Source organism: Dipodomys merriami, unplaced genomic scaffold (genome assembly GCF_024711535.1).
Source record: "Dipodomys merriami isolate MVZ:Mamm:240054 unplaced genomic scaffold, mDipMer1.0.p SCAF_453, whole genome shotgun sequence".
NCBI classification, from domain to species: domain Eukaryota; kingdom Metazoa; phylum Chordata; class Mammalia; order Rodentia; family Heteromyidae; genus Dipodomys; species Dipodomys merriami.
The window spans coordinates 702,975-775,063 of record NW_027206017.1 but is presented as its reverse complement, the minus strand read 5'-3'; the positions used below and the strand labels follow the sequence as shown (position 1 = coordinate 775,063).

The 72,089-nt window shown below is 39.5% G+C and overlaps 1 pseudogene; it reads left to right on the top strand.

Moving 5' to 3' along the window:
- Positions 1-22,032: 22,032 nt before the first annotated feature.
- Positions 22,033-60,297, top strand: LOC138808545 (myelin protein zero-like protein 3 pseudogene; annotated as a pseudogene).
- Positions 60,298-72,089: the final 11,792 nt, after the last annotated feature.

Sequence of the window (72,089 nt, the reverse complement as noted above, 5' to 3'; positions counted from 1 at the left end):
CCATATGATTTTTTGGATTGCCTCTTCTATTTCCTTAAAGAATGAGGATGGAATATTGATAGGTATCCCATTGAATTTGTAGATAGCCTTGGAAAGTGTTGCCATTTTCACGATATTGATCTTTCCAATCCAGGATCATGGGAGTTTTTGCACTTTCTAAGTTCTGTTTTGATTTCCATCATCAAGTTTTTAAAGTTTTCATCATAGAGTTCCTTCACTTCTTTGGTTAAGTTAATTCCTAGGTATTTTATTTTTTATTTTATTTTTTATTTTATTTTATTTTTATGGGCTTATTTCCTAATCTCAGCCACACTTTTCTCATTGTTGGCATACAGAAAAGCGATTGATTTTTGAGGGTTAATTTTATACCTTGCTACTTTGCCAAAGTTTTGAATCAGCTTGAGTAATTTGGTAGTGGAGTCTGTGGGATTCCTTAAATACAAGATTATGTCAACTGCAAAGACGGAGAGTTTTATTTCTTCTTTCCCTATTTAGATCTCCTTTATGTTTGCATCTTGTCTTTTTGTTGTAGGTAGTTATTCTAATACTAGATTGAAGTGCAGTGGAGAGAGTGTACATCCTTGTCTCATTTCTGAGTTAAGAGGAAATGGCTTTAATTTTTCACCATTAAGTACAATGCTGGCTGTAGGTTTGTTATATAGAGCCTTTATTTTATCGAGGAATGTTCCATGGAGTCCTAAATTTTCCAGAACCTTCATCATAAAGGGGTGTTGGATCTTGTCAAATGCTTTTTCTGCATCTACTGAGATAATCATGTGGTTCTTACCCTTGCTCCTGTTGATGTGTATATTGAACCAGCTTTGTATCCCTGAAATGAATCCTGTTTGATCGTGGTGTAGGATTTTTTGGAGGAATTGTTGAAGTTGTTTGGTAAAAATTTTGTTGAGAAGATTTGCATTAATGTTCATCAAAGAAATGGGTCTATAGTTCTCTTTCTTTGATGAGTCCCTGCCTGGTTTTGGGATGAGTGTTGTGATGGCTTCACAGAATGAGTTCGGTTGTGAACTTTCTCTTTCAATTTCATTGAAGAGTTGACGGAGCATTGGTGTGAGCTCTGCTTTTAATGCCTTGTAGAATTCCGCTGTATATCCATCTGGTCTTGGGATTTCCTTAGATAGGAGGTGTCTAATTGCTGTTTCTATTTCAATACTTGATATGGGCCTGTTAAGATTGTTTAACTCATCGTGGTTTAGTTTTGGAATGTCGATATTTGCTAAGAAATGGTCCATTTCTGCCATGTTCTCAAACTTATTAGCATAAAGTTTTGAGAAATATTCCCTTATAATGTTCTGAATCTTGGTTGTTTCTGTGGTGATGTTTCCATTCTCATCTCTGAGTTTATTTACTTGGGAGTGTTCTCTTCTTTTTCTGATAAGATTTGTTAAGGTCTGTCAATTCTGTTGATGTTTTCGAAGAACTAACCCTTTGTTTTATTGATTATTTCTCGTTTTTTTTAAAATTCTAATTCATTTAATTCTGAATAAGTTTTAATTATGTCTTTCTGTCTACTTGATTGGGTTTTATTTTGCTGCTCTTTCTCAATGAGGCTCAGATGCCTGATTAAATTGTTGGTTTCCGATCTCTCCAATTTGTTGATGTAGGAACTTAGATATATAATCTTCCTCCTGAGTGCTGCCTTTGCTGTGTCCCAGAGGAGCTGGTAGTTTGTATGTTCTTTTTTGTTGACTATAATAAAGATTTGAATTTCCTTTCTAATCTCTTCCATGACCCACTCGTGATTCAACTTTGTGTTGTTCATCCTCCATGTGTTACAGGACTTTGGTGGCTTTTGGTGTTGAGTTCTATTTTTATTCCCTTGCGGTCTGAGAGTGTATAAGGGAAAAGTTCAATGATTTTGAATTTGGGGAAGTTTCCTTTTTGGTCTAAAATGTGGTCTATTTTTAAAAATGTTCAATGTGCTGCTGTGAAAAACGTGTATTCTGATAATGTTGTGTGAAATCATCGGTAGATGTCTGTTAAATCTTGTTGATCTATGCAGTTGTTTAGATCTGTGGTTTCTCTGTTGAGGTTTTGCCGAGTTGAACTATCTAGTGGGGAAAGTGGTGTGTTAACATCCCCAAAAATTAATGTCTTTGGATCTGTGTGGGATTTGAGGGAAAGTAGTGTATCTTGGATTAATTTAGGTGCTCCGTTGTTTGGCGAATAGATATTTAGAATTGTAATATCCTCCTGAAGAAGAGATCCCTTATTTAGTATATAGCGACCTTCTTTATCTCTTCTTACTAATTTTAATTTGAAGTGTATTTTACCTGACATTAGGACTGCAACATCCGCCTGTTTATGGGGGCCATTTGCTTGGTAGATTTTGTTCCAGCCTTTCACATTGAAAATGTGTGTGTTTTTATGAGCAAGTTGTGACTCCTGAAAGCAGCAGATAGAAGGATGTTGCTTTTTAAACCAAGTACACAGTTTATGTCCCGTAATTGCATAGGTAAGGCCGTTAATGGTAAGAGATAGGACTGAGAGGTATTTGGGAGTTCCAGCCATTTTATTCACCTTCTTGGGGGCTGCGGTAACTAGGTTCTGGGTGCATTTGCTTGGCCTTAATTGTGGTCTTGTTGGTTTTCTATGTGTAGGACATCTTTAAGAATCTTTGGAGAATTGGTTTGGTGGAAATACATTGTTTCAATTTTTCTTTGCTATGTAAGGTTTTTATTTGAGCTTCGGTTATGAAGGAGAGTTTAGCTGTGTACAGTATTCTTGGTTGATAAATGTTTGTCTTTAGGGCATGGCATACATCATTCCAGGTTCTTCTGGCATTAATTGTCTCGGCTGAGAAATCTGAGGAGATTCTAATTGGTTTCCTTTTATAAGTGATTGATCTTTTCTCCTTGACAGCTTTAAGGATCTTTTCCTTGGTCTGAATTCATCCTGTACGGATTATAATGTGATGGAGGGATGTCCTGTTCCGGTCTGGATTATTTGGAGTTCTAAAAGCTTCTTGTATCTGAATAGGCCTATATTTTCATGTTTGGGAATTTCTTTGCTAGGATCCTCTTAAACAATTTCCTAGACCATTAACTTCTGTTTCTAGGTGCTCCTCTCCACGCATTATCCTCAGATTAGGCCTTCTGATGGTGTCTTCCAAGTGTTGAATATGTCTATCATATTTCTTGGATTTGTCTTGGATGGTTGTATGTTTTTTTCTCTATAATATGTAGGCTGTCTTCAATTCCTGAGATTTGATCTTCTGCATGGTGTAACCTACTATCAAGACTTCCTACTTTTTTTTTATTCGTTTTTCTTCTAATTGGTTGTCTTTGATGACTTCAGATTCTTTGTTGGAGCTTTGTTTTAGATCTCATATGAGCTTCTTTACTTCCTTAATTTGGAGTTCAGTCTTTATTCTCAAATCACTTAATTAATGGTTATGGTTTCCTTGGACTCCCAGTCCTACTTTTGGGTTCCATTCAGCATTCCCATTCTGATCTCCCTGATTACTTTCAGCTCTCTGTTTATGGATTCCATGAATGTCTTTAGTTATTTTTCTGTATTCTCATCCCACTCTGTCAATTCCTGTATTACTCTTTGTTTAGCTTCCTCACGTTCACCTGATTCCTGTAGCTCTATTTGAGTGTCCTCAACATGCTCACGCAATTCCTTTTTTTCTCTTTGAGTATTCTCGAGCTGCTCACACAATTCTTGTATCAATCTTCGAATAGTTTCCTCACACTCATGATATTCCTCTATTGACCTATGGTGTGCCTCCTCTCTCTCCCTATAAAGTTCATAGAGAGACTTTTGCAGGTTTTCATACTTTTCATTTACCCTGTTTACCAGTAGTGTTTGTAGAGCTTTTGGGTCTTCTCCCATGGGTTATTCATTAACTGTTCTATCCCCTAATTATCATGAGTGGGAGTTGAGATACCTGGACTTGCCATTTTTCTTGTGTTTTTCTGGCTTGCTCTGCCCATTTGGGATGAAAGTAACACCAGTTATGTGCTAGAACACAATCTTTTTTTTTTTTTTTTGTCGGTCTTGGGGCTTGAACTCTGGGCCTGGGCGCTGTCCTTCAGCTCTTCAGCTCAAGGCAAGCGCTCTACCACTTGAGCTACAGCGCCACTTCCGGTTTTCTGGTGGTTTATTGGAGATAGGAGTCTCACAGTCTCTCCTGCCCGGGCTGGCTTTGAACCGCGAATCTCAGATCTCAGCCTCCTGAGTAGCTAGGATTACAGGCGTGAGCCACCGGCGCCCGGCTTAGAACACAATCTTAAGGTAAGCATCAACCAAAGTCTGGAGTTGTACAGTCAAAAGTCTGCTGATAAACTCTAGTTGAACAGATATATTTATTCAGCATCAAATAACTATATGTTAATGGGATACTAACTGCAAAGGAGAACTTAGCAAACCAGAAATTATTAGGTTTAGGGAGAGATGTGTATAAAAATAGGAATAGAGGGATGTAGAAAGGCAGAGGGTGAGTTAACTTAACTAAGTCATAATCTTAAAGCGGGAAAAAGGTTCGATAGAATGATAGCAGAGGGAGAGAAAAAAAGAGAAAGAGAAAAAAAGAGACGAAAAAATAGAAAAACAAATATTAAAAATTAAAAAGTTAAACATTTAAAAATTATGCAAAATTAACAATGTAATATTCATAGAAGAATGTGGATAGGGTAAGATAAGGGTAGGAATAGAAAGGAGACATGAAACACTTAAAAAGAAAAATGCTTAAAATATATAGATATAAAGAAGTAGTACTGCTATTAAAGCATTTAAGTCTAAAAGGTTTTGAATTGAGTAATAAATTCTGGATAATAAATTCTGATAATAAATTCTGTACAAAATGGGGGACAAGCTGTAATAATTGAATACGGGTATATCTGAAGATTAGCAGAATAGCAATTAAGTTATGCAAAGAAGAACAAACGAGAAGAAAAGGTGAAAAGAATGAGAAGGAGAGAAAAAAGTGGATCAAAAGCTAACTAGAGCTAAACAAAAAAGTTTTAAAAAAAGCAAAAGAACAAAAATGGAAAAAAAGAAAAAAGAGCACACACTTATACCCCTAAAATAAAAATTATAATAGGAAGAAAAAAATTAATAGAAAACAATTTTTTAAAGTTAAAAATTAAAAATTAAAGAAAAGTTTTAGAAAAAACATTTTTATAAAAGGTTCAAAAAATTCTTTGATTTTTTTTGGTGGGGGGAGATCCTGTATATGCCTTGTGTCCTTAACCAGTCTCTAGTAGGAGTATCTGGTATGCTTGTGGTGTTTGATTTTCCTGTGGCTTAATTGGTTTCTTAAGTCAGTTAGTTTGAGCAGGCAGAAAAATACTCTGCTTTACCCAGGATTTTGTGATCCTCCTCCCACGCTACTTCAATGGGAAGAAGATCTGTTTTGAGTTTCACAAAAGAGGGAGGTGGCTGTTTCCTCTAGTTTGGAGATGCTGTGATGAGGCTAGGTTCTGGGTAGAGTTGAGATCTTTCAGCAAAAAGTAGCTTTTCTCTGAGGGGCTAGCTTCTGACACACTCACAGAGACCCGCCTGGAGCCATTCTCAGGGTTTATGGTTTCTGAATTTCAATTCATTGTCAAGGCTGCTGTAGGCGGGGGGGAAGTCTCTGGCTCTGTTTACCCAGTGAAGAAACCCACTCCTGGGGCTGTCGGCCTGAGCTGGGTGACTTTTCCCTGGGTTGAGCTGAGCCTGGCAGGTCAGGTTAGGGCTCTGTGTCCTGCTAAATGACTCTTGTTTTCTTCCAAGGCCTGAGTTGGAGCTAGCTGCTCAGCCAGGCCTTTGTCAGTCTCAAAGATGGAGATCTCTGGTAGTGTGTGCTCCCTGAGAAGGATTGAGGATGTCAGGCTTCTACTCACGCTGAGTCTTGGCTCCTGGGTCCTCTCTGGTCTGCGAACTGCAAGATGAAGGTTTCTGCTCCTTGTCAGTCCTTGCTTGTGTTGAATAGAATCTGCTCACCAGCCAAGTCTGGGGCCTAAGTCCCGGACTCTCTGTGTTGCAGGTATAGTAGCTATGGCAGCTGCAGCAGCCGATGCCACTGCCACCATAGTGGTGGCAGCTAGCAAGTGCTCAGATCTGTCTCCTTGCCTGGATTTTCCCTCTCTGGCCTAACTCTCTGTCCTGTGATGGCACACTTGGTGTGATTCTCTGGCCTAGGATTGTTCACTGGAACGCTAAAATTGCTTTCTATGCGAAAGCTTGTTTAGCCTACAACTTCTCCTCTGCCACCTTCCCAGAACTCTCCAACTACGATATTCTTTAAAAAATAGCGGAGGTATTTCTGATGCAATCAAGAGAGAAGTTTGTTATCAATGATGGAATTTGACAAAACAGTTGATATTTTTAACTGAAAAGAAAGAAGAAGAAGAAGAAGAAGAAGAAGAAGAAGAAGAAGAAGAAGAAGAAGAAGAAGAAGAAGAAGAAGAAGAAGAAGAAGAAGAAGAAGAAGAAGAAGAAGGAGGAGGAGGAGGAGGAGGAGGAGGAGGAGGAGGAGGAGGAGGAGGAGGAGGAGGAGGAGGAGGAGGAGGAGGAGGAGGAGGAGGAGGAGGAGGAGGAGGAGGAGATTGCAATGAAAGGCAAACACTGTAGTTTGTGAGGAAGGTGCATGGTAGTCTACATAAATATACAAACATGTTTACAGGTTTACATATTTACATGTTTTCAGTATGTTAGTTTAACATGAAGTCAACCAATAAAGAAATAAAAAATCTTGTACATCTCAAACAAGTTTTATCATTTAGGTGGTGGGGGGAGTGTAGTTGTGGAGATGTAAGGGAAGGGATGGTAGGGAAAAAACAGGAGGAGGCAACAATGCTTGATAAGAAATGTATTCATTACCTTGCTCATGACACTGTAACCCCTCTGTACAGTATTTTCTCAATAGAAAAAACATTTAAAACTAAAAAAAAATCTATGCAGGGAATTTGTAACTAAGTGGTAGAGTATTTGCCTATTATATGTGAAGGATCCTTGTTAAGGCAGGTGGAAAATGCATAACAGACCAAAAATTTAAAAAAAAAAATTATACACGAAGAACAATAAAGCGTATGGTTTGGGCCAAATAAGTGGTTTACTCCCAAAAGAGAAGTAAGAACATATGATTTTGGTGGTATATACTTGGAATACAAACATTCAGTCTTTGGGGGTTCAAGTGTTCAAGGCCAGTCCTCTAAAAAACAAGAGGAGGAGGGACATGACAGAAGAAATAATAGAGATCTGAAACAAATTAAACTTCATCTGGATGGTGGGAAGAAGTCTGTCAGCTGTATTTTTTTTCTTTTAAATAAGTTTTTTGCCTGTCCACCATGTGAGTATGCAACAACAAGGGAGCACATTAAAGCCTTGGTGAAGTTGAACTCTCAGTAAATTGAATTTTCTGGGTTCTAGATCTGGTCCTTCAGAATTTCCGTTGAGTACAAATAACTTGCTCTAAGCTATTGGGAGCTGGTCTAAAGGAATTTTGTTATAGAATCACAATGGAATTGAAATGCACAGCTATACCTCTTTCTCTAAAGGAAGACTCATGGTTTTGGCAGTAGGAGAGTTCAAGCTGAGGACTTCCAATTTTCTGAGCAGGGATTCTACCACAAATTCCCTACTGCATTCCTTGTTCTTCATTTTGAACATATCAACACACAATCTTATGGATTTCAAGGATTCTGATGTCAACTCTTTGATAAGAAACTAACATGAAAAATGATGATGCTCTCTTTTTTCTCACTCCTGTAGATGTTAATAACCTGCTTCATGGAGGTGTATGGAATAGGGCATTTTGCTACAGTATCAGATGATTCTGAAGTGATACCACTATTCTTTTGACATCAGTCATCCTAGATTCAAAGAAAAGGACATTGAATATCTTGAGTAAATTGATGAGGTCTTTAAGAGCCAAAAGTTAGAGCAGCTTTTTCGATTATGGATGCCATGAAGTATCCTACTGGATTTAAATTCCAAGTGAGAAAACAGCCACTTCCATGACCCACCTAAGTATAAAACTTTCTTGGTCTTAGATTCTTCGCATTTTAATGGAAATGAGAAAAGTGCAACCTATTGACTTTATAAGTGGACTGCATTACATAATTAAATAGTTGTCAAAATTCACTGAGTTGAATAGAGAACATGCATAATTTGTATTAAAGTAGTAATGCATTGCCATTAATACACGGGTGTGTTTTATCAGTAAATTTTGAAAAGAAAAAAGAGTTTCTACAGAGGATTAATCCTGGCAATAGTCACTTTACAGTAGGCTGATACTACCTGCCTTCTTGCAACCACATGCTATTGTTGAATGTGATATTGTTTTACTTCTACTCTAAAGCTATGGGACTCGTCTTGGATTCCATTTAGAAGACACCAAAGTGCATACGGATAATACAACCTGTTAAAGACCAGAAATGATTTATTTTATGGTGCCAACAATAAATAAACTCCATAACAAATAAAGATTTTAAGCTTATTTTAAGCAGTTGTGCAAAGAGGGTTATAATTCAACAAATAGGGACACCTGCTGTGCCTTAACTAGTTTGAATTTTCCCTTTATTGTCAAAGTAAAAAAAAAATCTGTATCCACTTTAGTGCAAGTTTCCAATTGGATACTTTGTCATATGCCCCATGACCTAGAAATACATGGGAATCAATTTTGTTTTTAGATTGTTGGAGCAAGTTCCAAGACCTGCACAAATAGTGAATGTAAGCCACTGATTGGTGTATGTTTGACTCCTGCACATGGCCAGAGTTCTAGCAGGAGCAGACATGAGGACATGGATACTACTCAAGGACAAAATCTTTGGGAGCAAACACTAGGACCTGGAAGCCACCAAGAAAAGAATACACTTTCTGATGCACTTGAAATTCCTGCAACACTGTCATGGCAGCAGCAGTGGCATCACTCACGTCCCTGTGGGAATCTTGGCAACAGTCCTCCAGGCTCAAGACCAAAAGATCCAGTGGGTTCATGCCAAGCTGTGATTGGTCCATTGCAGCCATTGTGAGTAGTCTCTGCATTCCATGACAGTGCTGGGAGTTCCTGGTGACCTACTAGATTCAGTGCTACATTGACGATTTTGAGTGTTTTTTTTTTTTTGGAGGGGGGCTATGTTTTCTTTGAGTTTGGGTATTTTCTTTTGTTTATTGCTCTGGGTTTTTTATTTTCTTAGCTAAGTTTAGGTAGATTTACTCCTTGCCATCTTAGCAGAAAGATGGAAGAACAGAGTGAATTATCCTCAAGCTCCTCAGAGAAGGAGATTTTCACTGAACAAGACAGTATGGAGAAGATAATTGGCTATGGCAGGAGAAGATTTTCCCTGAACAATACAGTGTGAAGGAGGAGATCACTGACTATGGTAGCTATGGATATGTAAAGTTGCCCTAGCACCACCTCATAGACACTGGGGTGATAGTAAAAGTAATCCTGAAGGGAGAGTTCAACAATTTTCAGTTTAAAAATGAGATGGAGAGGCTGGGAAGGTGGCTCAGTGTTAGATGTTTGCCTTACATGCATGAGGCCTGAGTTCATTTCCTCAGCACCACATAAACAGAAAAAGCCAGAAGTGATGCTGTAGCTCAAGTGGTAGAGTGCCAGCCTTAAGCTGAAGAGCTCAGCGACAGTGCCCAGGCCCAGATTTCAAGCCCCAGGACCCACAAAAACTTTTTAAATGAGATGGACATTATTAAGATTTTCTATCACCCACACATGATCAGGTCATACCAGGTGAGGGAGAAGGATGAGCACCTAAACCTTGCAGTGGAACTGGAAATCCAGAGACCTTCTAAGATAAATGTGAAAATCTTACCACTTATTCAAGAATGAAGTCAGATGATTGTTCAGACAGATTTTGAGGACTGTGCATTACTTTAACGAATATAGAAATGAACACTGAGACATTAAACCCAACAACATCGTGTTGGATGACAAAGGCAATGTGAAGGTCAATGACTTTGGTATGAGCATAAGGATGTCCCCAGAATAGTTGCTGAAGGACATATTCCATACATTAATTTTTCCCTATAAAAAATTTCTGCATGAAAATTACAGTGGCTACAAAGTAGACATCTGGTGCTTGAGAGTCTCATTTGTATTCTATGAGGATGGCAAATTTTCCATTTGAATATATGAATTTTAGCCAGATACAGGTAATTGTCTTGGAGGTCACATACATTTCTCCATTCACCTGTACCCAAAAAAACATCATCTTGAAACTGTAAACTTCAGACCCAAAGCAGAGGCACAGTATAGAAAAAAAAATGGAGATAGGCTCAACCAAGTTGAGGAATGTTTCATATGTCCTGATGAGTCAATATGTAATGCACTAATCCCTATTATTTTTGCACTCATGTGTGATATAAGGTACAGCCTGCCTGGTATAAACAAAATGATATTGGACAGGACATTAAATGAAATCATGGTCATCTATTTTTTATTTTAAAAAAATGCCAAAGCAGAATGACAGCACTGAAATTAAATCATAGCCTTCTATTTTTATAGTGTGCCCATCTCCTGCAGATATATAGTATGTATTTATGTATATATCTCACAAATATATTACATATTAAATATATTACATGTAATTATATGTGAATAAATATATATAATTTTGGAGATGCAGTTTCATGGAATTCTCTGCTTTTGCTTCAAGCCAACTTTCTCCTCATCTGAGCCTCCTTAGGAGCTGGGATTATAGACCAGAACCAGGTAAAATATTTCCTAATAAATGCAGCAGAGAGCCTGTCTTTAACTTCCAAGAAATACTAGAAACTTGAAGACAATAGAATGATGAATGTAACAAAAATCAATTAACAGTGTAAAATTTCCAAAATTTATTTTATACAATAATTAGGGGACACTGTTATTTGATTTTTCCTTGAAAAAAGATTAATAAAAAATTAAAGACAAATATAGATATCAGTTGGAAGCGTGAAAGTAAGTGGAAGGCCCATAAGTTCAAGTCCTAATACTAACCCATAACCATACACTAAATTAATTTTTGTAAGTCTTTTATTGTAAAAATACTCTATAGAGGGGTTACAGTTAAATGAGCAAGGTAACGAGTACATTTCCTAACAAGCATTATTGCCTCCTCCTTTGTTTTTCTCCACGATCCCTTCCCTCCCACCTCCACAACTACTCCACCTACCTCTGAAGTTGAAAAGTTCGTTTTTAACGTACTGTCTTGTACATCGCATTTTTACAATGGGTCAACCTGTATATCTATTTGAGCATATTCTGTTTTCCTTTAACCTCCCAAATTAGAGAAGTGTATATACAAGATGCAAGGCACCAGAATCAAATACAGTGAATACAGGGGTTTTACTGTGGGGGGAGGAACGTACAACACAACCAAAAATCACATGGTACCTTATAAATACATTAGAAACAATAGCAAGAAAGGAAAAACCACTTGTGTCCCTATCCTGGGGTTCATTTCACTTAACTTCATCGTATCTGATCACATGTACATAGATTTGGAACATTTCTGCTTGTCCTAGTCATATACTAGTTATTGTAAATAAGATAAACCATGGGACCTGTTTCTTTGGGCATGCCTTACTTGACTTAACATACTTTTTTCCAAGTTTTTCCATTTCCTAACAAATTGGAAGATATCATTCTTTCTGATGAAGACATAGAATTCATATACGTATATATATGTATGTATATATATATATATATATCATATTTTCTTGATCCATTCATCTACTGAGGGGCATCTGGATTGGTTCCATATCTTAGCTATGTTAAATTATGCTGCAATAAACATACTTGTGCTGGTAACTTTAGTATGACCTTGTTTGTGATCATTTGTGTAAATGCCCGAAAGTGGGATTGCTGGATCATAGGGGAACTCTATGTGGAGACTTTTGAGGAACCTCCATACTGCTTTCAAATGTGGCTGAACAAGTTTTACACTCCCACCAACAATGCAGTAGGGTTTCCTTTCGGCCATATCCCCTCCAGCATCTGTTGTTATACCCATTCTAACAGGTGTAAGTTTGAATCTCAATGTTGTTTTGATTTGCATTTCTTTTAGGGCTGGAGAAGTTGAACATTCCTTCATGTGTCTATTGGCCATTGTTATTTCCTCTTCAGAGAAGTTTCACTTCAAGTCTTTAGCCCACTTATTTTTATCAGGTAGTTGTGTCTTTGATGATTTGTTGTTGGGGAATTTCATTTTTTGAGTTCCAAGCATATTTTAGATATGAAACCCATGTCTATTGTATGGCTAGTGAAGACCTTCTCCTAATCCATAGGATTTCTATTGATTTTGCTAGCTATGTCTTATGCCATGCAGAAGCTCTGAACTTTCATGCAATCCCATTTGTTCAACTGTTCTTTGAAGTTGTGTTTCTGGGTCTCTATTAAGAACATTTCGGCCTGTGCCAAGGAGACCTAGGGTTTCTCTTATTTCTTCCAGTAATGTTTTCAAGGTATCCGCTTTGACTCTGAGGTTGACAATTAATTTTTTAGGCCAGTGCTTATTTTCTTTTCCATCTTTTGTGTTCATAGGACTGTGTGTATTTTGTGTAAACAGGCTGCTCTACAAAGTATCATTCCAGGTCATATAGTAGTTATTAAATGGCTCTATGTAAGTATTTTGTAATGACATAGAGCTTTCTAATGACTTACTTACATAAATCTATTAATGTTAATTATCATGAAAAATGTGAAACCTCTATTCTTTTGCCCATCTCCATCCTTGTTATCTGTGTTGTGTAGCAGTTTATATCACAGTCAGCATAACTGAAGCTGGCGCATCGAACAGACATGTACTTGTTGGATCCTGGCTGTGAGATGGCCCCAAACACAGCAAATATCAGCATCAATGAGACCGAAGTAATTGTCCCAGGTGCCTAGTTGTATGAATGTCCTCAGCTTCCAATGGTCTCACTTGCTTCTGTCAGAAGCGTGGTGATGGTCTGTCACCATCAAAATTCACACTGAAGCTTAACTTCTCAATGTAGCAATATAAGGAGGTGGAACTTTTAAGAGAAGTTTCAGTCATAAATGGATTAATGTGATCTCATCAATTTTCAAGGGACTAACAGTGTCACTGTTAAGTTTTTGAAATCAACCTATGCCCCTTACTCCCTGTCATTCTAGCACATGTCATGATGCGGAGAAGCTCTGTGATATGATGCACCTAGGGGAACTTGTCCCATGTGCTACCATGTGATTTAGACTTTCCAGCCACTGCTATTGTGATTGAAATAGACCTTTTATTCCTTATGAAATATACAGCTTCAAGGATTTTGTTAAATGACCAAATGAACTTAGATGCTATTCTTTCTATGTTTTCATGGAACTGAGGATTAAACTGAGGGCCTTACACTTACTAGGCAGATATGGTACCAGTTGAGCCTGCATGCTCCCAACCCTTTTTATTTTTTAGTTTGCTTTTTATATAGGGTCTTGTGCTAACTTCAATCAAGCCACCCTCAGTACCCAATCTTCCTATACCTCTACATCCCAATATCTGGATTTACAGGCCTGTGACACCACAGTTTGCCCCTTAGAATATGCTATTCTTTTGGGGAAAGAGAAACAGACCCCTGAGATGCTTATGTGGTTTTGTGTATGTGCTTGTGTGTGTGTGTGTGTGTGTGTGTGTGTGTGTGTGTGTGTGTGTATTCATGGGAACTGTTCTTGGTGATTTACTTATTACTGAGGGTGAGTATTCCTAAAGAATCTGTATTCTTAATTCCTTTCACAGAAAAAGAAATGCTTCTCTTCGTGCAAATGGTTCTCAACTGTATTCTTAGCTCTTCAGAATGCTGAGATTTGGGGATAACATTGTTAAGCCAGGTGAGCCAGGAAAAGTCCATGACACTCTTTTCTCCAATTAATCACCAAAAAAAGTCAAAAATGGATCTGTGGCTTAAGTAATATAGTAGTATTCTTGAGAGAAAATATAGGAATAGCAACTAGAGCCTCATTAAGGCTCAGGACCAGTACCCGTACAAAATCTTAGCTAGCACTCGTGCTATTACAACGAGCTCTTGTGCAGTTACAAGTCACCATTATATCTAATGGATAATCTCTACAGGACAGTTGCAGTAAAAAATATCTTGTATTTCTTCATAAGATATGTTCTTTCTGGACCAGTTTTATGCCCCATTTCTCTTTCTGGAATGATGTCTTCATTTTGAAATAGAGGAAAAATTCAGCGTGGAATTTGCTTCCGGATCCCTCCCAAATGCATTATTAACATGTTTTTTTTAATTTTTTGGCAATCTTGGGGAATGAACTCAGGTCCTGGGCACTGTCACTGAGCTGCTTCTTTGCACAAGGCTAGCACCCTACGCACAGTGCCACTTCTGGCTTTTTCTGTTTATGTGGTACTGATTAATTGAACCCAGGGCTTCATTCATGCTAAGCAAGCACTCTAACACTAAACCACATTCACAGCCATATGTTCTGTCTAAAATATGTCTAACGTGTTTACCTCTGTCCCATCTCTGAACCCACTGCCACTGCTCTTCAATATATCCTGTTTAACTCCTATTTTTCATTCCCTATAACTGCCAAATTATTTTCCACTCGACGTAAGGAACTATCTTAAATTTCACACTTCATTGGCTAAAGTCAATCAATAACTTAACATTACCAGTATCTGAAATTGAGGACAGAATAATAAAAACCCTTTTCCACATTTTTTTCGGCAGTGGGCTTGAACTCTGGACCTTGGGCACTGTATTTCAGCTCTGCAGCTCAAGGCGAGTCCTCTAACACTTGAGCCCCACAGTGCTACTTCCAGTTTTCTGAGTTTATTGGATAGAATAGTCTCTTGGCCTTTCCTGCCCTGGATGGCTTTCAACCGACAGCCTCAGATCTCATACTCCACATAGCCCCAGTGCCCAGCTAATAAATAGCTTTTCATATGTATCAGGTGATACACAACAACTCAGACCCTTGGGAAGTCTTGTATCTTCCAGTCTGGCCAGGATCTCACCCCACAATATGCTCTGGTAGAAAACAAAATTAAGGACATTCTACAAATGTAATTGGGTCCCACAAGAGTTGGGTATAAGTTATTTCCAAGGAGTGAGTGCAAATTAAGGCCTTTCTAGAAGTCAATGACGCCAACAGAATGAATCAAGCAGTAAGGAGAATATGTTTGTCAAGAAAGTATGGGGGTGTCTAGGAGCTGACAACAGTGAGTGTATGATAGGTGACCAGAAAGCAGAAACCACAGTCTCACAACCACAGGACCTACATCCAACCAGGCATCCCTTAAGCTTGTAAGAGATCCCCAAATTCTACGAGACTCTAGCCTGGTGGCCCTCTGCTATAGACAAACAACACCCAAACTACCAGCCCAAACTTCTAACCTACAATATTTGGTATTCAATGGATGAACAAATAAATTTGTGGTAATTTGCCACATAACATGAATAAATAAATGCATCTCTCAGAATGCTGTTGCCTCACACCTGTAATCCCAGCTACATAGTTGACTGACATCTGAGGATCCAGATTTAAAGGGATATCAAGCAGCAACATCTGTGATATTCATATTGCCAATAACTAACAAAAACCTGGAAATGGTGGTATGGCTTAAGTAGTAAGGCAGCAACCTTAAGGGAAAAGATAAGTAAAAGCAGAAGACCCTAAGTTGAAACTCCAATACCAGCACACACACACACACACACACACACACACACACACACACACACACACACACACACACACACACACAACACACACACACACACACAACCACAAAAAAGAATAGGAAAATGAAAACATTTGTTGAAGACCACTTGGTATTTTCTCTTCTCTGTGTAAAGCTCCAACATCTCTCAAAGTTTTTCCTTGTGCTTGAAGTAATTTATTAAAATTCTATAACACCACCATAAAAATATCTAACTACACAACTACACAAATATGTTGGCCACACACTTTTCTATATATCATATTGTAATTGTTACTGCAAACAAAGTAACTTTCCTACTAATTTAGTCTAATTACAGAAATTGGATTTGTATCTTAGTTTAAATTAAACTTCTTAACTAATCAAAGGGAAAACTTATGCTATATCGTCAGCTACATTCCTTTCTGTCACTTTTCCTACAAATGAAATTAGTTGATTACAGCATTTAAAATTCCTATATTCCAAATCAATACGAGACTGATTAAAACTAAAAAATTTAAAGTGTTTTCAATTCCTGTCTCATTTGGACAAAGTACTTAAAGATATCTTTGGACTTCCATAGAGATATCATATCCAAAAGAACTATAAATTCTGACCTACGTCTATAAACATCCCATGGAAATTTCTAGAACATTCCATTTTTCTTAGAACAATTCAGGCTACCAACAAACTCACTAAAGGTGAGAAGAGAAGAATCAAGTTTGCAATGACATTTTACAAAAGCCTTATTCACATGTGGATACATACATAAAGCTGTGAAATGTTCAGGTATACCTGGAAAGAAAAGGAACTCACCCTTCAAAGAGAGCAAAACCCTTGGCAGGAACTACACATAATGGCACTTTAGCTCTTTGCTCAAGCCTGGTGCTCTACCACTTGAGCCATACTCCACTTTTGGCTTTTTAGTCATGAATTGAGGACAAAGGCATCATGATCTTTCCTGACCAGGCTGGCTTTGAACCTTGATCCACAGATCTCAGTCTCCTGAGTAGCCATCATTACAGGAATGAGCCATCAATGCTGGCATTAGTGACAGGCCAACACAATGATTTCAAGCCCCAATACCAGTACAAAAACCAAAATCACAATCAAACTTAATAACCAATAAATATACTAATAGCCTATTAAACCAATATAATTAAATGTGGAGGAATGTGAAAGACATCAGAAAATTATTATCATTATTAGATTCTCTGATTTTTTAAAAATTAAAATTACTTTCCTAAAATGTAAAATAACTACAGAAGACCCCTGGTACCAAGGTGTATTTTCAAATGAGATAGCTGTTTAGGACAAACTGAAAATGCTGAAGAAAACAAAGAATTTTAGAATTCAAAGATTACTACACAGAAAATATACCTGAGAATCTGTGCTTTGAAACTGTTTCAAGTAGCTACAATAATTACACAAAAAACGACTGTTCTTATCATTAATACTCCACAAAAACAGGTCTACTTTATTCCCTTTATATAAGAATGCTCTGAAAAATTTTTCACTTTTCAAAAATGACACTAAAAAGACTCTGTCTTTCAACAACCCCAAATTTTTTATCTTAGCATTTATAATAAATATATCAAGTATCTTCTTTGGATTTGTAATATCATAACAACTTTTAAATTGTTCTTTTATCTTTGATGCTGAGGAGGGGTGTATTTTCACAAAAGAGGACAAGGAAACACTCAGTAGATCACTTGATTTAAATGTAAGTGGATTACTTTGGAGGCTGAGATATGAAAATCATGGTTGAAAACCAGCACAGGCAGGAAAAAAGAGACTCTTATCTCCATCTGAAAAACAAAAAGCTGGAAGATGTGGCTCAAGTGGGAGGGCGCTAACCTTGAGCAAGCAAAATCAAAAGGGTGGTTGGGATAGAGGACAGCACCCAGGGCCAAACTTCAAACTCAAACATCATCACACATATACACAAATAAATCTGACAACAATTCAGATTAATATCATCTGAACTGCCTAATGGGAAAAGTGCATGAGAATTTAAATATATATTTATTTTTTTTCTAAATATATTTATTTTTAAGAAATACATTTTTGCAAAAAATACATTAGCATTTTCAATTATGGTTAAAACTTTTACATGATTGCCAAGCGTCTGTGGCTCACACTTGTAATCCAAGCTACTCATGAGGCTGAGATATGAGATTGTGGTACAAAGACAGCCCATGCTGAAAAGTCCGTCAGACTCTTATCACCTGAAAGTTGGAAGTGGAGCTGTCGCTCAAGTGAGCACCAGTCTTGGGCTGAATCACTGAGGGACAGTGCCTAGGCCCAAATTTCAATCCTCATGACCAAAATTAAATTTTTTACATGGTCAAAACACAAGAAAAATTCTGGGAATATATTGGCTGGCATACTTCATTCTGCCTTAAGCAAAGGAACTTCGTGTTTGGATTTGGAAACACTATTATAAGATCATTTTTGCCATAGCATCATTTTGGTTCAAGTTAAAGTGTTTGGCCTACAAAAGGAGGCTTGTGGTCAAGATATGAAAATTTATCTTAAATCATCAATGCAACTGAATTGATCTCTTTTGTGGTGAAGTTCCTCACGTCACTCAATGTTAAGATGTCTAGGATGACACATACATTAACTCACAACCTTTCAACAAATCTAAACAGTCAGACTGAGCATGGTGGATATTGTTAGTATGGAATGTAGCATGCAAGATAGAAAAGGAGGAACCTGAGGGGAGCTTCAGACCACAGTAAACTCACTTAAGATGAACTTATGTTCCTGATGAGTAGATGTTGAAGGCATCATCACTAAGTTTCCAAGGATATGTTGTATCCCTCAACAGCTATATAGTGAGGAAAAGCCTGTCATAATAAGTTTCTAACAATATTTCTGTTTCTATATCAGTTTCTACCAACATTTCTGTTTCTAGACTATGATTGTGTCTAACTAGATTACTCAAAACCTAAAAATTTGAAACATTCCAATACAGTGGAATATACCATTTTCTTTCCATCTTACACTCAGATGTAAGGAGAATTTTAAAAAGATGTTCTGGTGCTGGTTTATAGTTCATTGAGAGTTCTTGACTAGCTAATGAAATGTCCTGGGTTCAATCCTCATAAATACAAAAGAAGATACAAAATCAGGAGGCCAAGTCCAGAAAGTGGAAAGTAATTCAACTAAATCTCCTGAAACACAGACAACTCTCCTGGGATGTGTTAGGAAAAGAAGAAGAAGAAAGGCCTCCCCTGGCACCTGCCATAGCTAACAAGTGTGTTATATCTGGACCAATCAAACCTCAGGCAATCAAAACTGAAGAACCCAAACCATAAAGACTGTGATTGACTACAGTGTATTGAGAGATGAGGGAGGGAAAATGGGGAGAAAGAAGGCTGGTAATGACATCTGACCATGGTACCCGCACCTGGGCTGACAGTGACCAGGAAGATGGAGGTCTAGGAGGTGAAGAATAATAGACCCTTGGGCAGTGAATTTTTGTATGCCCTAGAAGCTGTGTTCAAGCCCCAGTTGTGGAACAACATAGAGGTAAAGAAAAGGAAGAGAAAAAAACAGAAAGGAAAAGGAAAAAAAAAGAAAAGGACTTATCACTTGAATACATTTTATACATTAACTATGTCTCATGGGTATAGGTAATATTAATCTGTTACCCCAGATATGTGCTATTCTATGAATTGGTCTTTACTACAAACCTTTTCCCAGGATGCCAGAGAGTTTTGTCCTGCCAGGTGAATAGTTAGATGGAGTTTCATTCCTTTAGTCTATATTTTGGGGCATGGGGACTCTAGTAGGCTGGGCTTACCTCCGACAGATCACAGATGAGCACAGGCACACAGCACATGGAGAGAACTCTACTGGACAGCACTGTTTCTGTTAAGTGGACCCAACCCCTTTTCTTCCTCCCCTACTAACACCTCCACTCTGATACGTACCTTGCCCATTACCTCCCCATGTTTTCCCAGCCTTCCACCCTGCTATGTGCTCTACCCCCCATTTTGGATCAATCCCCTTCTTGATGTCAGACACCCCTCAGTGCTCCATTAATTCTCCTGACCCACCCATCTCACAGCCCTCACTGCCTGGCCCTCCACTTCCGTGTGAACACAGGCATGGGAAAGGGGATGTGCCTATGTCCAGCACTTACTACATAATGCCAGGTGCCAGAATGTTCCAAACATGAGCTATGGCTGCCACAGAGAAGGAAAGCCCAGGTCAGACTCTGATCCTCCTCCATGCCTGGGTAAGCCTGGACAGCCCCAGGGCTCTCTGGTTTACCTGAGTTCACTGGTGGTTGTGGGGCTGGAGATGCAGACCTCACAGCCATCTCCTCAACCAGTTCTGTGCCTTCCTGAGGGATATTTGCCTTCACTGTGTGGACCTCCATCTTCCTATTCAGTGTGGGCCTAGCTGTGGGCACCATCCCATGATGACCCTGATTTGAGGTGAGAGAGCTCCCCTCCCTAAACCCCTCTCTATTGCATTTTCTTCTCTGCTCCTCTATGGGAGCCTCCCATCTCAGACCAGTTTCAACTGAAGTGGCCCATCCCTTCTTCCTGGGCCCCAATATCCCCTGCCAGAATCCCACTTCGACCACCACTCAGCACACCCACCCCTGTCCCCTCAACACATGGGCCACCCCTGCCCAGTTCTCTGGCCCTCCAGTGCCCCAAAAACCTTAGTTGGGTTAAGGGTGTTGGGACCCATCTGCCAAAGGCAACCCTACAAGACCCAGTTTCAAGGTAAAGGGGCACAACTCCCTCTAATCTTCTCCTCTCCACCACTGATGGTGTGAACCTCACCCTCAACCCGCCCCCACTCTTCTCAGTGTAGGAAGATTTGTGGGTGAGGGAATGAAACTCCTCCATAGAAGGAAGATAGGGACTTAGAAGTCACCCCCCATCCCCTCTTGGTCATGCCCTCAGTATTCACCTGTTGTTATGAAGGAACTTCTTGAGGCATTGGAGCTGAGAAAGATGTTGCCTCTCCTAACTGGTGCTGCATCTGTTGCAGAGACATGGTCCCCCCAGTGCCTCTTAGGCATCACCAGCCAGCAAACCTCCACTTTCAAGGACACTGTGCAGTTAACTGCTGGAGCCATCACCAAAGACCAAGATTCAATGTAGTGTCCCCCTCCTCTCGCCCCCTTACATTGCCCTCTTCTCCATTCTCTCCTCTGCCCCCCAGCAGGAGCCATCCCTAGGACAGGGCTCTTAAGTGTTAAGTGAGCTGAATCTCTCTTCTTCTCCCCTTTTTATTGCTAGGTTCTCCACTGGGGTCCCCTTCCTCATTATCCCCCTGCCCATCAGCAACCCTACACTGTCCTTCACCTTCCCAAAACCAATTGTTTCCCCTGTCCACCCCAAATCATGCTTCCTCACCCAAGTGCCTGCCTTACCCTTTGCTTTCCCCACTCCATCCCCCATCCCTTACATCCCCTGCCACCCATTCCCACCATTCCGCATCCCAACCCTTCCTGTGTGAAAGGATGTGTGTGGCATGCACGTAAGTAGACGATGCAATTGGACTGAACCATGGCAACACAGTCGTTGGAGAAGGAAAGCAGGGAATCAGAGTCTTCCCTGTCCACCATTACACCTTTGACCTTGTAGCACATTTGGTTGCTCAGTTCCCATACATCTGCTGGTACTGGAGCTAATGTTGGTTCGTCTTTATCCTGACCATGTGGGACCTCTACTTTCCTGGTCAGTTTTGGGGCCATGGGCAGGAGCCATACCTGAACAGTCCTGAATCAATGAAAGTGGGGCCTAACTCCTCCCAGCTGGTACCCCTCTCCCTGCCCACCCTTATCCCCACTCACCTCTTGACCCTAGTGCCCCACCCCCCCTCCCTGTCCACCTCCTGGCTCAGCCCCTCTGTGGGAAAATATGTTCAGGTGAAGGAACATGCATGTGTTCACATACAACACACAGAAGTGGTGCCAGACTGGTCTGAATCCAGTTGTGGTGGCCGCAGAGAAGGAAGGCCCTGGCTCAGAGTTTTCTCAGCATCCCTTCCCAGCTATGACTTGTAGAGTTTCGGGTTCCTTGTTTTCCCCATGTCCACTGGCATTTATGGGGTTGGAGGTGCAGCCCTTGCCTCCCTCTCTCAACTGGTGTTATGCTTGGCACAGCCACTAGGGGAGCCTGAGGGATCTTCAGCTTCACCATATGACCTTCCTGCTCAATGTGGGCCCAGCTGTGGGAGCTATCTTCAGAGGACCACATAAGGTACATGAGCCCCTCTCCTTCATTCCTTGTTTTGTAATTTCTCCCCTGACCCCTGTGGGAGAAATTTCAGAACAGCCCCAGCCCTGTTTTGAGAAAATTTGGTTCCACCCCCTCTTCTGAGGCTTCTATAACATCTGTTCCACCTCCTCTCTTGGCTGTGGCCTGTTTTCCTGGGGATTATGGGACAAGAGCTGGGGATGCTGCCACAATCAACAACCCACTATAGCTTCAACTGCAACAAGGAGGTTCTGCATATGGACCTCTTCATCCTCACCTGGTACGCTTCCATCTTTCTGGTCTGTTTCTTTCCAAGTGATGGTGCCATCCCACATGCCCTGGTTTCGAGGTAAGTGGACCACATCACCCCTACTTAGAAACTGATCTTGGGAGAAGGGTTGTGCCCTTGTGTATACATTCATAGGAACACACAGACATGATGCCAGATTGAACTGGAGATGCTCAACAGGACCAAGAGAAGGGAGGCCAGATCTTGTAGTTTCTCCCCTCCCCAACTTGCTTTCTCCACCATGGTCTGTGTATCCCAAGGTTATAGTACTGGAACTGTGGATGCTACTGTCCTCCTCAACCAACACTCCTTCTGTCCCTGTCTGACATAAGTGGGTGCCCTTCCACTCTACAATTGAGGGAACAAATTGCTGGTAATGGATTTTGTGCATTAATGCATGTGTTTACTGGAATGTATGCAGGTTGTGCCAAAGTCGCGAGGCAGGTGCTACATTAGACCTAGGAGAAGTAAGGCCAGGTCTTGCAGACTGCCCTGAGGTGGAGCCCAGTTAACTGTTCTTCACTTTGTGGACTGCATCTTGCTGGTTCCTCCCAGTAGTCCCAGTTACTCTCATCCCAGATACACCAATTTTGTGGCCCTTCTTCCTCGTTTCTGGGAAATAATCCCCGGGTGGGGTTTTTTGTGTATGTGATTGTAACTGTGCATACCAAAGCTTGAGGTACACACATTTGCCTCTTCCTATTAAATTGTGGTTTCAAGGGAAGGAAGGCCATACGCAGAGTATTTCAGGCTTCGTTTCCAGGCTATAGACTGCATTGCCCTGGGTTATGTGCTTAGAGCCTGCAAAGATTCTGTCTGTCCTTCCAAACCAGTGATCCACCTGCTACAGAACATGATGAACTCTTTTTCTTTACTTTTTTTTAATACTGTAGAGATTGTTTACAATTACATGAGAAAGTGTTTACAATTACATGAGGGCACATCCCTTCCAGCATCTGTTATTAGAGTTATTTTTTATATTAATAAGTTTTTTATATTATGAAAAAACCATACAGAAGAGTAACAATGACATTAACAAGGTAATGAGTACATTTCTTATCAAGAAAGAAATGTACATGAGTACATTTCTCATCAAGCATTGTTGCCTCCTCCTTTGTTTTTCCACTACCATCCCTTCCCTCCCATTTCCACAACTATACATCCCTAACCCCTGCCTAAATTGTAAAGTTTATTTTTTAACAGTGTTTTGTACATCTCATTATTACAATGGGTCAAGTTGTATCCCTTTTTAAACATTTTGATTTTTTCCCTTCCCCTCCCCAAATTATACCAACATCGAATACAGTGAAATGGGATAGACCGTGGGGGAGGAACATACAAAGCAACAAAAAAAAATCACATGGTACCTTATAGGTACGATAGAAAAAATAACATTAAGGGCAAAAAAAAAATCTGTCCCAATCTTGGGGTGCATTTCACTTACTTTCATCTTATCAGATCATAAGAACATAGCTTCTGACATTTTCTACTTGTCCTAGACATATACTAATTATTGTAAATAAGGGAAACCATGGGAACTATGTTTCTGTGGGCCTCGCTTACTTCACTTAACATAATTTTTTTCCAAATCTTGCCCTTTCCTAACAAATTGGGCTATGTCATTCTTCCTGATGGAGGCATACAATTCCATTGTATGTATATACCACATTTTCATGATCCATTCTTCTACTGAGGAGCACCTGGGCTGCTTCTATATCTTGCGTATGTTAAAAATGGTGTGATAAATATCGTTGTGCTGGTAACCTTAGTATGGCTTTGTATGTTATTGTTTGGGTAAATGCCCAAAAGTGGGATTGCTGGGTTATAGGGGAGCTCTATGTGGAGTCTTTTGAGAAGCCTCTATGTTACTTTCCAAAGTGGTTGAACAAGATTACACTCCCACCAAAAATGCAGTAGGGCTCCCTTCTGGGCACATCCCCTGCAGCATATGCTGTTTGAGTTCTTTTTTGTATTAATAAGTTTTTTATATTGTGAAAATACCGTACAGAGTGGTAACAATGACAAGAGCAAGGTAATGAGTACATTTCATATCAAGCATTGTTGCCTCCTCCTTTGTTTCCCCTCACTATCCCTTTCCTCCATCTCCCTCCCTGGCCCCCCAAAGTTGTAAAGTTCGTTTTTCAACATAACATCTTGTACATCTCATTGTTGCAATGGACCCACCTGTATCCCTATTTAAACAATTTTTTTACCCTTCCCCTCCACAAATTATACCAACATCAACTACAGGGAAAACATGGGTTATACCATGGGGGAGGGAAATACAAAGCAAAAAAGAAATCATCTTTTAAATATGTTAGAAATAATAAAAAAAAACATTTGAGTCCTTATCTTGGGACTCATTTAGACTAACTTCAACTTGTCAGACTGCTTCTGCTTGTCTCAGACATATTCTACTTATTGTAAGTAAGGGAATCCTTGAGACCTATGTTTCTTTGGGCCTGGCTTACTTCACTTAACATAATTTTTTCCAAGTCTTTCCATTTCCTAAAAAATGAGGCAGTATTTTTCTTAATAGGAGAACTGTCTTCAACAACCTTTCCCCCTTCGACCCCAATTTGATTCCAGTTCAGCTGCATTAAAATCTTGAATTCAGAGCAAATCTGGGAAACCCTGGTCACCATGCGGCTCAGCAGGACCACACATTTAGGGCAGTAGGTGAAGTCAGCTACTGTGTGGGAAGCAGGGCTTTTTGGTTTAGTGGATGGTCGCACATCCACTCTCACATAGAACTTGGCGGAGGACAAAGCACTTCCATACTTGCTCAGTCGGGTCCATCCACCCTTTTGTTTGGGGGGGGGGTCCGGTCATGGGGCCTGAACTCTGGGCCTGGGCATTGTCCCTCAGTTCTTCAGCTCAAGACTAGCACTCTACCACTTGAGCCACAGTGCCACTTCCGGTTTTTTCTTTTTGCTTATGTGGTGCTGAGGAATCGAACCCAGGGCCTCATGCATGCAAGGCAAGCGCTCTACCACTAAGTCACCTCTACCACTGAGGCACCTTCCCAGCCTCAAAATACTGATGAAATTGATTTTTTTTTCAGTCATGGGGCCTGAACTCTGGGCCTGGGCACTGTCCCTGAGCTCTTCAGCTCAAGGCTAGCACTCTACCACTTGAGCCACAGCACTACTCTACTCCAGTACCCTTGGTTTCTGATTTTTTTCTTCAGTATTGAGTATGGATTCAAATGAAGAATTCAGATGACACCTGACTGCAAAAATGTTTATAAACAAATAAGCCTAGTCTTCTTACATTTTGGCATAAAGCTGTGAACTTCATAACTTTGTAAAACAAGGTATAGAGCAAATACAGAGGAGAATAAAGTATATTTACTAAAAAAAATGGGGCAATTGTTGGTGGGAGTTTAAACTTATTCAATCAGTTTGGAAAATAGTATGGAAGTTCCTCAAAAAACTGCACCTAGAGCTCCCTGGCGACCCAGCAATCCTACTTTTGGGCATTTACCTGAATGATCACAAATAAGACCATACTAAAGCTACCAGCACAAGTATGTTTATTGCAACATTATTTACCATAGCTAAGATATGCAACCAACCCAGATGCCCCTCTGTAGATGAATGGATCAAGAAAATGTGGTATATATAAACAATGCAATTCTATGCCTCCGTCAGAGTTCTTCATTATAGCCATTCAAACTGGGGTGAGGTGGAATCTCAATGTTGTTTTCATTTCTTTTATGTCTAGAAAGGTTGAGTATTTCTTCATGTTTCTTTTGGCCATTGTTACTTCCTCTTTAGACAAGTTTCTCTATAAGGCTTTAGCCCACTTATTTATTGGGCAGTTGTTTCTTTGACTATTTTTTGTGGCACAATTTAATTTTTTGAGCTCCAAGTATATTTTAGATATGAGACCCTTCTCGGTTTTATGGCTAGTGAAGATCTCCCAATACGTGGGCTTCCTATTGATCTTGTTAGCTATGTGCTTTGCCATTTAGAGTCTCTACAGCTGCATGCAATCCCATTTGTGCGACCTTTATTTGATTTGTTGTGTTTCAGGGTCTCTTTAAGAAAATTTTGACCTGTGTCAAGAAGAACTAGGGTTTCTCCTATTCCCTACTTTAATGTTTTTAGTTTGTCTGCTCGGACTCCGAGGCCTTTGATTCATTTGGAGGTGATTCTGTTGCAGGGTGATATATCCAGATATAGCTTTAGTTTTCTACAGGTGATTAACCAATTTTGCCATTTAGTGAAGATGCAGTCTTTCTTCCATTCTATTTTTTTATCTCCCTTCTCGAAGATTAGGTGGCTATAGATCTGTGTGTTCATTTCTGAGGTTTAATTCTATTCCATTGATCCACGTAAGTGGTTCTTCTTCCTTCCTGACCTGTAGAAACCCAATTTTAGTGCAGGAGTTGTGAGGTGTGTCTTCGATCTTAATAGAACTTGGCTTTTTATCTCTTGCTGTCACTTACTGAATAATGGATATTAAGTTGTAATATACACAAATTTGTTGTTATTTTCCTATTTCTATTTCCTTTGGGAAATAATTTTCCATTCTTAAAACACTCACTTGTTATTCGTTAAAATTCCATGAGTTGTTTTCTACCTTTGCGTCCCTATTTGTTTTAGGAATTGTTTGCAAAGGATTTAAGTAATGGTGTACTTTGTATTTATTCATATAGATAGCTAGCTATCCTAGTGGCTGTTTATTGCATAATCTAGTATCTGATCTCAAGTTCCCAGGTAGGTTTGGTTCTTTTTTCTCTACTATTAACTTACTGTGTTTCTTCAGCTTTAATATCAGACTGTTTTGATTACTGTGTTTCAGTGTGACAAATTTTCATTTCAGGTGTGATGTGTCCACCCTTGTTCTTCCTCATTCTTTGGGTCTTTGATCTTTCAGAATCCCTCCCTTCCTCTATTGTTGGAGACCAAACCCAGGTCTTCTGCGTGGATGGCAAGTGCTCTAGCACTGAGCTACACTCCCACCCAGCTCTTAAGTATTTGAAGCAACAGTCACTGGGTCTAGGTGAGGGTTTTTAAAGTTTCCCTCCAGAACTAGGTTCTCTTTACTTAAGGTCCTTGACTTTGGTCACGGAATAAGAATTTCCAGAGAAGTCATCATGGCAAGAAAAGTTGGCATAGCTTTATTGAGTAAGCAAGCAAACAAACAGCAACAGACAGATAGAAGTACACTCAGTATGTGGGTGCTGTCACAGAGAGAAGCATAGAGCTGCTTGACATCAGGGGAGTTTCTCTAATAAAGCAAAGTCTGTCATAAAGTCATGCAGGTAATTGTTTATTTTGTCTTTTTCACTCTTGGTGTTAAACCTTTTGAATTCTTGATTATTTATTTGGTGACTCACTCTTTAGTATATTTCTTCCAGGAGAAAATACATTTTGCCATACAACTGCTGTTTATCCTTAAAATGAGGAATGCAGCCTGTTGTTTCTCAGGGTGTATTTAGAAGCAAAGAAGATGTGCTTGCATGTCTCTAAATGTCTTGTTTCTTTTTGAGTTCCTGTCTGCCATTCCTCAAGGCTTATTTTTCCTAATTGATGGTGCCTCCAATCTATACAAATTGCTGTGTAGACTTATCAAAGTATTGGATTCAATGTCTAGATTGTTTTGATGGAAATTAATACCTACTTGATGCTGTGTATTGCTGCTAACAATTGAGCCATGGTTCTCCTTTTAGCTCTACTCAATTATATTTCTAAGTTTTAATTTTCTTTACAATGTAAGCTGTATTTTTTGTTACATAGTTCTTAGTGTGCTTTTCTTGGGTTGTTTTGGTATGAACAACACTGGGGATTGAACTCATATCTCTATATGGGAAGAAAGCACTCTACCACCTAAGTCACAATCAGCTATGGCAGATTTTTTGTTTGTTTTTCTTGGTCAGGAGGCTTGAACTCTGGGCCTGGGTGCTATCCCTCAACTCTTCATGTCAAGGCTAGTGCTCTACCACTTTAGCTACTGTGCCACTACTGTTTTCTGCATGGTTGCTTGGAGATAAGACTCTCATGGGCTTTTCCTTCCCAGTCTGGAGTTGAACTGAAATCCTCAGATCTCAGCCTCCTGAGTAGCTAGGATTACATGTATGAGCCACTGCCACCCGGCTGTGGTAGTATTTTTTTTAACAATTGAAATTATTTATTTTTTTCCTAATTTAAATTAATATTTTGAGCCATCTTCCCAGCATTTTTTACCTCTTTTTTCATCCCATGGAATTGTGTATAGGACCTTTATATGTATGTATGTATGTTCATGCTTCTGTGTACATATGTGCCAACACTGAGGCTTGAATTTCTGTAACTTTTTCCAAGCAGGGTGGACACTACACCACTGAAGAAATGAGCCATATCTTCAGGGTTTTTTTTGCTGCTTAATTGATGGTAAGCATCACTATTTTGCTATTTTCAAGGATTAGGTTTTGGAGGGCAGTTCAAAGCCAAACTGTGCAGTCTCCTTACCTCTTCCCTCTAATAAACTACTCAGGAAAAGCTGCAAGTGTCACTGTGGCTCTAGGGGTAGAGCACTAGCCTTAATGAAAAGCAACTGATGTACAGTGCCTAGGCCTGAATTTAAACCCTGGGGCCAACGGGTTAAAAAAATAACAAACTCTGAATTGTCTGACCAGTCAAGCTTTAAACCATGATCCTATCTATCTTAGGTCTGAAATAGCTGGGATTACAGGTTTGAGCCTTTAGTAATAGTAATAGTTTTCTATTATTATTATTGACAGATTCTTTAAAAAACACATAATATGACTAACAGTGGCTCGTGTTTATAATCCTTGATATTTTGGAGGGTGAGACAAAAGAACCTCAGTTTGATGTTGGGCCCAATGACAGAATGTCTGAGTCTTATTTCCAACTAACAACCAAAAGTTTGGATGTAGAACTGTGGCCCAAGTTTTAAAGTCATAGCCTTGATCAGAAAAAGCTTACAGACAGTGCTCACACAATGAGTGCAAGTCCCAGGATCAGCACAAAAAATTAAAGTAAATAGAGCAAAAAATAATGCCAGGTATCACTATGGATAGTTTCCTACTTTTCCTAATAGCCACCACAAAGAAAAATAGACAAACCAACAAATTGTGTATCCACAGGCCGATGAAACTTTGGCTGATATATCTGCACTAATTATATTTTTAAAAAGTCTTATACTCTTTCATTTAGAAAGTTAGCCTAAAAATAATGACTGTTGAAGAGAAATTGTATGTGATGACTACTTCAATACATTTTTTAGTTTTATTAAAAGGAGATGTCACCTATTTATCAACTTTTAAATATATATATATATATATATATATATATATATAGCATTATTAAATAAATTTCAACTAAATATTAACTTCACTGTCCTCTAAATTGAAGTGGTGACCTATATTTTATACCAGAGTGAGTTATTTAAACATTAGGGAGATAATTGAGGCAATGAAAAGGGAAGCAGGAATAAATGTTCCTTTCAGAGCAACTTGGTTTGAGGCTGACCACCAAGGTAGGTCTTTAAGAGGCCAGGGTTGTTTCTCATTCCTAAGGTGCCTTTCCTTGACTGGTCCTCCTCCCCTTGAATCTAAACAAAGGAATTGCTTATATGTGTGAGAACAGCAGCAGCTTGACTTAAGGTTTCCTTTAAATCATCTTTCTTATGTTTAAATGCAGGAACTAGAGAAGTCACTGGCTGCCTGAACTCTAACTTTGAAAGAAATTCCAAGTATGAAGTCCAATCTGAGCCGCCACATTGTGGAGAAGGACATGGTGGTGGCAAAGAACAGATAGAACTCTTGCACAGAACATGCACATTCGTCCTCCTGTGTGTAAGTCAGTAAGTCTGCCGATAGGAAACTGCAATGTCCAACATTTCAATGTTAGAAAGAAGCTTTAATTTTGTTACAGTTCCTTTTCAGTGGGATCCCTGCTTCTCCACTGTTCCTTTAGATTCTGTAATTTTAGAAGGCAGCAGCATGCTTAACAGAAACAACCCTTCCTTCCACAGCACTGGATGCTGCAAGTCTGTACACATTTATGGAAAGTTTTGAAAATATCAGGGAGGAGAACCATAAGAGGGATGACATTATAATGGGGTTCAGCTATTATTGCTTAGATGGTGACAAGTGTTGTCTGTATGTTGACAAGCCTCTGGCCTTGCTTGAGCAACACTTCATCTGAGCGTAACAGCAGGGGTCATACTGGGCTCCTCTACATACACATATAATCAATTTCTTTTTAGAAATGGTGGGTTTTGTAATCTATTAGAAGCTATCAGATTAACTGCTTGAACTCAAGAGTGTAGAGGTACTTAGCTGTTCACTGCTACTCAGGATAGTCCAGGTTAGAATGTCCCACAAGATCTTAGTTTTAGCAGCTTTCAACCGTGATGCAGTATCAGGTGATGAAATCAGACAGGAGTTCGGTCTATTTCTTCCACAGTGGAGGTGGTCAGGGTAACTATGTAGATTTTCTCCAGGTGACTGTCAGGCTGTAGCAGCAGCAGTGGCTCCAAAGGACTGTCACACTCGTGTTGGGTTGCAAATTCCTACACAGACTGGTTAAGGATACATTATATAGGCTTGGCAGGCTGTGGCCCCGTTGGTTTTTAATACTGTTTAGACAATAGCCTAGAATAATTTACCAAAGTGACAAACGTTTTACTAATCAGATATTTTGGTAAACAGACACAGAAGACTTAGATGTAATCATCTCTGACAGATGCAGTCTCCACCTTTGCACACCTGTTAACACTATTCTTTATACCTTTTTCTAAAAAGTAATAATAATTATTATTTTATATATTTTGCCTCATTTTTCCAAAATGGACTCTGGACTCTTGTTCTTAAAAGGGGGTTTATGGGCGAAGGTCCATCTTCTGTAAGTTCTTCAAGCTGACATGAGGGGCGTTGATCCTACCTTGCCAGGAACTTATAAGCTTAGCTTATTTTACAAAGAGGCTACTAGGGTAAGATTTCATTAAGAACAATATTTTAACTTTTGACAACTCTACAGACCATTTCTCCAGCTACAGTAGTGTAGCTTGTTTAGCACTCTGGTTTGCAAAAGCATCTTTCTGGATGACTTACGAATGTGATCTCTCATGACCTTACAATGCCTAAGTTATCTGTGCAGGCCTTTAGAAAGATGTCAATAGAAACACACTCAGTTTTATAATCCCCCCATTTTTTTGGGACAGATGAATTTCATGAGGCTGGTGTCAGCTCAGTTAATGCCAATTAGGGCTTTTAGCACATACAGGACTTGGGAATTAAACTATCCCTCACAATTTATAACTTTAGCTCTTTACTACTATCACAGAGGATTGGCAAGTTAATGTCCCTTACAAGGTAGTTAGTCATGGACATTAGGAATGCTTACAAACTATCTTCTCATAACCTCCTGGCTCTGACCAATTTGTGAAGGGCCATGCACAAATGACTCTAGGATATGACATTATTTCTGCCACCCAAGCAGTGGATTACTGCCTCTGGATGCCCTTCCATTGATTTTGTCCCAGGAGTGTCTTCTCCACACTGAGATAAATCCCACATTGGCATTTCCCTTAGCTGGTTGCTGGACTTGAACTTGGGTCCTGATTGCTGTCCTTCAGCTCTCCAGCTCAAGGCTAGCAGTCTGCCACTTTGAGTCCCAAAGCCACTCTGCTTGCAATTTCAGCACTCTGATGGCTGATTAGAGGTGACAGTCTCGCAGGGATTTTTTTTTGCCTGGGATGGCTTTGAACCTGTGTGCAGATCAATGAATCATATATATATATATATATATATATATATATATATATAAAATTGTGAAAATACCGTACAGATCAGTTACAATTACACGAGCAAGAAAATGAGTACATTTCTTATCAAGCATTGTTTCCCCTTCCCATCTCCTCTCCATCCCCCCCACCCCCCACACCAAAGTAGTAAAGTTCATTTGTCGACATAACGATTTGTACATCTCATTGTTGCAATGGGTCCACCTGTATCCCTATTTAAACTAAAAGACCACTTTACTCCAATTAAAAGCAACATGGTTTTCAACATAGAAGAACTTTTAAGCATGCTCTTACCTGGAACTTATTAAGAGCCAGAGTTACAACTGACAAACTTGTAAAATCCTCTGTGCTTTTCTCTGGGCTTGCTGGAAACTGTTAAAAAAACAAACAAACATAAGAGCAAACTGGAATAGCAAAATTATTTTGGTAATCCTAATTTTTCCTTTGTGCACTTTGGGGCAAATGTTCAGAACGATTTTACTTTTAAACTTTATATCCAAAAATCAATTCCTACTTTTTTAAGCCTCTTCTCAATCCCTTTTAATACTTTATACTTTAGTTTTCATTTGCATTTCACAAAGATCCCTTGAAATCTTGAGGCCAAGTGTCATTCATTGTCTCTTGGCTGCTTGATTTAAAACAGATATACAATAAAACTTTTAAACCCCAATGATAAATTTTCCCTAATGCAAGAATTACAATCACCATCACTGTACCAAGAAGCTAGACTTAACACCTTTATGACTTGTAAAAACATATCCTAATTGTAGAAGATTATTGAAAGCAATTCACATTATACAAATAAAATTTTAATCCTCTTTATAACACCTCTTTAATTTAATTTTAACACATCCAAGGAGCAGTTTTAGGAATACTAATCAGATCATCACAACACTAATTTTTACCATCATGTTTCCAGTGTCTAGCTACAGGAAAAGGGATAGAACAAAGATGGGCCACTTGGCTCCTCCTATGGAATGGGTACACACCCAATCTGAATCTTTAGGGTTAGATGAACTGTTTGCGCCAGCTTGCCCTCTTTCACCATGCGTGGACTCCTCCCAGGGCCCATCTCACCATTTGTGGACTCCCCCCCAAACCTGTCCCACCATGTATGACCAGCTGAACTGCATTTCTGCCTCACCCCTAAAGATAGGTCTTTTGTTGGCTTCTAAGTTTTTCCCCTTTCTTTTCTCTTGGTTCTTGAATGAAATACACAGTTTTAAACAGACAGTACAGGTAACATCTTTGACAGTGTTAAACTAACTTTATATTTGTATTTCCAATATTTATCCCCAAATTTTAACCAAGGGAACTAAATCTCAACCAGCCAATACATTTTTGTTTAAGCAGATAACTTGATTACAGTGTAAACAGCTTTGTGCATTTTAAAATATTAGATTTCAAAATACCAGATTTTTAATTTTCAAGTTAAATAATCCTTAAAAAACATTTTATGCTTTTTTTTAAAGATTATTCAAAATATTTGGTAATATCCAAACCTCAGAACCTTTTGAATTTTAAACTTAAACGTAACCAATTGTTATGATATGCTGACAATTCTTATCTTGAACATGTTCACACACATAAAAAACACTCTCACACTGATCTTAAAGTGCGCAAAAATTAACATCATGTACGTACAATTTCTAAAATCTTCAGATAACAAAAATTTAAGACAAGATTTTCCTTTTTTTTAACACCTTTGTTGAGCTTCATTTTCCCAGGGCTTGAATGTTTCCTAAGGCATTTCACCAAATAATCTTTTGAATACCTTTAGTTGGAGGAAGGCTGGGAGGGGGGGTCACCTGAAACTAAACAGGACCAGCTGAATGTCTCTCAACCAGGCTCACAGCAGTTTACACCCTCCCCTCAGTCAACCTCCATAGGGAGAAAATTCAGTCTGAGGCTTGAAGGAGACCAAGCTAGTCCATCAAACTTCCATGCCTCACAGAGGGGGATAAAGCAGGTCTGATTAAGCCTAGCTGGAGGCTGGAACTTTTATTCTCCCAGAGATGTTCAAATAAATAACAAAAACACAAACACAAAAACTAAGAATCCTCATTTAAAACTAGAACCAATTTTAAAACAGGACAAGAGAAGAACCAAAGTCTGAGTTGGGGACTAATTGGCCCCATCTCATCCTTACCAGAACTCTGTGCTGCTCCCACTTAGGAAGCTGAATCCAGAGTCTGTTGAGTGAGCCTGCAACTCGCACCCAGAACTTCCCTACCTCAGAAAACATAGAACAGAAAACACACCAAAGTAAACAAGACAGATAAGTGGCCACAAAGACAAAATCAGATCTCAGTGAATGCGGCAATATCTCACCACCATTCACTCACCAAGGGACTCGAACCCCATTTGCTCACCTCCGGAGGATTTTTCTTTTAGATTCCTGCAAACATTGACCCAGGGGCCTTCTAAGACAGAGGAGAATTCCCTGTCATCTTGGGTCAAGAGAAAGAAGTCCCCTCAGACTGGCAGGTTGTCCCCATGCTCATACCCTCAGCCGAGGCCTGAGGCTGAGATCTAACTGGGGCCACTTGCAGGTGGTCAGAGTCAGTTTCATAATTGACAAAGAAGCAAGTTACAAAAGTAGAACTAGCAGGGATTTTTGTTTGTTTGTTTGTTTTTTGAAATATTTAAAATGAAGTAGGACAAGGTCTAGGGATGTCCCAGGAGTGGAATTACTTTGTCCCATATTTTTCCCATAAAGTAAATCCAATTAAAACATGGCAAGCAAAAGCAAAAGCACAATGAGACACAGACAGAAACGATTATACACAGAATGAGGAGGGATCCCAAAACCAAAAGTTACTTTTTCTCTCAACCTATTTTCTCCACAAGCAAGCCCCCATCCAATTAGGACTGCTAAGACTGGTGGAATTGAGGGGTCCAGGAGTCCCTGGACCTCCTTGGCTGGAGGGGACTCTCTTGCTTTCAGACTCATTCAACTTTTGACCTCATTCTGGCGACTTCGTTATCTAGGTCAACTGCGCTTACGTTGAGGATTTTCTCAGAGCTTCTCTCCAACAGCTGAGTGCCCACACACTGTCTTCCATGCCTGGGACTTCCATCCCCCTCAGTTTGGAGCAGCTAAGAACTCTATCCTGGATGATCCCCCATTAAATGTAGTAGGAAGACCCCTACTCAGGCAGGCAAACCCACCTAGTCATCCACAGTGACAGAGCCCACCACAACAAACTTGTTAACAAAGATGCAACTCTATTGAGGAAGTTCCTACTGTGACCAGTAAGAGCCACAGCACAGGATCGGGAGCTGATACTGGGACCCCTAGTGACCCCATTCTTTGGTTTTTAAAGGCAAAAACCTATGAGGTTAAGCCTGGTCACCCTCAGTTGACCATTGGGATCATAACACAAACAAAGGATTGTACAGTCATACCAGACCACACACAGGTGGCCAATAGGCAGAGTTTAACGTAAGCATGTGCAAAAGGCAGGGTTTATGGTAAGCAAGTGATGTCACCAGTTGGAGCCAGATTACAACCTGTTTTATGGGTTAGTCTTTAACTGGTCAAGGGTGGGTTAGTTTGTTAAGGGGAGGGGGACCAGATGGATTTTCTACATTCCAGGAAGTAGGCCAACCAAGTCTAAAATCCCTAAAACAAAGGCCTAGATCAAAATGAAATCATACCAGCTTCGGCCTCATCTCAGGGTCCACTTCAATTACTATTTTTATAAATGGGGTTTTTAAACAATCCTATTTAAAGGAAATCCACACATTGGGCTGGGAAGGTGGCTCAGTGGTAGAGCACATGCCTTGCATGCATGAGGCCCTGGGTTTGATCCTCAGCACTACATAAGCAGAAAAAAAAAGCTGGAAGTGGTGCTGTGGCTCAAGTGGTAGAGTGCTAGCCTTGAGCTGAAGAGCTGAGGGACAGCGCCCAGGCCCAGAGTTCAGGCCCCACGACTGGACCCCTCCAAAAAAATAAAGCCACTTGTTGACATTCACTGTAAGTGAGTTCATGACAGACAAGGCTAGGCATTATGATACACAGCAAGGACCGCACTGCAGGATATAAAGTGCTCAGGATAGTACCATTCAATTGAGAAGTAGTAGACAAGCTCTGGCACTCCCGTTGCACTGCTAGCAATGGGAAGGCTTAAACCTCTTCCTCCACCAAGTCTTCTTCAAATTCCCCTTCTTCACCAGTAGTGGAATCTTGTCACTGCTGGTACTCAGACACTAGGTCATTTATATTTCTCTCATCCTCAGTGAACTCCATCTCATCCAGGACTCTTCTGAGCAAACACTGATATTCTTTTAGATACAATTTGGTGAAATAAAGGGAATAATTTCAATGTTTCTGGGACCCTAAAAATCACACAGGTTGTAAAGTAAGTAAAGACAATGTGGAGGAAGATACATTTTAACCCAACTAAGTACTTCTAGAAATGAAAAACAAACCCTGCCTCAATACTGGAATTGTAGTTACTTTCACAGGAGGGACAGGATCACAATGACGTCAGAGGGAAGCTAAGCTGCAAGCACTTGTCTGAACCTTGCTCACACGTTGCTGTGTTTTCATTTCTGGTGTCCTGAAGTGGTTCCCTGTTATTGCCAGGCCTTTGAAATGATCAGAAGCCCTGAAACCTTGCTGGAGGTTATCTCTGCTGGCTGTTCTTTCCCTTCAGAGGCTGCTCTGTCATGGAGGGCTTGCAGAGTGGCACTGATCTGAGTTGTTTGAGTGGCCAGGTGCATGACTCCCATGGACTGGAATAGGTGGGTTATGTGTGGATGATATCTAGATGGATAAATGCTCTGTCTAGCAAAGGGAACTGGGGTACCTTGATGTTAGGACCCATGGACCATTATGACATGCCAAATATGAAGTTGTATGCCCTAAAGCTCTGGGCAGAGGCTAAGGTTCCAGGCTCTAGGTCCACCATGATGTCCCTAGGAACTTATTTGTTGCCTGTGGGAACAAGAGTTGACTTATACCTATATTTGACAAGGAACTTAGGGGAAGAGCTTATGATTCTAAGTGGCTCTCAGCATTTATTACAGAAATTACAGCATTTGGGACATGGAAAAACAAAAGAAATCTTGAGCATGAATCAACATGCAAAAGGTTTCAGCAACTTTAACATTTGTAGTTGTCTATTTCCATGAATATTCATTCCTTTGTTTGGGCATGGTGGCCAAATTCTCAGCTACTCAGGAGGCAAAGATGAGCATAAGGGTTTGAGCCTTCCAGGGCAAAAGAAATATGAGAACCACTTTTTTTTGGTTGGTCATTTGGCTGAACTCTGGGCCTGGGCATTGTCCCTTAGCTCTTCAGCTCAAAACTAGCACTCTATCGCTTGAGCCACAGCCCCACTTACAGGTTTTTTTCAGTGATTTATTGGAGATAAGAGTCTCAGGGACTTTCCTGTCCAGGCTGGCTTTGAACCCTGATCCTCAGTTCTCAGCCTCCTGAGTAGCTAGCATTACAGGCATGAGTCACCAGCGCCTATAAGCAAGAAACTTTTGTGGTTTTTTTGTTGTTGTTGTTAATTTTATTTTATTGTAAATGTGCTGCATTTAGGAGTTACAGTTACATGAGTAAGGAAATTACATTTCTTCTCAAAAATTGTTACCCCTCCCTTTGTTGTTATCCCACTATCCTTTCCCTTCCCCAATTAGCTTTCTCAAGAAAATGAGACAGGTGCCAGGCAACAGTGTCTCATGACTGTAATCCTAGCTACTCTGGAGGCTGAGATCAGAGGATCGCTGTTCTAAGCCAGCCCGGGCAGAAAAAACCATGAGACTCTTATCTCCAATAAACTAACAGAAAACCAGAAATGGCACTGTGGCTCAAGTGGTAGAGCTGCTTGCCTTGAGCTGAAGAGTTGAGGGACAATGCCTAGGCCCAGAGTTCAAGCCCCATGTCCGACAAAAATAAAAGAGCCAAGTGTGGCTATTCAGCAAGTAGATATAGGGGGAATTCAAGTATAAGTCTTTCCTGGGGAAAAATATACACAATATATATTTTTTGTCTTATAATGTTACAATAATGGTTATCAAATAGCACATATCCCTGTATTCAAATACTCAGAAGAAACTTGGGCAATTACTTGCAATTAGCCATTTAACCTGAGTTGGCCAAAGAGACATCAGTTAAAATGATAAAATACCAGTTTGAAAATGCCCCCTTTTCTAAACATTCACATAAAGAAAACTGGCCATCTTGCTGGATATACAGGATCTAATAAAGACACAATCTAAAATATTGTTCATAGGAGTGACACAATCCCACACAACCATTTTCAACCAAGGAACTAGAAGATTGAATCTTAGACGTTACTTAAACAATATTTACACAAAATATCAAGGTGAGAACATCCCAAAATGTAGATCCACAAATCAAATAAATTAAATAGCTTTATCCTTTTGTTTGAACTTGTTTATTGGTTTATTACACACGAAAGCCAAGTTTCCATGATTCTGTTTTTATACCCTAATGTAGAATGGAAACTCTTAATATAAAATTAAATGAACTTTACATTGACTGTTACAAAAATTCAAAATCTAATCTGTAGACTTCGGTTAGGCTGTCTGTATTAGGAAAGGCAATATTAATCATTTAAAACAATGTTTACACATTAGTTTTTCTACATCAGAAGAATGCTTTCTTACTTTAAAACCTTAAAAAAAATTATTGTTGGCTAAGTATTCATAGTCAAAATGCTCAAGACCAGAAGTGTTATAGATTTCAGGGTGAGACAATTAGTTTATACTTTGTAATTTGGACTATTCTCATGCATATTAGTGACTGAACATCCCTCTTTAAAATTTTAAAATTGGGGGTGGGAAGGTGGCTGAGTGTGGCTGGTGGCCTTGCATGCATGAGGCCTTGCGTTCGATTCCTCACCACCACATAAGCAAAAAGTAAAAAGCCACAAGTGGTGCTGTGGTCCAAGTGGTAAAGCAATAGCCTTGAGCTGGAGAGCTCAGGGACAGCATCCAGGCCCAGAGTTCAGGCCCCACATCCGGACCCCCCAAAAATTTTAAATTTTGAATTAAAATATTTTTTTAGGAATGCAATCTGTGTTTTAAAGAGGGCAATGTAACTGGACTCTGGTTGCTGAAGCATGTAATTCTAGCTACTCAAAGGTCTGAGAATTTAGGATCACAAATTGAAGTCAGCTGGGGCAGGAAAGTCTGGGAGACTCTCATCTCCAAGAAATTAGCCAAAATAGTTGTTAGTGGAGATGTGACTTAAATGGTAGAATATTAGCCTTTAGCAAAAGAAGCTCATGGTCAGTGCCAAGATCTTCAGCTTAGAAGGATGACTCGCACACAATAAAATGGCATTGGGTTGTATTTGTTTTTTTTACAATTTTTTTTATTTTGAAAATACCATACAGAGGGGTTAAAACTACATGAACAAGGTAATGAATACATTTCTTATTGAGCATTGTTGCCTTCTCCTTTGTTCCCCTTCTACCCCTTCATATTCCTTCCCCCCAAACGCCAAAGCTGTAAAGTTCGTTTTCTACATAACGTCTTGAACATCTCATTGTTGGAATGGGTCCACCTGCATACCTTTTTGAACAGTTTGATTTTTCCCTTCCCATCCACAAATTATACCAACATCACATCCAATGAAAACAGGGTTATACCATGGGGGAGATACATACAAAGCTACAGAGAAATCTTCTTATAAATATGTTAGAAACAATACCATGAAATAAAAACATTTGAGTCCTTATCTTGGATTGTGTTTAAATTCCCAAGAGTATACTCAAAAATTAAGATATCTGCTTGAGTGGCTCAGGAGGATACAGCACTTGACTTACAAGATGAAGGTCCCAAATTCAAATTACAATACTACCCTTAGAAAGGCACCAACTCATTCCTTGTCATTAGTTTCCTTAGGGAATTATTGTGCCATGGTATGGGAAGCCAGATGGGAGACAATCACCAGCTGCCTCATTGTAATATACCTTGATTCTCTGCAGCTGTAAGCTGCTGTCTCCATAGTAGTTTCCAGTGCAGTCAATGCTGTGCTCATCGTTTAGTATTTCCTAAAACTGAGATGGAAAGAGATGTGTATTATGGCCTAGGACGTTAACTGCCTGGACAATGCATTTTAATGTAACTATAAGAAACGCATGTCCTGTTGACACCAATATATTTGTAAAAAATGATTACATTTTCTAAATTAAAAAAGCACAGAAATTGGTGGTATTTTAGTTTTGTTAATCTCTGTGATCTGGCTGAATAAAAGACCTCTAGATTCTTCTATGAGTATTCCATCTTATATGACACCATATTCTGTTTAGATTCTATGATGAGAACGTGGACTTATATGGAGATGATATTGCCGAAGATGTATCTTTTTTTTAAATTTATTTTATTTTATTTTTTTTTGTGAACATACTGTACAGAGGGGTTACAATTACATGGGCAGGATAATGCGTACATTTCTTATCAAGCATTGCAGCCTCCTCCTTTGTTTACCCTTCACGTCCCTTCCCAGCCCCCCCCCAAGCCTCTCCCCCCCCCCCCCGCACCAACGTTGTAAAGCTCGTTTTCGACATTACAACTTGTACTTCTCATTGTTGTATCAGGTCCACCTGTATCCTTAAACGACATATTTTTCCCCATCTCCTACACAAATTATATTGACATCAAATATTGTGTAAGCAGGGGTTATACTGTGGGGGAGGGACATACAAAGAAACAAAGAGATAATCTTATAAATGCATTAGAAACAAATGAATGAAAGAAAAAAAGCATTAAAATACATATCTAAGGGTTCATTTTCCTCACATCACTTTATCTGTCCTTTTCAGCTTGACTCATACATATACTAGATATTGCAAGTAAGGGAAACCATGGGACCTATGTTTCTTTGGGCCTGGGTTACTTCACTTAATATAATTTTTTCCAAGTTTTTCCATTTCCTAACAAATGGGGCAATGTCATTCTTTCTGATGGAGGCATAGAATTATATTGTGTACATATACCACATTTTCTTGATCCATTCATCTACTGAGGGTCATCTGGGCTGGTTCCATATCTTAGCTATGGTAAATAATGCTGCAATAAACATAGTTGTGCTGGTAGCTTTAGTGTGGTCTTGTTTGTAAACATTTGGGTAAATGCCCAAAAGTGGGATTGCTGGGTCATAGGGCAGCTCTATGTGAAGTCTTTTGAGGAACCTCCATACTGCTTTCCAAAGTGGTTGAAAATGTTTACACTCCCACCAACAATGCAGTAAGGTTCCCTTCTTTCCACATCCCTTCCAGCATCTGTTGTTGTTAGAGTTCTTGATTTTTGCCATTCTAACTGGAGTGAGGTGGTATCTCAATGTTTTTCATTTGCATTTCTTTTATGGCTAGGGATGTTGAGCATTTCTTCATGTGTCTATTGGCCATCCGCCAAAGCAGTATCTTGAAGACTCAGCTAGAGGGGTCTCCAGAACTCCAAGGGTCCTCAGAGCATACACCAACAACCACTGATTTAGAGATCACCCAACTTAACGGAGCTGAAATGAGGCATGAGAACTCAGAGAAATTTCCATTAAGATGGAAGAACTGTTCTCAATTATTTGACACTCATCAGTTGGCAGAAAGGGAATCCTCCGTATCTGTCAGCTCAAAGACACTGAATTCCTTTCATTCAAACCAGACCCAAAATGCATTATTCTCTTCCCAGGTTACTAAGTACAATGACTTGAATCTCAGGTAAGACTCAGTCATGCAAAGGATTTGAAAATACCCCAGCCTTATTTAAAAACCACACTCACCCGGGCCACACAAATTAGGGAAATTGGGGAAGCTATCTGGGGGGCTTTATTTGCAGAAGGTTAGGGACCACTATGGAGCCCCACCTACCTCAGCCTAGCCAAGACCACCACTTTTTCCACCCTCCAACCCTGTCCTCTTCCTCCTCCTCCCCCTATATTTGAGACTAGGATCCTAGGCCAATGCCATGCTCATCTTTGCGCCAATCTGTTTGCCACTCTGGCCTGCCTATATGTACACAATCTTCCTCATTGTGCAAGGCTATAGAAAAGTTGGATGTGTGTCCTCAGCAGTGTTACGCACAGAGGAAAACAGGTAGCATTGGGGAGCAGGAATCTGACACAGCCAACTCAGATCCCCATTTATACCTCTGGTGGTGGGGTGGACTTGATAGGCAGAGCCAGCAGGTGCTCCAACTCAGTCTCCCTACTGCTGAGTAATCAGAGGGCACTACAAGTTGCCACCTAGCCCTGGCATCCAGCTGCCAGCTGCAAGTTCATTATCATTGCTGTCACTCTATTTGGAACCTCTTGTCACACTGCCATCCACCTCCCACCGTGATTCACAAGAGAGGCTGAACCCTGGAATCTAGGAAGCAAGAGGATAGGTTTCTTCTACACAAATTATTTGTGTGCCAGAAGCAAAGAACAAGCATAACTTCCATTACCTATTGGAGGGCCTAGAACTGAAGGGGTATTATTCAGCTGTGATAAAAAGAATAAGCACAAACTGTTGAATTCCGTGACTGATCCACTTTCCATTCTGGGAAGTCAGGGGTTTAGGGCCTTGCCTTCATACTCAGGTTTTCTTGTTCTTTTCTCTTAAAAGTAGCTTGCTTTAGCTGATTCAAAACTTTGGCAAAGTAGCAGGGTATAAAATTAACTCCCCAAAATCAATGGCTTGTCTTTATGCCAACAATGAGAAAAGTGTGGCTGAAATTAGGAAAGCAACTCCATTTGTAATAACCCCCTCAAAAATAAAATACCTAGGACATCTATGATGAAAACTTAAAAATCTTGAAAAAGGAAATCAAAACAGAACTTAGAAAATGGCAAAACTTCCCATGCTTCTGGATTGGAAAGATTAACATCGTGAAAATGGCAATATTTTCCAAGGCTATCTAAAAATTCAACGCAATACCTATCAAAATTCCAACCACATTCTTCACGGAAATAGAAGAGGCAATCCAAAAATTCATATGGAAAATTAAAAGACCCTGAATAGCAAAAACGCTCCTCAACGGAAAGAGCACTGCTGGAGGAATATCAATACCAAATTTGAAACTCTACTCTAAAGCCATAGCAATCAAAATAGCTTGGTACTGGCATAAGAACAGACCTCAGGACCAATGGAATAGAATTGAAAACCCAGAAATGAACCTACAGACCTATAGCCATCTAATCTTCGATAAGGGAGCTAAAAAAATAGAATGGAAGAAAGTCAGCCTCTTCAGTAAATGGTGCTGGCAAAATTGGATAACTACTTGTAGAAAATTAAAACTAGATCCTTATATATCACCCTGCACCAGAATCAACTCCAAATGGATCAAAGTCCTCAGTGTCAAAGCAGACACTCTGGAAACATTACAGGATGGAATAAGAGAAACCCTAGGTCTCCTTGGCACAGGCCGAAATTTTCTTAATAGAGACCCAGAAACACAACAAATCAAAGAAAGGTTGGACAAATGGGACTATATGAAGTTGCAGAGCTTCTGCATGGCAAAGGACATACCTAGCAAGGTCAATAGAAAGCCCACGGATTGGGAGAAGATCTTCACTAGCCATACAACAGACAAGGGTCTCATATCTAAAATATGCTTGCAACTCAAAAAATTAAATCCCCCAACAACAAATCCTCAAAGAAACAACTGCCCAATAAATAAGTGGGCTAATGACTTAAAGAGAAACTTCTCTGAAGAAGAAAGAAGGAGGGCCAATAGACACATGAAGAAATGTTCAACCTCCCTAGCCATAAAATAAATGCAAATCAAAACAACACTGAAATACCTCCTGACTCCAATTAGAATGGCAAAATTCAAGAACTCTAACAACAACAGATGCTGGAAGGGATGTGGACAGAAGGGAACCTTACTGCATTGTTGGTGGGTGTGTAAACATTTTCAACCACTTTGGAAAGCAGTATGGAGGTTCCTCAAAAGACTTCACATAGAGCTGCCCTATGACCCAGCAATCCCACTTTTGGGCATTTACCCAAATGTTTACAAACAAGACCACACTAAAGCTACCAGCACAATTATGTTTACTGCAGCATTATTTACCATAGCTAAGATATGGAACCAACCCAGATGACCCTCAATAGATGAATGGATCAAGAAAATGTGCTCTATATACACACTGAAATTCTATGCCTCGATCAGAAAGAATGACATTGCACCATTTATTAGGAAATGGAAAGACTTGGAAAAAATTATATTAAGTGAAGTAGCCAAGCACAAAGACACATAGGTGCCATGGTTTCCCTTATTTGCAATATGTAGTATATGTATGAGTCAAGCCGAAAAGTTCAGATAATGTAATGTGAGGAAAATGAACCCTTATATATGTATTTTAATGTCTTTTCTTTCATTCATTTGTTTCTAATGCATTTAAAAGATTATCTCTTTCTTTCTTTGTATGTCCCTCCCCCACAGTATAACCCCTGCTTTCACTGTATTTGATGTCGGTATAATTTGTGGAGGAGATGGTGAAAAACAAGTTGTTTAAGGATACAGGTGGACCTGTTTCAACAATGAAAAGTACAAGTTGTCATGTCGAAAACGAAATTTACAACATTGGTGCAGGGGGTGGGGGGGAGGATTCGGTGGGAGGGCAGGGAGGAGGCTGGAAAGGGATGTGAAGGGTAAACAAAGGAGGAGGCTGCAATGCCTGGTAAAAAATGTACTCATTATCTTGCCCATGTAATTGTAACCCCTCTGTACAGTATGTTCACAAAAAATTTAAATTAAAATTAAGAAAAGTAGCTTGCTTTATTACTTGGGCCATAGGTCTACCACTGTCTAATTTTTGTTTCATTTGGCTTTTGCTCAGAGTGTGAAAACTCAGCTCCTGCTCATAGTATATTTTTGTTTAAGGCCCTCGTTGGGAAATTTTGTTGAGTTGGGGGTTGAAATTAATTCCTAGTGACTCTTTCTGAGGTTTATATTATTATTGTGACTAGGTGATTACATAAATTTCTCTTATCGCAGAGAATTGTGGAAAAGTAATATTTTTTTAACAGTTTAAAGTACATTTTATTCTTGATAATATGTCAGTAACAAGCTTTGCTTTTATATAAAACAAAAAAAACTTTGAAATTGTTCAAAACTTATACAAAAATTGAATGCTAGACAAAGATTTAAAGAAGTAGTTAAAATCATACCAAATTCCGTTCATAACTGACAAACTGTCACTGTAAATTTTACATTATATATATACCCACCATATATGTACACACACACACACACACACATATATATATATACACATACATGTGTCTATACACAGGATTAATATTAATCACATTGAATTTGAAGATGATATATTTATAAGTTCTTGATGGCATATACTATTTGTCATTTGGTCCAGTTCAGTTTAAAAAATAAATCTGCATTTTATTGAGCTTTAACAATATAAAAATAATTTCAAGTCCTTAAATAAACATGTTGTATTACTCTAAGAAGTATTGCTTTGGGTGAAGAGGTAGATACTTGATGACTTAGTAATTCCATTTATAATGACAAAGTTGTGTAAGTAGGTACTTTTTATTGATAATTTAATATTTTAGATAGAATATATTTAAAATTTTTAAATCTCAGACTATTAAACTTAAAGTTACTGATTACAATTTTTAAAATTCATTTCATAATACCAATTGCAAGAGATGTGGAGAATGTTTTGTGGTAAATTTATAGTTATGGTATATTTAGTGTTAAGCCTCAGATTAGACTCTATCAGTAAAAGGATGCAATGACTTACAGTGAGGTATTACAAGGTCTCTTTCTTCCTACATATTTTCCTCTTAGGAAGTCTGATAAGAGTTATTTCTACGTATTTTTAATTTTCATATAGCTTAATAGGATCATACTCTTATAAAGTCATCTAAATAGAAGTTATAAGAGAATAGAGAAGCTGAAACATTCATTTAAATTTAGTCTATTTGTATCTGTTTTCTTATACTTCTTTAACACATAACTCAATTTCTAACACAATAAATTAACTGTAGAGTTTTTCAGAAGAATTATCATTCTACTATTAGCTAAGTAAGAAGGATGAATTTAAATTCAGGGAAATCTGGAGAGACAATGTAGCTGAGAAATTATGTTCTAGCCAAGTACAGAGAATTGTTTCTCTTCAAAGTTAATGAAGAATAAGATGACTAATAACTCCAAGCTCTTTTTGTTTTTGTTTTTGTTTTATTTTTCAGGTCCAAGACCAGGAATTGAATTTGATACCTGACTTTTTTGCTCATTTGATAGTGCTCTACCAACTAATCCATGCCTCCAAACTCCAAGATCAAATCTGGACAAAGTTGAACAGATTATCTTTGGTAGAGTTGTGATTTGAGTTGTGTTTTAAGTATTGATTAATCTATGTTAATGGTATTTTTTTTTAAAATTGTATTTTATTTTATTTGAGAACATACTGTACAGAGGGGCTACAATTACATGGGCAGGATAATGCATACATTTCTTACCAAGCATTGCAGCCTCCTCCTTTGTTTGCCCTTCACTTCCCTTCCCCGCCTCCCCCCTCCCCCCACCCAATTTTACCCCCCTCCCCCCACCCAATTATACCCCCCTCCCCCCCCACACCGAAATTGTAAAGCTGGTTTTGACATGACATTTTATACTTCTCATTGTTGCAACAGGTCCACCTGAATCCTTAAACGACTTGTTTGTCCCCATCTCCTCCCCATGTTATACTGACATCAAATATAGTGAAAGCGGGGGTTACACTGTGGGGGAGGGACATACAAAGCAACAAAGAAATAATCTTATAAATGCATTAGAAACACATGCATGAAAGAAACGAAAACATTACATATTTAAGGGTTCATTTTCCTAACATCACATTATCTGGCCTTTTCCGCTTGACTCATACCTGTACTAGATATTGCAAATAAGGGAAACCATGGGACCTATGCTTCTTTGGGCCTGGCTTACTTCACTTAATATAATTTTTTCCAAACCTTTCCATTTCCTAACAAATGGGGAAATGTCATTCTTTCTGATGGAGGCATAGAATTCCATTGTGTATATATACCACATTTTCTTGATCCATTCATCTACTGAGGGGCATCTGGGTTGGTTCCATATCTTAGCTATGGTAAATAATGCTGCAATAAACATAGTTGTGCTGGTAGCTTTAGTGTGGTCTTGTTTGTAAACATTTGGGTAAATGCCCAAAAGTGGGATTGCTGGATCATAGGGGAGATCTATGTGAAGTCTTTTGAGGAACCTCCATACTGTTTCCAAAGTGGTTGAACAAGTTTACGTTCCCACCAACAATGAAGTAAGGTTCCTTTCTGTCCACATCCCCTCCAGCATCTGTTGTTATTAGAGTTCTTGATTTTTGCTGTTCTAACTGGAGTGAGGTGATATCTCAATGTTGTTTTGATTTGCATTTCTTTTATGGCTAGGGATGTTGAACATTTCTTCATGTGTCTATTGGCCATCCTTCTTTCTTCTTCAGAGAAGCTTCTCTTTAAGTCTTTCGCCCACTTATTTATTGGGCAGTTGTTTCTTTGAGGATTTGTTGTTGGGTGGTTTAATTTTTTGAGTTCCAAGTATATTTTAGATATGAGACCCTTGTCCGTTGTATGGCTAGTAAAGATCTTCTCCCAATCGGTGGGCTTTCTATTGATCTTGCCAGCTATGTCATTTGCCCTGCAGAAGCTCTGCAATCTTATGCAATCCCATTTGTCCAACCTTTCTTTGATTTGTTGTGCTTCTGGGTCTCTATTCAGAAAATTTCGACCTGAGCCAAGGAGACCTAGGGTTTCTCCTATTCCATCCTGTAATGTTTTCAGAGTGTCTGCTTTGAGTTCAAGGTCTTTGATCCATTTGGAGTTGATTCTGGTGCAGGGTGATATATAAGGATCTAGCTTTAGTTTTCTACATGTAGTTAACCAATTTTGCCAGCACCATTTACTGAAGAGGCTGTCTTTCTTCCATTCTATTGTTTTAGCTTCCTTATCGAAGATTAGATGGCTATAGGTCTGTAGGTTCATTTCTGGGTTTTCAATTCTATTCCATTGGTCCTGAGGTCTGTTCTTATGCCAATACCAAGCTGTTTTGATTACTATGGCTTTATAGTAGAGTTTGAAATTTGGTATTGCTATTCCTCCAGCAGGGTTCTTTCCATTGAGGAGCGTTTTTGCTATTCGGGGTCTTTTATTGTTCCATATGAATTTTTGGATTGCCTCCTCTATTTCCTTGAAGAATGAAAAGTAATATTTAGTTGAAGTCACAAATATATTTTAACCTTCACAAAGTAAATTGTCATTATCATGGTCTAAATTTTGTGAATTCTGTAAGCTTTGACAATACAATTCTATAAGCTTTGACAATACAATTATTTCTTCCAGGTGATATTTACATTTCTTTCCTTTTGCTTATTGTAAGATGCTCTGACTTTCGCTCTCATCCCTCCCATCTCTTTCTGAGGTTTTATTGATTTACTTATTTAATTGAAGGGTAGAAGGCTATACTACTTGAGCCACAGCTCAACTTTTGCCTTTTTTAAGTGGTTAAAATGAGGCAAGAGTCCCATGGGTAGTCAAGGACAGTAAAGAGAGGCTAGAAATTGGAGGATTATATTTCAAAGTCAGCCTTGTAAAGAAATTCCATGAGACTCTTATCTCCAGTCCAACACTAATAGGCAGAAGATAGTAGACCTGTAGCCATGAGCAAAACACTTCAACTTTAAGTCCCTCAACTGAACACAGTGAAGCAAATTTCATGTACTTTCCTGCCCAACATGGCTTTCAACCATGATCTACAGATGTCAGCGGCCTTAGCCTTCAGGATTATAACTGTGAGTCAACATTTAGAAATCTTTAATTACCTCTTCTTTCACCTTTTCAGTTATTTATTATTTCTTTTTTTTGTCATTTGTTCTTAGGCACTAGCTCTCATGCTCAGTTTTTCCTTTCCTCTTGAAAGTACCATGCTCTACAACTTTGACCACAGGTAAACTACAGGCTGTTTCTCTTTTTTGTAGCTCTTCTTCTAGGGCTCAAACTCAGGTAAATGTGACTGAGGTTCTTTTTGTTTGTTTGTTTGATTAATTGAGTGGTGGTTGTTAAGTCTTGAAATTAAGTCATGATGAGTCTCCTTGAGGTTTTATTTACCTTTACCTTAATGGTAGTTGGTTTCACTACTTGAACCATAGCTCAACTTCTGCATCTTTTGTGGTTAATAGGAGATTAGAATATCAATAGCAAGCCAAGAGCATTACAGAGAGGAATGAAATTTGAGAATCATGGTTCAAAGCCAGTCTTGCGCAACAAAGTCAATGAGACAATTATATCTAATAAGCACCAACACGTAGGAAGAAGTAGACCTCCAGCAATGAGCAAAGCATAGCAAGTTCAAGCCTCAGTATTGAACACAGTAAAATGTCTCCTGCCCAGGCTGGTTTTGAACCACTGTCCTCAGAACAGGTAGGATTACAATTTTTATTTAGAAAGCTTCAATATCCTCCTTTTTGCACCTTTTCATTTATTTGATTGTCTCTTCCCCCTTTTTGAAAGTTCATGTCTTTTATTATTAGGGCATACCCATTTATGCTCAGTAATTAATTAATTAATTAATTAATTGATTTTGTCAATTGTAGGGCTTGAACTCAGTGCCTACGCACCGGCCTTCAGGGACAAAGCAGGCACACTACCACTTTCAGCCACAGTGCCACTTCTACTTAGTTGGACAAAACAGTCACCAGGGGACTTTTCAGCCTAGGCTGGCTTCCAATTGTCATCTTCAGATCTAAGCTTCCTGAGTAGCGAGGATTACAGACATGAGCCAGAGGCACCTGGCTTGTTTTTTAGATCAAAACTAACAAGCTCTACATTTAGGCCACACTAGTTCACTGACTTCACTGTCCATGAGAGTTTTGGCTTTTTTTTAATTGTGAAAATTCTGTACAGAGGGGTTACAATTACTTGAGCAAGGTAATGAGTACATTTTTTATCAAGCATTGTTGCCTCCTCTGTTTTCCCTTCCCATTTTTTCCCATCCCCTCCACACCCCCTGCCCCACGCGAAAGTTGTAAAGTTCGTTTTTTGACATAACATCTTGTACATCTCATTGTTGCAATGGGTCCACCTGTATCCCTATTTAAACAATTTTCTCCCTTACCCTCAACAAATTATAACAACATCGCATACAGTGAAACAGGGTTATACCATGGGGAAGGGACATGCAAAGCAACAAAGAAATCATCTTATAAATATGTTAAGAAAAATAGCAAGAAAGAAAAACCATTTGAATCTTTTTTTTTTTTTTTGCTCAAAGCTAGCACAAACAAAAACTCTACTCTTGAGGGGTTTTTTTTGAGGGGGAGCAGGCAGAGGCTTGAATTCAAGGCCTACTTACTCTCGCTGAGGATTGTTTTGTTTTTGGTATTTTGTTTTTCATTTCAAAGCTAGCAGGCTCTATTATTTGAGCCGTAGCTTAACTTCAATCTTTTATTTTTTGGTGGTTAATAGGAAATAAGAGTCCCATGGAAACCAATAGCACTACACAGTATCCTAAAATCTAAGGATTACAGTTTAAAGCCAGTCTGGGCTTTGAAAGACCATCAGTCTAATCTCCAATTAACCACATGAGACGGTAAGTAGTAGTTTTAAACTTGAGCAAAAAAACTCAAGTTCTAGCCCATGCCTAGCACACTCAAGTTAGTTGGGCTTTCCTGCCCAGGCAGGCTTCGAACTGTGATCCCTAGATTTCAGATTGGATTAAAGGTATGCGTCTATATTTTAAAAACTCATTGACTCTTTTCTTCTTCACATACATTCACTTGTTTATTTGTTGGTTCTCTGGCTTGTTTTGAGGGCCTCACCAATCTTGCTGAAGGATAGCATGCTCTAAAACAGTTGCACTTTGGTTCAGTTTTTGGTTTTGGTGGTTAGCTGGAAGTAAGTATAGAGATTAACATAGGGTCCTGAATTGTGCTGATTGTGATTCAACGTCAGGAGCAAGGAAAGTTCATGAGACTGTTATCTCAAATTAACCTCCAAAAGATCAGAAATGGTCAAAAAATACTTGTAGTTCATATCCCAGAAAGGCACATACACACTCATGCACACACACACACATACACACACACACACAATGGTCTTTCCTGTCCTGGCTGGCTTGGAATGGTGATCCTCAATTTCAGTGTTTTGAGTAGGTAGAATTACAAGTGTGATCCACCAGTTTCTTGGTCATTTTATCATTTTTAGTAGACTCTTTGTGCTCTCTTCCACTTTTAAAAAAATTATTTTGTGGTTTTCTTAGTGCTACATCTGTTTTTCACTTAGCTTTTTTTATGCTCAAGGTTGCTGCTGTACCACTTCAGCCACAGCTCAACTTCTGACTTTTTGCTGATTAGTTGGAGATAAGACGCAAATAGATTTTCCTGTCCAGGCTGACTGTGAACTGCAGTCCTCAGATTTAAGGATACTGTGTAGTTCCCTTGGCTTCCTGTGGGACACCGTCCTATTTACCACCAAAAGAAAAGTATGTGGGGCAGAAGTTGATCTGTGGTTCAAATAAGAGAGCCTGCTATCCCTGAATTAAAAAAAAAATACTTGTAAGTCTAATTTGGCTACTAATTGTACACACTGCTTGTTCTATTCAAATAAAAATGAAACAGAAACAACTTATGCACAGTGACCAGGTAATAAGGATTCCTGACTGATAACCAGAAACGAATTCCTAAACTCATCTCCTATAGCCTTTTTTAGATAAAATTGGTCATTTGTGTAAGCTGAGGAGAGATTAAAGAACAAGACTTTACAGGCCAGTTACACAGGACTTGGGAATCAGGATCCATTGGTAAAGCTTTTCAGAGAATGACTAAAAACACACTCTTCACCATTCCAAATGGTTCTTCCTTCTGTGCAAGGGAAAGAGAGGTGAGAAGGAATAAATATGGAAAAAGTAAGAAGCATCAAACAAGGTAAATAATGTTAACTTTATTAGATAAAGTAAAACATAGGTGTACAGGGTACAATCCAGAAAAGGACATGTCACCTCTGTGTGGATCCCAGTTAATTTAGTTAATAAAATTAATCGATGGTAAGGAGTAAAACCTTCTATTGATTTATGGAAAGGAGGTATATGGTGAGCAAGTCAATTTAATAACCTCAAGGATTTTGAACACAAAGGAGTGAAAGTTTTGGACTCTGCTTGAGCAACAGGAAGGAACAGAGCTGAGGAGGACTGAGATGTGCAGACATTGCCCAAGAAAGATCTCACTGACATCAAGTGTTCTTATGAATGCTGGTTTCCAGGGGCCCATGCCTGTAATCCTAGCTACTCAGAAGGCTTAGATCTGAGGATTGTGGTTTGAAGTCATTTGGGATAAGAAAGTTTGTAAGCTTTTTATCTTTTACAGTTCAAGAATATTCTTATTTGATGCTAATTGTAACCCAAGGCAGTGCAATTGGATACCAAGCTGAAGAATATTAGAAAATACACAGACAAGTGTAGACAAAACGAACAAAATCAATGAGGACGCAGGGTACCAAGGCTCAATGGCACCTGGGCTCCAGGTCACACAAGCAATCATATTTATTTGAATTCACACTGGGAAGGTTACCATGGATACATGCAAAAATGAAGCATCAATATTACAATCAGAGCCACCACAGTGAGTAACACTGGTTCCCTTATTGTTTTGAGAAAGGAGACTTCTCTTTTATCTCCCAGGTTTCAAGGCCTTTAAAGCACTATGGAAAGGGCAATAGTTTAACCCTCTCCGGAGCTCTATTTTAACCCTTCCATGGCCAGATATCATCTTTCAGAGTACTATTGAGGTGATGTTCAACCTCTCAAAACTTTTCTTGATTCAACAAATCAGCTTGAGTCCAATACACATATTAATATTAGTAGCATGTATTACAAACACAGTAAAAAGAGAAAAAATAATATTAGACATTTAAACAGAAATAACTGACTGCATTCTTTTATCCGGTACAAGAAATTGAACACTGTTGTCTAAGTCTCTAATAACACTTTTTTTAGATATAACTTCACGGCTTTCATAAAACCTCCTACATAGTCCTTAGAGTGTCTTTTTGACTCCCATTTTTATTTGTTACATTTGCATAGTAGTATAGTATGTCATCTTTAAAATCATATCACCTCATAATTAAAGTTTATCGTGTAAGTAAGTACTTGTGATACTCCAATAAAATATCACAAAAGTTGGAAATGGAGCTATGGCTTAAGAGCTATAGTGCAAGTCTTGAGCCAAAGAAGCTCAGGGGCAGTGTCCAGGCCCAAAGTTTAAGCCCTAGTTTCCACACATACACATCCCCCCATCCATCACCCAGACACACAATCAGATGATAATGTCTATCAAGTTCTTCCTTAGGATGATCTTGATGATGTCAGCAACTGTATCAAGTTTCTATCTCTCTTCCATGCATTTGTGGTAGTAGACAGCCTAAGACTTGTCCATGAGCAAAAGCAGTTATGTAACATATCCATCACAATGTCCAGCTCTCTTGATAGTAGATCTGCCCATCTTGGGACTTGATGGGACCCATGTACTCTTCAACTGGCTTTCCCATCCTCGGTGCCAACTGCTTCAATGTTTCACCATCCACACCAAAGAGGCTTTCAAAACCCCTCCCAAATTATCTGAATCCTGGATGCCTGCTATGTCACGAAGACACTCTGTGGGTATTCCCCTCTCTGACAGGCCATTTTAACTCCTATGCTCTCCTCACAGATGTAGGCAATGGTCTCTGAGGGACTTCAGTGCCAAATCTTCGAGAGATTTAGTTTCATTGTTTCCATAAGCTCTGGGAAATCATGCAGTAAAGGGTCCAGGTTAGAAACATAGGGGTATACATACCTCCTCATTCTGGAGGTTTTCATGTATGTTCTCTTGGCCATTGAACAGAAGTGGGGTCTCTAAAAGGAAACTTGTATGGTGATCTTTCTGCTTTGGTCCATACAACAAAGAACCACTTTCCCATCCCTTCAATGATTTTGACAAGCTCCATGTGATTCATGCTGAACTGCTTTCAATGCTGTATCAATGTAGAGGTCACAACTGGATGTTGTGTGGATAGCTGTCCATGCTTGATCCTGAGTTCCCTTGACATGCAGGGACCAAAACTCCATGTTGGGAAAGTGAGAGCATGATTAGCTGGCTTATATCTGTGTAGTCTGAATGACACCAGTAGGCATTGAGACCTCCTCTTTATGTCCAAGTACCCTCAGCATATTGATAAAGATTGACACACCATGGCAAGTCTTCACAAAAAAATTCTGACCTGGTCCTGGGCATTATCTCAAGCATCTCACCCACTTCTAGCAACTTCCCTTGTTTCAAGGTCTTGCCAATTCTCCTCCTTGTGTTCTCAGGTAAAATACTGCTGTCAGTGAGTAAAGAGCAGAGGACAAGGAAGCAGGTACTCTAGAGAAAGTAAATACTGAAACCTCTTCCATGGTGAGAATATAATTAAATCTGCAACTATAGAATAGCAAAGGAGTTAAGATGGTTATGCACACAGTTTGTGCACAAAAATGCCAGACCTAGAATGCCGTGTTCAGAGTTTCAGTCCATAATCGTCTGTAACAAAGGCATCACAGTTACAGATAAACCAAGTTCATAATGTCTTTTCTTGCACTCAGGAAATGGACACTATCCCTGAAGTTTATTTTTTCCTCTCAAGTCTACTACTTCACCACTGGAACCACAATTCTACTTCTAGTTTTTTGGACATAATTGGAAATAGAATTCGTACAGGCTTTCCTGCCCAAGTTGGCTTCAATCACTGATCCTCAACCTCATGAATAGCTAGGATTAGAGGATTGGCCACTGAGCCTGGCAACAACTCTCTTCCTTTTTATTTCTTTTGCTTTGTTCCTTTTTTCCAGTTATGGGCCTGAATTCTAGGCTTGGGCACTGTCCCTCATCTCTTCAGCTGAAGGCTAGTCTCAACCACTTGAGCCACAGCGTGATTTCCAGCATAGTTTCTGCTTAAGTGGTAATGAGCAATTGAATCCAGGGCCTTATGCATGCAAGGCAAGCACTCTACCACTGAGCCACCTTCCCAGCCTCATCTTTCCTTTTCTTAAAAAAATATTATTAGGAAGATAATGTTCAGAGGAATAACAGTTAAGTCAGTTAAACAGTTGTCAGGTAAAGAATCCATTTTGGGGGGACAATTACACCCCTTTACTGTTTCTCAGTTTATACCTTTCACTGTGGCTTTTTTCTGGTTAACTGGAGATAAGAATCTTGCAGACTTTGCTTCCCAGGGTGATTTTGAACCGTGATCCTCAGATATCAGTCTGCTAATGAGTTAGGATTACAGGCTTGAATCTGAAAGACAAGAAGACTGTTCTGAATGTTGTCCTATATTGGTTATAGGGCTGTGGGCCTGAATGGACTTATGCAGTGAATGCCAGGCAGATCAGTCATCTGGAAGCATGTGTCCCTACTTAACCCTGACTGACTCTCAGAACAGATAGGTGATGCTTTCAGGGCAAGAACCAGTTTGTACCAGCTCAACAGAAGTCCTCACTATATAGGTCTTATTCAACAACTATTGGGTTGCTTATATTATCAAGACATTTTCTTTCTTAAGAACTTTTTCATTGTAAGATTGCAATAACTACAGATTCATAATGGTCTAGGAATACATGTCTGCTATCAGCTTTAATACCAAAGCCACATAGCTGCTACAAATCATGTTTTATTGATCTTATAATAGTTCTTGAATATTAGTCTTTATTAGTAATTATATTATTAATATAAATATTAAAGTTCTTCAAACATATTTCTCTTATTAAATGAATCCTTACTGTGACATTGAAAGCATCTTCTGGAGCAGCATTGGAAAAGATACTTGGATAATACTAAGAATGAAGGATGAGAAGTGTGAAAAACAGAACTAAGAGAATTACCAGTGTGACTGGGAAACATCTTCTACAGAGCAGAATCCCAGATTTCTGGAAACATATCATGTGAGAACAGGGCTTCAAACAGTACATGTGACCACATGGGTGAGCCTCAATGTTGCCACATAGATGTTATTCTTATTCCTATATGAAAGTCTCATGTTCGATGGGCTTTCACAACCCCAGATTTATGAAATTTTGCTGCCTTCTTTCCTTCAATATTACTTCATACTTTGCTATTGAGTGTAATTATTCTTTCAAAACATGAAAACTCAACACCATCTCTTGGACTGAGGCAATTCCTGTCTCCCTATGAATAGATCTGTTATTTAAGAGGCTTCCTTGGGCTGGGTAGGTGGCTCAGTGGTAGAGCACATGCCTTGCATGCTTGAGGCCATGGGTTCGATTCCTCAGCACCACATAAGCAGAAAAATGCCAGAAGTGGCGCTGTGGTTCAAGTGCTATAGTGCTAGCCTTGAGCTGAAGAGCTGAGGAACAGCACCCATGCCCAGAGTTCAGGCCCCACAACCGGACAACCCCCCAAAAAAAAGAGGCTTCTTGACAGGTGCCAGTGCATCCCTTCTTTAATACTAGCTTCTCAGGAGGCTGGGATCTGAAGGTCACAGTTGAAGCCTGCCTGGGTAGGAAAGTCCATCAGATTCTCATCTCCAATCAATTACCAAAAAAGTCAAAAGTGGAGCTGTGGCTGAGGTGGTAGAACACTAGGCTGGAGCAAAAAAATGCATAAGGACAGGCAGCACCCTGCCTGAGCCTGAGCCCCAGACCAGCCTTCAGGCACACACACACACACACACACACACACACACACACACATACACACACACAAGTGGCTTTCTGCCAGACATGTCATGTGGGCCCATGAAATGTTTGGAGACGCCTCTTCAAATGGACTTGCCCTTGTATTTACTCCAGTAATGTGGAAATTGACTCTCAGTCACCTATATGTCCATTGGTTCAGGATTTTTACTTTGCATCCCACTTCCTTTGCTTGTTTTTTGAGGTGAGTCTTGTAGCTCACACAGATGTCAATACACTTCAAGATGCTGCTTACTGTCTCAGGGTCTGCATTGACACTACACATGGAAAAAGAAAACATGACCTGAGAGCCTCTGCTTACTCTGAGGACCAGCTATCCAAGCAACGGCAGCTTCCTATGAATGCAAACTGGAATCCAGGCTCAGGTTGTTCATAACAGACAGATGTGAGTTGTGTAAGGCTTGAATTGTTCTAAGGAATAGCAGAGAATTGAGGAAGGCAGAGGAACTGGGAAAAGACAATCGACCTTACCATGTTTCCTTGCAGTTCCTGGTCCACATTATATCCGTTGCTAATTGTTCTGCTGTGTGTGTGTGTGTGTGTGTGTGTGTGTGTGTGTGTGTGTGTGTTTGAGAGTGTCAGTGAATGTTTGCACATATACAGTGGTTCTGGGCCTTGCATTAAGGGGCTGGACACTGGGAAGGCAGGGTGAATATGAGCAAGTACATCATATGTGTGTGTGGAAGTAACTCCATCAAACCTCTGAGTGTGCAACTAGTAATGAAAGTGAAAAAATGATTAAGCAATGCTCAAAATCCTCCATAAGCTATTTAGAAATAACTTTAAAAAAGGGTCAGGAAGCATAGTTGGTAGGGGATATGAAAACATCTGTAGTTAAAACTGTGGGATTATTCAAGCAAGGTGCTGGTGGCTCATGCTTGTACTCCTAGATATTCAAGAGGCTGAGATCTAAGGATCATTATTTGAAACCTGCCCAGGCTGAAAAGTTATCACATTCTATATAAGATATACTACTCAGAATAAGCTCAAATGAGGCTTAAGCAGTAGAGTGCCCAAATTCAAACCACAAGACTGGCAGAAAAAAAAAGAAATAGTCCAAACTTAAGATGTCTAAGGAGTTTTAGACTAAATGTCGTATATAAACAAGGTACTATATTTTGGGGCTCATTTGTTGTTGTTGTTTTAAATATATCATGTATATTCTTCCTCCTACAATATGTCCCCTTTTGACTTTGACTTGACTTTGTTACCGTGCACCTTGTATATACATTTTTCTAATTTAGAGAGGGGAACCAAAATAACAAAAATGCTGAAACAAGGACACAGGATGACCCATTGCAACAATGATATCCATAGGACAGTATGTTAGAAATGAATTTTACAACTTTGGGTGGGGAAGGGTGGAGGAGAAGGTAAGGGATAGTAGAAAAAAACAAGGGAAGGGGTAACAATGCTTGACCAGAAATGTACTCATTGCCTTATTCATGTAACTGTAGCCTCTCTATAGAATCTTCACAATAAAATAAGATTTAGAAAATGAAAAATATCTAGTTACAGCTAAAGTACGAAAGGAAAAATCCTTTCATTCATTTGCCTATGGCAACAGAAATTAGAAATACACAGTCAATAGATATTTATTGCAAACCCCACACAGATTCATGCTCATGGCTACTTCACCCTCCTTGTCTTCAGGGGAAAATCAGGAGGAATCAGTACAACCTTCCTATCCAATAGCAGTCTACTCAATTCCTGTACCAAGACTGCCATCTGTAGTGCATCAGATGGAAAAAGTTAACATTCCTTCCAAAAGCGTCTCAAATGAGCCCTATAAACCATAGCCTCCAACTGTCCTGATTTAACTCTTATTTCCTTTCCCAAGCTACAAATACATATAAACTTGTGGAGGGCTCTACAGAGATGGACAATGACTTATAAAACATATACTGTTTCACACCTGTAGAAAATTAAAACTAGACCCTTATAAAGCACACTGCACAAGAATCAACTCCAAAGGGATCAAAGACCTCAGAGCCCAAGCAGATACCCTGAAAACATTACAGGAAGGAAAAGGAGAAACTCCAGGGCTCATGGCACTTGCCAAAAGTTTCTTAATAAAGACCCAGAAACACATAAAATCAAAGAAAGGTTGGACAAATGAGATTGCATGAAACTGCAGACCTTCTGCACGACCAAGGACATAGCTATCAAGATCAAGAGAAAGCCCAACGATTTGGAGAAGATCTTCACTAGGCTTACAATGGACAAGGATCTCATATCTAACATATAATTAGACCTCAAAAAATTAAATCCTCCAAAAACAAATCCTCAAAGAAACAACTGCCTGATAAATAAGTGGGCTAAAGATTTAAAGAGAAAGGTCTGAAGAGGAAATAGGAATGGCCAATAGACACATGAAAAAATGCTCAAATTCTTTAGCCATAAAAGAAATGAAAATCAAGACAATGTTGAGATTCCACCTCACCCCAGTTTGAATGGCTATAAGCAACAAATTTAATAATAACTTATGCTGGAGGGGATGTGATCAAAGGGAACGTCCTGCATTGTTGGGGGGAGTGTAAACTTGTTCAACCACTTTGGAAAGGAGTATATTAAAACTACCAGCACAACCATGTTTATTGCAGCATTATTTACCAAAGCTAAGATATGGAACCAACCAGATGCCCCTCAGTATATGAATGGATCAAGAAAATATACACAATGGAATTCCATGCCTCCATCAGAAAGAATTAGGCAGATACCTGAGGAGCAGCCGGGATGCCGCTGATCAGAGCCGCTTGAGGCTAGGGCTGCACCTTCTCTGCCCTGATAGGCATCCTACTCTTGCAGGATTAGTGCAGCTTTTGACATACGAGGTTATGTTGGAGAAAATGTCATGTTGAGATGTACCTTCAAGTCATCTTCATATGTCACTGACAAACTGACCATAGACTGTAAGTACCGTCCTCCCAGCAGCAGTCGCACAAAATCTGTATTTCACTATCAGTCTTTCCAGTACCCAACCACAGCAGGCACTTTTCAGGATCAGATCTCCTGGGCTGGAAATGTATACAAAGGGGATGCATCCATAAGCATAAGCAACCCTAACCTGATAGACAATAGTGTTGCGACCACCTCGACCAGCAAGGAAGACATGACCCGGGATTCTTCTCAAAGCAGTTTATTCGGGAACCTCATCTGCAAGCTTCTCCTTCCCCGCACCCGCAATCCGGTTATAAGCCTCCTGGATGGCCAATCCCGAGGTGCCATGCGGCATATACAAATAGGGTCACAAATACAGAAGCAAGCCAGTAGCCAAGCCATAGCCATATAAGGAGTTGTTATTCACAGAGAGCACTCGCCATCGGGAAGGCGGAAGGCGGAAGCCAGTGCCATCTTTGGTCGTGGCCCCTGCAGCTCTCCACACAATAGGACATTCAGCTGTGCTGTGAAGAATCTCCCAGATGTGCACCATGACATCCCCCTGATGGAACTAACAATCACAGAAAGGGGTTTTGGTACCATGCTGTCCTCTGTGGCCCTTCTTTCTATTCTTGTTTTCATTCCCTCAGCAGTAGTTATTGTTCTGATGCTTGTGAGAATATCAAGGAAGGCTGCAGAGATGAAAAAGCAGAGAAAGTCTGGCTATAAGAAGAAGTCTTGGAGTTCCAGGAAGATGGCAGAGGAGAAACTAGAGGTTAAACAAGCTCTCCCATAGAAAGCAGTTTTAGTGTTCCAGTGAACAGACCTAAGTCAGAGAATCACAAGTGTGCCATCACAGTAGAGAGAGTTAGGCCAGAGAGGGAAAATCCTGGCAAGGAGACAGATCTGAGCACTTGCCAGCATTTGCAGCTATGGCTGTGGCTGCAGCAGCTGCAGCCATAGCCGCCATACCTGCAACACAGAGAATCCGGGATGAAAGAGCCAGATGCGGCAAGTGAGCAGATTCTATTCAACACCAGCAAGAACCGACAAGGAGAAGACATCTTCATCCTGCAGTTAGCAGACCAGAGACAGCCCAGGAACCAAGACTCGGCGTGAGTAGAAGCCTGACGTCCTCACTCCTTCTCAGAGAGCAGAGGAGGGAAGCCACCTCTCATCCCCCACTACCGGAGATCTCCATCTTTGATACTGACAAGGGCCTGGCTGAGCTGCTAGCTCCAAATCAGGCCTTGGAAGAAAACTGGAGTCATTTAGGAGCTCACAAGAACCTAACCTGACGTGCCAGACTCAGCTCAACCCAGGGAAAAGTCACCCGGCTCAGGCTGCCAGGCCCAGGAGTGGCTTTCTTCACTAGGAAACAGAGCAACAGTCTGTCCATCCCTTTAGCAGCCTCTACAATCAATTGAAAGTCAGTAAACATAAATCCTGAGAATGGCTCCAGGCTGGGCTCTGTGAGTGTCTCAGGAGCTAACCCCTCAGGGAAAATCTACTTTTTGCTGAAAGGCCTCCACTCTACCCAGAACCTAGCCTCATCACAGCATCTCCAAAGTAGAGGAACAAACCATCTCCCTCTTGTGATACTCAAAACAGATTTCCTTCCCATTGAACAAGACTGGGAGAAGGATCACAAAATCCTGGGTAAAGCAGAGCATTTTTGTGCCTTCTCAAACAAACTGACTTAAGAAACCAACCAAGCCACAGGAAAATAAAACACCACAAGAAGACCAGAGACTCCAACAAGAGGCTGGTTATGGACACAAGGGAAATACAGGACTTTCCTAACCCTACCCAAAAAAATCAAAAAAAAATTTTTTAACTTTCATAAGTTTTTTTTCTAAAACTACTTTTAATTCTTACCTTTAAAAAATTGTTTTCTAGTAACTTTTTTTCTCCCTCTTATAATTTTTATTTTAGGGATATATGTGTGTGTGCATGTTTTCTTTCTTTTAAAAAAAAAAACATTTATTTTTTTGTTTTTTGTTTAGCTCTATTTAACTTTTAATCTTTTTTTCTTCCTCATTCTTTTCACCTTTTTGTCTCTTTCATTCTTCTTTGTATGACTTAATTGCTGTTCTGCACATCCTCAGATTACTTGTAGTTGATTATTAGATCTTATCCCCCACAGAGTACACAATTAATCAAGAAATATATTCATCAATTCAAAACCTCTTAGACTTACATTCTTTAATAGCAGTACTATTTATACCTATATAATATTTTAATTTTTTTTATTTTTAAGTTTTTCACGTCTCCTTTATATCCCTCCACTTCTCTAATTATATCCTCACTCTTCTCTGAATATTTCGTTTTTATATTTGCATAATTTTTAAGCATTGCACTTTTTAATTTTTAAATTTTGCTTTTCTATTTTTTCGTGTCTCTTTTTTTCTCTTTCTCTTTCTTCTTTTTTTATCTCTCTCTATTTTCATACTATCTAACCTATTTCCCACTTTGAGATTTTGATTTAGTTAAGTTAATTCTCCCTGTGCCTTCCCACATCCCTCGATTCCTATTTTTACCCACATATCTCCCTAAACCTAATAATTTCTGGTTTGCCAAATTCTTCTTTGCTGTTCATAGCCCATTAATATATAGTTGTTTGATGTTGAAGAGATATATCTGTTGAATTATATAGTATCTGCAGAATTTGGACAGTGCAACTACAAATTTTGGGTGATGCTTGTCTTAAGATAGTGTTCTAGCACCAAACTGGTGTTACTTTCATCCAAAATGGGCAGAGTAAGCCAGAAAAACACAAGAAAAACGACAACTGTGGGTATCTTAACTCCCACTCATAATAATCAGGGGACAGAACAGATAATGCAATCCAGAGGAGAGTTCCCAAATAGCTCTACAAACACTGCTGGTAAACATGGTAAATGAACAAAGGACTCTATATGGCCATGAAAAGGAGAGAGAGGAGGCAAACCAAAGGTTAATACAGGAAAAGATTGAAAACTTGCAAAGACTTTCTATGAATGTGATAGGGAGAGAGAAGGGGCAAACCAAAGGTTAATACAGGAATATCATGAGCGTGAGGAAACTACTCAAAAACTGATACAGGAATTGCTTGATCAGGTTGAGATCACTCAAAGAGAAAGGCAGGAATGGCGTGAGCAGGCTGAGAACACTCAAAGAGAACTACAGGAATGGCGTGAACGTGAGAAGCTAAGCAAAGAGTAATACAGGAATTGAGAGAGCAAAATGAGAATGCACAAAGATCACTAAAGGCATTGTTGGAATCCATTAACAAAGAGCTGAATGAGATCGGGGAGACCACAAAGGGAATACTGAACGGAACCCAACAGAAGGAATGGGAGTCCAAGGAAACCATAACCAATCAACTAAGTGATTTGAGAATAAACACTGAACACCAAATTAAGGAAGTAAAGAAGTACATTCAAGATGTAAAACAAAGCTGCAACAAAGAATTTGAAGCCATGAAAGCTGACCAATTACAAGGAAAATAAATAAAAAAGAAAGTCGAAACTCTTGACAGCAGGTTAGACCATGCAGAAGATCAAATCTCGGTGATTGAAGACAGCCTAGATATTACAGAGAAAGAACATACAACCATCCAAGATAAGTGTAAGAAATATGATAGATCTATTCAAAACTTGGAAGACACCATCAGAAGGCCTAATCTGAGGATAATGTGTGTAGAGGAGCACCTAGAAACAGAAGTTAATGGTTAGGAAATTTATTTAACAAGATCCTAGCAGAGAACTTCCCAATCATGCAAAAAGATAGGCCTATTCAGATACAAGAGACTTTGAGAACTCCAAATAGAACAGACCAGAATAGGACATCACACCGTCACATTATAATCCACACAGGATCAATTCAGACCAAAGAAAAGATCGTTAAAGTTGTCACCGAGTAAAGATCAATCACCTATAAAGAAAAACCAATGAGAATCACCTCAGATTTCTCAGCATAGACAATCAAAGCAAGAAGAGCCTGGAATGATGTATGCCATGCCCTAAAGACAAACAACTATCAACCAAGAATACTGTACCCAGCTAAACTATCCTTCCTAACTGAAAATAAAATACAAACCTTCCATAACAAAGAAAAATTTAAACAAAATATTTGCACCAAACCAGCCCGGCAAAAATTCTTGAAGATGTGCTGCACTTAGAAAACAAACAAGACCACAGCAAAGGCCAAGAATCCTCACCCAAACTGAGAATGCAAGGAACATAGGAAGAACGCAGTGGATCAGCCCCAAAGAAGGTGGATTAAATGGCAGGAACTCCCAAATACCTCTCATTCCTATCTTTCAACATTAATGGACTTAACTCTCCAATTAAGTGACATAGACTGTCTAGTTGAATTAAAAAGCAAGATGCTACTATCTGCTGCCTTCAGGAGTCACATTTTGCCCATAAAAACACACACATTTTCAATGTGAAAGGATGGAACAAAATCTACCAAGCAAACGGCCCCCATAAACAGGCGGGAGTTGCAATTCTAATAGATAAAATAGACTTCAAATTCAAATTCGTGAGAAGAGAAAAAGAAGGTCGCTACATACTAATAAAGGGATCTCTCCTTCAGGAGGATATTACAATTCTAAATATCTATTCACCAAACAACAGAGAACTCAAATTTATTCAAGAAACACTACTTTCTCTAAAATCACACATAGATCCAAAGACTAATTGTTGGGGATTTTAACACACCATTTTCCCCACTAGATAGAAAAATTGGCAAAAAACTCAACAGAGAAACCGCAGATCTAAACAACTACATAGTTCAACTAGATATAACAGACATCTATCGAATATTTCACACAGCAGCATCAGAATACATGTGTTTCTCAGCAGCACATGGAAATTTTTCTAAAGTAGACCACATTTTAGGCCACAAAGCAAACTTGCCCAAATTCAGAAACATTGAAGTTATACCTTGCATTCTCTCAGACAACACCTGAATAAAATCAGAACTCAACAAAAAAAGCCACAAAAGAAAGTGGTATAACACATGGAGACTGAACAACACCCTGCTGAGTCACGAGTGGGTCATGGAAGGGATTAGAAAGGAAATTAAACTGTTCATGATATTCAACAAAAATGAGCACACAAATTACTAGCTCCTCTGGGACACAGCAAAGGCAGTACTCAGGGGCAAGTTTATAGCTCTGAGTTCCTACATCAACAAATTGGAGAGAACTGAAACCAACAATATAATGAGGCATCTGAACCTCCTTGAAGAAGAACAGCAAGATAAACCTCAATGCAATAGACGGAAAGAAATAATTAAAATTAAATCAGAATTAAATGAATTAGAATCCAAAAAACTATAGAAAGAATCAACAAAGAGTAGGTTCTTTGAGAAAATTAACAAAATTGACAGACCGTTAGCAAATCTTACCAGAAAAAGAAGAGAACACACCAAAATAAATAAACTCAGAGAGTAGAATGGAAACATCACCACAGAAACAACCAAGATTCAGAACATTATAAGGGAATACTTCTCAAAACTTTATGCTAATAAGTTTGAGAACTTGGCAGAAATGGACCATTTCCTAGCAAATATTGACATGCCAAAACTAAACCAAGATGAGTTAAACCATCTTAACAGGCCCATATCAAGCTGAAAATAGAAACAGCAATAAAAGACCTCCCATCTAAGAAAAGTTGAAGACCAGATGGCTTTATAGCGGAATTCTACAAGGCCTTCAAAGCACCAACACACCAATACTCCTCCAAATCTTCAATAAAATTGAAAAAGAAAGTTCACTACAGAACACATTCAATGAAGCCATCATAACCCTCATCCCAAAATCAGGAAAGGACTCATCAAAGAAAGAGAATGATAGACACATTTCTTTGATGAATATTGATGCAAAACTTCTTAACAAAATTTTGGCCAGTCTACTTCAACAATTCATCCAAAAAATCATACACCACGATCAAACAGGTTTCATTTCAGGGATGCAAATCTGGTTCAATATATGCAAATCAATTAATATAATTCATCACATCAATAGGAGCAATGATAAGGAACACATGATTATCTCAATAGATACAGAAAAAGCATTTGACAAGATCCAAAACCCCTTTATGATGAAGGTTCTGGAAAAATTAGGAATCCTTGGAATATTCCTCAATACAATAAAGTCTGTATATGACAAACCTACAGCCAGCAATATAATAATGGTGAAAAACTAAAGCCATTTCCTCTTAACTCAGGAACAAGACAAGGATGTCCACTCTCTCCACTTCAATCTAGTATTAGAATGCCTACCTACAGCAATAAGACAAGATGCAATCATAAAGGGGATCCAAATAAGGAAAGAAGAAGTAAAACTCTGCCTCTTAGCAGATGACATGATCTTGTATTTAAAGAATCACATGGACTCCACTCCCAAATTTCTTCAGCTGATTCAAAGGTTTGGCAAAGTAGCAGGGTAGAAAATGAACCCCCAGAAATCAATGGTTATTCTGTATGTCAACAATGAGAAAAGTGTGGCTGAATTTAGGAAAGCAACTCCATTGGTGATAGCCCCACAAAAAATAAAATAACTAGGAATTAACCTAACCAAAGGAGTGAAGGACTTCTATGATGATAACTTTAAAAACTTGATGAAGGAAATCAAAACAGAACTTAAGAAGTGGCAAAATCTCCCATGCTCCTGGATTGGAAAGATCAACACCGTGAAAATGGTAATATTTCCCAATGCTATCTACAAATTATTGTGATACCTATCAAAATTCCAACCTCATTCATCAAGGAAATAGAAGAGGCAATCCAAATATTCATATGGAACAATAAAAGACCCCGAATAGCAAAAACGACCCTCAACAGAAGGAACACTGCTGGAGTAATATCAATACCAATTTTCACACAAGAACAGACCTCAGGACCAATGGAATAGAATTGAAAACAGAGAAATGAACCTACAGACCTATCACCGACTAATTTTCGATATGGTAGCTAAGAAAAATAGAACGGAAAAAGACAACCTTTTCAATAAGTTGTGCTGCCAAAATGGTCAACTACTTGTAGAAAACGAAAGCTAGATCCATATAGTTCATGCTGCACCAGCATCAATTCCAAATGGACCAAAGACCTCGGTGTCAAAGCAGACACTCTGAAATCATTACAGGATGGAATAGGACAAACTCTAGGTCTTCTTGGCCCAGGCCAAAATTTTCTTAATAGAGACCCAGAAACATAAAAAAATCAAAGAAAGGTTAGACAAATGGGATTGCATGAAGTTGCAGAGCTTCTGCATGGCAAAGGACATAGCTAGCAAGATCAATAGAAAGCCCAAGGATTGGGAGAATATCTTCCCTAGCCATGCAACGGACAAGGGTCTCATATCTAAAATATACTTGGAACTCAAAAAATTAAATCCCCCAACAACAAATCCTCAAAGAAACAACTTCCCAATAAATAAGTGGGCTAAAGTCTTAAAGAGAAACTTCTATGAAGAAGAAAGAAGGATGGCCAGTAGACACATTAAGAAATGCTCAACCTCCCTAGCCGTAACAGAAATGCAAATCAAAACAACATTAAGATACCACCTCACCCCAGTTAGAATGAGAAAAATCAAGAACTCTAATAACAGATACTGGAGGGGATGTGGACAGAAGGAAACCTTACTCCATTGTTTGTGGGAGTATAAACTTGTACAACCACTTTGCAAACTAGTATGGAGGTTCTCAAATGACTCCAGCTAGAGTTCCCCTATGAACCAGCAATCCCACTTTTGGGTATTTACCCAAATGTTTCAAACAAGACAACACTAAAGCTACCAGCACAACTATGTTTATTGCAGCATTATTTCCTATAGCTAAGATATTGAACCAACCCAGATGCCCCTCAGTAGATGAATGGATCAAGAAAATGTGGCATTTATATATACAATGGAATTCTATGCCTCCAATAGAAAGAATGACATTTTCCCATTTGTTAGGAAATGGAAGGACATGGAAAAAATTATATTAAGTGAAGTAAGCCAAGCCCAAAGAAACATTGGTCCCATGATTTCCCTTAATTGCAATATCTAGTATATGTCTGCGTCAAGCAGGAATGGTCAGATAAGGTGATGTTAGGAAAAATCAAGCCTAATATATGTATTTAAATGTTTTTTTTTCTTAAATGCATTTGTTTCTAATGCATTTATAAGATTATTTTTTTGTTGCTTTGTATGTCCCTCTTCCACAGTATAACCCCTGCTTTCACTGTATTTGATGTCGGTATAATTTGTGGAGGGGAAGGAGAAAAACAAGTCGTTTAAATAAGGAGACTGGTGTACCCGTTGCAACAATGAGAAGTACACGTTGTCATGTCGAAAATGAACTTTACAACTTTGGTGTTGGGGGGAGGATTGTGGGGGGTGATGGGGGGAGGCTGGGAAGGGATGGGAAGGGTAAACAAAGGGGGAGGCTACAATGGTTGATAAGATATGGACTCATTATCTTGCCCACGTAATTGTAACCCCTCTGTACAGTAGTTTCACAATAAAACTAAATTAAAAAATAAAAAATATATTAAGTGAAGTATACCAGGCCTCCCTTTTTAGCAATAAATAATATATGTTTAAGGCAAGCAGAAAAGCTCAAAAGCTAAGTACATATGACCTTATAAGATGACGTTAAGCGAAATGAACTCCAAGACAGGAACTCTAATGTTTTTCTTTCTTGCTATTGTTTTTAATGTATTTATAATATACTATTCATTTTTTTGTTTCTTTGGTATGTTCTTCCAACACAGTATTACACCTGTTTTCACTGTATTTGTTTCTAGTGACCTGCATCTTGTATGTATATTATTTATGTGAGGAGGAGAAAGGAAATAACTTAATGCTTAAATAAGGATAGTGTTTATCCCTTTGTAACAATGGGATGTACAAGACAGTATGTTGAAATTGTACTTTACAACATTGGTAGAGGGTGGGTGGGAGAATTTGGTGAGGTGGGGAGGGAAGGGATGGTAGGGGAAAAAAGAAAGGAGGAGGTGACAATGCTCGTTAGGAATCCTTACTCATGTAACTGTAACCCTTCTGTACAGTATTTTTACAAGAAAAACATTTTTAAAACAGCTTAAATAACATATAGTATATTTCAATAATTTGAATGAGAAATCAATGAATGCATGTTTTTAATTTTCTTAATTTATAAAATAAAATGAGGGGTGGGAAGGTGGCTTAGGGGTAGAGTGATTGTGGTACATGCATGAGGGCCTGAGTTTGATTTCTCAGCACCACATAGGCAGAAAAAAGCCAGAAGTGCTGTTGTGACTCAAATGGTAGAGTACCATCCTTCAGCTGAAGAGCAGAGAGAAAGTGCCCAAACCCAGTGTTCAGAAGTCAGGCCTCATGACTGACAAAATGAAAGAAAGAAAGAAAGAAAGAAAGAAAGAAAGAAAGAAAGAAAGAAAGAAAGAAAGAAAGAAAGAAAGAAAGAAAGAAAGAAAGAGAGAGAGAGAGAGAGGGAAAGAGAGAGAGAGAGAAAGAGAGAGAAAGAGAGAGAGAGAGAGAAAGAAAGAAAGAAAGAAAGAAAGAAAGAAAGAAAGAAAGAAAGAAAGAAAGAAAGAAAGAAAGAAAGAAAGAAAGAAAGAAAGAAAGAAGGAAAGAAAGAAAGAAAGAAAGAAAGAAGGAAAGAAGGAAGGAAGGAAGGAAGGAAGGAAGGAAGGAAGGAAAGAAAGAAAGGAAGGAAGGAAGAAAGAAAGAAAGAAAGAAAGAAAGAAAGGAAGGAAGGAAGGAAGGAAGGAAGGAAGGAAGGAAGGAAGGAAGAGAGAGAGAAAGAAAGGAGGGAGGGAGGGAAATAGGCAGAGAGGGAGGGAGGGAAGGGAGAGAGGGAGGGAGGGAAGGGAGGGAGGAAGGAAGGAAAGAAAGAAAGAAAGAAAAGAAAGAAAGAAAGGAAGGAAGGAAGGAAGGAAGGAAGGAAGGAAGGAAGGAAGGAAGGAAGGAAGGAAGAAAAGATATAGAGAAAGAATGAAAGCACCTACACTGAGTCTGAACATATCAGGGAGTGAGTGATTGGTTGCTGAGCTATTGTACTGGCTTCAACTTGATCCTCACACTTCAGCATCCTGAGTAAGTAGGATTCCTGGGTGTGGAAACCCACTGCCTTGGGTGCCTCAGGTGGGGGTATAGGTGTGGTGTGGGTGTGGGTCCCCCCCACAGCTTCAAAAAAATGGTCATATATTACTTCTTATATTTTGCCAGACTTGGGACTTGAAATCAGTGTGTGTGCATACTGTCCTTATGCTTTCTTTTCTCAAGGCTAGCTCTCTACCACTTGAGCCACAGTGACACTTGTGGATTTTTCTGTTTGTGTGCTACTGAAGAACTGAACCTCAGGTTTTATGCATGGTAGGCAAGCAGTCTGCCACTAATCCAAACTCCCAGCTCAGGCCATAAACTTCTATGATGTCACAGCCACCTTTGCCATGAGAGTAAATAGGGGTCAGGCACTAATCTTGCCATATAGTGGACTCAGCTACCCAGAGAGGCAGAAAGAATGAGAGGAAATGACATCTGGCTACCAGACTACAGCTTGATTAGCTGTCCTGACTGGATTCTAAGATTACCAGAACTGAAGCAGGCTCAACTCCACACAAGGCTCCTGTGATCTAAAGACCAGGGATACTGTTGTCTTTAGAGAGACGGAAGTGAGTGCAGTTGCCTTCATGCAGCTTTCACACTGGAGAAGAAAAAACAGAAATCACTACGATAATTTGTATAAATCAGAGGCATAAGGTTGGTGATGTGGTGGGAACAACTTCACAGTGGGGATGAGGAGACATCCCTGAGAAGGAGACATTTTATCTGAGAGCAGGGCCACCATCATTGCAATTATTGAGGAGCAGGTTCTCCAGGCAGTGAGAACAGCAAGTAAAACCCCAATGAAGGCAAAGGACCTGACTTGCTTCAAAAAAGGTAAATAGCACTGACATGCTGAAGCTCACGAAGCAAGAAAAAAATGGTACAATATGGAAGAAACAGAATAGAGAGGAAGACAGGAATAAATTAGATAGATATTGTGTTCTGCAGCTTACAATGAGAAACAATTGATTTTATTCTAATTGTGATGTGACCCACTGCAGCCAAATTGTTCAAATGGTAGCCACACATATCAGAAAAACCTAGAGAACACTTAAAAATGTGATGCTAGCCAAGTTATGGTGGCTCACACCTGGAATCCCACCTACTCAGGAGGTTGATTGTCACGACCGCCTCGACCAGCAAGGAAGACGCGACACCGAGCTCTTCTCTCTGCAGTTTATTCAGGACCTTTGAGCAATCTTCTGACCCAACCCCGGGGAGAATTCCCCACAGCCTTAAGTACCCGCTGGGTAGCCAACCCTGATACGCCACCTGGGAACCACCAATAAGTTCAGGTACACGGAAGCAAGCCAGATTCTTTGCCATAGCCATATAAGGAGTTGTTTACCACAGAGAGCACTCGCCATCGGGAAGGCGGAGGGCAGAAGCCGGCGCCATCTTCCAGGTGCGGCCGCACGCAGCTCTCTACAGTTCCCCCTTTTTTATTTTGCAACAGGCAAGAGTAGAGGTCTGATCTCTGTAGAAGAAATTTGGGACATTGTACTGATCTTCACTCAGGTGTTATCCACTCGAATGATTACCAGACTCGTCCGATAACTTTTTACAGAGGTAGGACTTAGGGTATCAACCCACATGCAATCAGACATGCTCTTCTTGGGGCTCATGACCTCGGTGGACCCCAAGTGCAGTGCTCAAGCCTCGCATCCTGTGCTCAAAAAAGGCCAGTCTTAGCAAGCCATACATGGGGGGACTGTCCTGCTCCAATGGCTGTAAAGGCTTGGATAATCATGGCTGCATTGCGATGCTGAGAACCTCTAATTTGGCAAATGCATCACAGACATACCAAGGAGGCTAATACCAGGAGGCCTGTCAGGGCTCCCAAACCTGCCCACTCCTTAAGTTGATTCATAGCAGTGGAGATCCATGAAGATAACCCCTCTGCCAATCCGGCATCCACTCGGGTCGAGTTCACCATGACGATGGCAACCCTGAGCTCTTCCATCAGGCTGTCGAACTCCCCAGTTCAATTACCTAAAAGATAACTAGACAACTGTTTAGACAAATTTGCAGCGTTTTTTGAATAGGTTTTTTCCTGGGCCTGCATTAAGGGTTGACCGTTGATGTCTTTCACAGATCGGCATTCATTTGCCCAATGCTTCCCCTTTTTACATCTAGGACATAGCCCAGGCTGCTTAGGCTGTTGTCCCTTTTCCTGTTTCTATCACTTTTCCCTTTTCAGGGCAATTACGCTTTATGTGTCCCATCTTGCCGCATCAAAGCATGCACTTGAGCCTCCCCCTTTCTTCTGAGTTAATTGCACCACAGCAGCAGCTAATCCAGCATTAGTTAGTGGTCCGCCCTTCTTTTGTTTTGTTTTGTTTTGTTTTGTTTCCTTTCAGTTGTGGGGCCCGATTCTGGGCCTGGGCATTATCCCTCAGCTCTTCAGCTCAAGGCTAGTGCTCTACCACTTGAGCCACAGAGCCACTTCCAGCTTTATTCTTTTTGTTTATGTGGTGCTGAGGAATCGAACCCAGGGCCTCATG